Here is a 72089-nt window from a genome sequence, read left to right as displayed (position 1 = left end):
TTTGTAAGGTTGCAACAAAATAGGTTGCAAAGGGGCTATGCACAATTATAGGCTATTGTTTATAACCAATTAGGTAGACTATAACACCTAAGTCAAGTGTAGCAGACTTCTTAAAATAAATCATCAAATTGTCACAGTTTGTTTCATGACAAATAATGCAAAGTAGACTAATTAGAACAACTCACCTGTAGATGTGCCTCCCGTTTCTGCGGCAGAGACTATTTTCAAATCTACAAATGCCAACAGAAAAAGAACCAAAGCACAACGCGCTGACAAATTCATGTCCATGCTGACTTCAAGACTGTTAGAGCAAATGCAGTCCAAATCAATTTAATAGAAGAGGAGGAGACCATAATATGTATTAACCTTAGATGACTAAGAGGGGGGCGCTGCTTTGAAGCCATCGCACAGCCATTTTGGTACTCCTCCTTCATTGTAAAAAAAAAAAGCTATAGAAATGCATTTATTAATGTCTACATTTGTTTTTTGACAAATATATTCTATTACAGACACCTTAATGCATACATGCAAATTATATTAATTTAACTGAACATGTACATTTTATATTTTGAGAGTGTTAATGTTACTGCCCCCACCACAACAAAGAATTACTTAAATACATGAAATTGTGTCCTTGAAACATTTTATTCATTTATTCAATTCCATTCATTCCTATGGAGGACTGCTCTTTCTGGGATGTGCCAGTGTGGCGGCCTGTGGCTTCAAAGCCTCTCATTGGCCATTACAAAGCATCAGCAATCCAGGGTTTATACACATCATTGAGAGACCATAGAAAAGATGAATGCACAAGGAACAATGCATCTGCAGGGTCCCTATGCCCATCAATTTACATTCCGAGTTCGGATCCGAACACTTGCTTAGGTCACATGTAATGAGAATAATTAAAGAGGATATATGGAACTTGTGCCTCTGGGGGTGTTCTTGATCCAAAAGTGGTCCCCCAAATGGACAGTAATATTGTCCAGAAATTAAGTCAAAATTTGATGTAAACAATTCACAACTAAACGTCAATAGTGTGTCTTCAACTGAGTTTGTAGTTCAATGACTGAATGCATTTCTGTTAAACTGCAGGTGAAAATCCACAATGTATAATGATTAATAACGAAATGTTTCAAAGTACAGTATGTGGAGAGCTATAACACTGTTGATGGGTTGATTTTTGGGCAACTGTTGGGCTTTCATCTTAAGAAATGTCCCAAAATAACTTTTTTAATTTCTATCAAATATGTTCTCTCTCATCTGTCTTGTTCATGATGGGCAGACCTATACGCTTTTATCATTTTCTTACAGAGGACAACTATTTGGAGGACTTACATTATTCTCTCACAATAACGTTGTAGGACTATACACATCACATTCTATATGACTGACTGTTAACCTGTCTCCTACCCTTCATTTACACTGATTGAAGTGGTTTTAACAGGTGAAATTAATAAGGGATTGCAGCTTCACCTGGTCAGTCTATATCAGTCTATGTTCATAATATTTTGTACAGTCAGTCTATAACATGTTGTGGTTGACAAAGTGATTAGCCATTTGATTCACTGTTCAGGAGTCTTATGGCTTGGGGTAGAAGCTATTTAAACTGACTTGGCGCTCCGGTACTGCTTGCTGTGCGGTAGCAGAGAGAACAGTCTATGACTAGGGTGGCTGGAGTCTTTGACCATTTTTAGGGCCTTCCTCTGACACCGCGTGGTATAGAGGTCCTTGGTGGCAGGAAGATTGTCCCCGGTGATGTTCTGGGCCGTAAGCACTATCCTCTGTAGTGCCTTGCAGGTAGAGGCCAAGTAGTTGCCATACCAGGTAGTGATACCAACCCGTCAGGATGGTGCAGCTGTAAAATCTTTTGAGGATCTGAGGACCCATGCCAAATCTTTTCAGACTACTGAGCGGGAAAAAGTTTTGTTGTGCCCTCTTCACAACTGTCTTGGTGTGCTTGGACCATGTTAGTTTGTTGGTGATGTGGACGCCAAGGATCTTGAATCCTGCTCCACTACAGCTCCGTCAATGAGAATGGGGCGTGCTCGGTCCTCCTTTTCCTGCAGTCCACAATCATCTCCTTTGTCTTGATCACGTTGAGTGGGTGTTGTTGTCCTTGCACCACACGGTCAGGTCTCTGACCTCCTCACTATAGGCATAATAAATACTAAATACTTTCTAAACAATAAGCACACGATATTCCGAAACGGTCACGCTGTTGTGATACTGTGATGAGTAACTTCAGACAAACTCTATGTTGAGTAACATAATGTTTTTAGTCCATAAATGCTTTTCTCAATTACATAAATGCTTCAAAATTCGCAAAAAGTGACATTAGCTGATGAAGATGATCTCATAGAACAAAACGTATAAGATCTCCCAAACCTGTCTTCACCACAAAACGTATTTTCAGCGTTTATCCAAAAACCCTACAAAAACTCAATACATTTTCCCATAGGCTTTGTTCAAAGAACCATGATGGAGTTAGTCCCTACAAAGAGACATCATTACTATTGCTCTCTATACATGTTAGCAATTGGGAGTCTCCAACCCATGCAAAAGTAACCTCACAGTCCAATCCCCCCACCCCCCCTTTGCTAATTTCACCACCAGCAAAGCATTAAAAAATAATCTCACCCATCTACCCACAATATCTCATAATGACAGTGAAAACATGATTTTAGAAATGTTTGCTAATTTATTGAAAGTGAAATACAGAAATATCTCATTTACATACAGTACCAGTCAAAAGTTTGGACACACCTAGTCATTCCAGGTTTTTTTATTTATTTTTTTACTATTTTCTACATTGTGTAATAATAGTGAAGACATCAAAACTATGAAATAACACATATGGAATCATGTAGTAAAATAAAATTCATAAAATTCAAGATAGTTGGGAACAGATTTTCTATATCCCAATACCATGGCATCAGATTTATTGAAGTAATATACAAAGTAACAATTGAAGCATCAATCCTTTCTTTTCAATTTAAGCTATTATATAAGATTCCCGCTACAAAAAGAATGCTCAGTATATGGGGCATTGAACAAAATCAATAGAGTATCTATTTTGGTACTGTCCGTCGTTGGCTTGTTTTTGGAGTCAGGTTCAGGAATGGTTGTTAACATGGGTACCACTGGGCGCGCATTTGGGGGTTTTGCCCTAGCACTACACATCTGATTCAAATAACCAACTCATCATCAAGCTTTGATTATTTTCATCAGCTGTGTAGAGCTAGAGCAAAAACCAAAACGTGAACCCAGGAGGAGCCCCAGGACCGAGTTTGGGAAACCCTGCCCTATGGTACTGCCCAGGGACACAGTGATTTAATGCAAAGTGGTGGATTGTGGGCATGCGCCTGCCACGGAGGAACATGCAAATCTTCCACTGTTTGATGTCAGAGTAGCTCACCATTGCCCCAGGGGACATGCGGACTACCTCCAAATCATCTCGCATCTGACGCATCAGGGCTGTCCCCTTTGTGTGTCCAAGTTGTTTCCACCGAGATGGATGACGATATTCACGGTCACAACTCGACTCGGCGAGAGATAATATTTCAGAACCCTTCAACTGGGAACAGCTCGGCCATATTTCCGTCTCGTGTAGTCGTCTATCTAGCCAGCTGCATTGTGTAATCACATCGCAAATATTTGCTTCAGTCTTTGTTTCCTTGCTCTCGCCAATTTTCTATGAGCAATGATCAGTATGATTATGAGCATGGATCTTATCAATAAATAAAACGTACAACATCGTGAAGATTCACAACGAAAGCATGTGTTAAACTATATTATAAAGTGGGTGGTTCGTGCCCCGAATGCTGATTGGCTGACAGCCGTGGAATATCAGGCCATATACCATGGGTATGACAAAACATTTATTTTTACAGCTTCAATTACGTTGGTAATCAGTTTATAATAGCAATAAGGAACCTCGGGGGTTTGTGGTAATGGCCAATATACCACAGCTAAGGGCTGTATGTCAAGGCACGTGCTAAGAACAGTCCTTAGCATGGTATATTGGCCGTATACCACACCTCCTTGTGCATTTTTGCTTAATTATAATGTTCTATAATAAGGTTGCACCATCACCTTCTGGTGTAAAAACCATGGAAATTAAAAACAAAACACTATGTTTAAACTGAGAACAGACATTGGTCTGAAGCCGGAAAATGAAGGATATTCACATGAGCACCACACAAGTATCAAATAACCCCCTAAAAAACCAAGCACAGGTGTTCAAAATCTTGTTTTATTCAAATTCAGCAGTCCACATGAGTTTGTCAATTCACATACTGCCGTTTGTCAATTCACATACTGCCCATGAAAATTGTCCAGTTTCCATAAAAGCTATGATCATTTTTCATATTTATTATTGCATAAAATCATCCGTTTTCATAGACATAATTGTACATGTAATGATTTGTATGTTCTACTTATTTCTTATAACTAATAAGAACTTCCAATAAAGCTTCAATGGCTCACTGCAGGCATAGAATCAACATATCCGGAAACACATCTGTTCCCCGGGGCACTGGCCATCTTTGTAACAGTACTCGGCACACATGTAGGTCCCGTTGGGCAGGACACAGCGACCGGGTTTCACTATGGTAACAAATTAAAAGTTGTCAGTTATACAGTAGAAACATAAGTGTAATAGGAATTTCCAGGATAACAATCGAGAAAAGCAGTCGCAGGTAAAGTCAATCAAATCTATCCATAATAAATCGATACATGTAAAATGTATATGTACTGTCACGTTCTGACCTGTATTTCTGTTGTTTTGTATTTATTTAGTATGGTCAGGGCGTGAGTTGGGTGGGCAGTCTGTTTGTTTTTCTATGTTTTGGGGCAGTTCTATGTTTTCGGCCTAGTATGGTTCTCAATCAGAGGCAGGTGTCATTAGTTGTCTCTGATTGAGAATCATACTTAGGTAGCCTGGGTTGCACTGTTTGTTTGTGGGTGATTGTCTATGTTAGTGGCTTGTGTCAGCACAGGTCTCATTTTGTAGCTTCACGGTCGTATTTGGTTTATTGTTTTCGTTACTCTTTTGCATAGTGTTCAGTCTTTCTTTATTAAAGATTCACCATGGACACTTACCACGCCGCATATTGGTCCTCTGATCCTTCTCGCCTCTCCTCTTCAGACGAAGAGGAGGACGACCGTGACAGAATCACCCACCAACCAAGGACCAAGCGGCGTGGTAGAGGACAGCGACGACAGCAGCAGCAGCAACAACAGCGGCCGGTATCACAGGACTCCTGGACATGGGAGGAGATACTGAACGGAGAGGGACCCTGGGCACAGGCTGGGGAATATCGCCGCCCCAAAGCAGAGCTGGAGGCAGCGAAAGCTGAGCGGCGGCGATATGAGGAGGCAGCACGGCAGCGCGACAGGTACGAGAGACAGCCCCAAACATTTTTTGGGGGGGGGGCACACGAGGGGTGGAGCTAAGCCAGGTAGCAGACCTGCGCTCACTCCTCGTGCTTATTATAAGCAGCGAGATACTGGGCAGGCACCGTGTTATGCGGTTAAGCGCACGGTGTCGCCAGTACGTGCCCATAGCCCGGTGCGCTATGGGACAGCCCCCCGAGAGTGTCATGCGAGTGCGGGCATCGAGCCAGGGCGTATGGTGCCTGCTCAGCGGGTCTGGTCGCCGGTACGCAGTTTTGGCCCAGGGTATCCTGCGCCGGCTCTGCGTGCTGTGTCTCCGGGGCGCTGGGAGGGTGCAGTGCGTCCTCTGCCCGCGCTCCGCTCGTGCCGGGCGAATGTGGGAATGGAGCCGAAGGGAGAGGTGCGTGTAGTAAGCACTAGATCTCCCGTGCTTACCCACAGCCCGGTTCAACCTGTGCCTGCACTCTGGACGGTCCGGGCTAGAGTGGTTATCCAGCCTGGGGAAGTGGTGCCAAGGTTGCGCACCAGAGCTCCAGTGCTCCCCCACAGCCCGGTCTTTCAGGTGCCTCCTCTTAACCCCAAGCCTCCTGAAGGTCTTCCCAGCCTGGTGGTTCCTGTGGCAGCCCCACGCACCAGGCTGTCTCTCTGTCTCCTCCCTGCAGGTGGTCCTGTCTGTCCGGCGCCTCTGCCGGAGTCTCCCGCCTGTCCGGCGCCTCTGCCGGAGTCTCCCGCCTGTCCGGCGCCTCTGCCGGAGCCCCCCGCCTGTCCGGCGCCTCTGCCGGAGCCCCCCGCCTGTCCGGCGCCTCTGCCGGAGCCCCCCGCCTGTCCGGCGCCTCTGCCGGAGTCTCCCGCCTGTCCGGCGCCTCTGCCGGAGTCTCCCGCCTGTCCGGCGCCTCTGCCGGAGTCTCCCGCCTGTCCGGCGCCTCTGCCGGAGTCTCCCGCCTGTCCGGCGCCTCTGCCGGAGTCTCCCGCCTGTCCGGCGCCTCTGCCGGAGTCTCCCGCCTGTCCGGCGCCTCTGCCGGAGTCTCCCGCCTGTCCGGCGCCTCTGCCGGAGTCTCCCGCCTGTCCGGCGCCTCTGCCGGAGTCTCCCGCCTGTCCGGCGCCTCTGCCGGAGTCTCCCGCCTGTCCGGCGCCTCTGCCGGAGTCTCCCGCCTGTCCGGCGCCTCTGCCGGAGCCTCCCGCCTGTCCGGCGCCTCTGCCGGAGTCTCCCGCCTGTCCGGCGCCTCTGCCGGAGCCTCCCGCCTGTCCGGCGCCTCTGCCGGAGCCTCCCGCCTGTCCGGCGCCTCTGCCGGAGCCTCCCGCCTGTCCGGCGCCTCTGCCGGAGCCTCCCGCCTGTCCGGCGCCTCTGCCGGAGCCTCCCGCCTGTCCGGCGCCTCTGCCGGAGTCTCCCGCCTGTCCGGCGCCTCTGCCGGAGTCTCCCGCCTGTCCGGCGCCTCTGCCGGAGCCCCCCGCCTGTCCGGCGCCTCTGCCGGAGCCCCCCGCCTGTCCGGCGCCTCTGCCGGAGCCCCCCGCCTGTCCGGCGCCTCTGCCGGAGCCCCCCGCCTGTCCGGCGCCGCTGCCGGAGCCCCTCTGCCCAGAGCTGCTGCCGCCCCTCTGTCCCGAGCAGCTGCCCCTCTGTCCCGAGCAGCTGTCCCTCTGTCCCGAGCTGCCCCTCTGTCCCGAGCAGCTGTCCCTCTGTCCCGAGCTGCCCCTCTGTCCAGTGGGGTCATTGAGAGGGGTGGTCATGCTGAGAAAGCCACGGAGGCGGACAATAAGGCGGACTAAGACAATGATGAGGTGGGGTCCGCGTCCCGCGCCAGAGCCGCCACCGCGGACAGACGCCCACCCAGACCCTCCCCTATAGGTCAAGGTTTTGCGGCCGGAGTCCGCACCTTTGGGGGGGGGTACTGTCACGTTCTGACCTGTATTTCTGTTGTTTTGTATTTATTTAGTATGGTCAGGGCGTGAGTTGGGTGGGCAGTCTGTTTGTTTTTCTATGTTTTGGGGCAGTTCTATGTTTTCGGCCTAGTATGGTTCTCAATCAGAGGCAGGTGTCATTAGTTGTCTCTGATTGAGAATCATACTTAGGTAGCCTGGGTTGCACTGTTTGTTTGTGGGTGATTGTCTATGTTAGTGGCTTGTGTCAGCACAGGTCTCATTTTGTAGCTTCACGGTCGTATTTGGTTTATTGTTTTCGTTACTCTTTTGCATAGTGTTCAGTCTTTCTTTATTAAAGATTCACCATGGACACTTACCACGCCGCATATTGGTCCTCTGATCCTTCTCGCCTCTCCTCTTCAGACGAAGAGGAGGACGACCGTGACATGTACAATGTATGTGCATGTACAGTGGGGAGAACAAGTATTTGATACACTGCCGATTTTGATTTGATACACTGCCCATATCCATGTAAAATGTACATGTAAAATGTATATACATGAATATACAGCAGAAAAGCTGTAAAACTCCAAAATATTTGTGTCCTCCAAAGAGGTGGATTGGTTAATATGAATTATTTTTTATTTAGAAAATAATTATATCCAGTTTATTACAAGCTGCAACAGGGAGACACTTCCAGCACAGAAGCATAGAAAATGTCTGACTGGCATCTTGGAGACATGCCCTTTACATTCTAATCAGACAGCAACAAACGTTCTGTAAACACCAGCTCTAGAGGCTTGTAGGAAGTCAAAACAAACAGGCTGTCAGCTGCTACAGAATCACACAGTGTTCACAGAATGTCATCAATACAACATAACAGTGAATAATCAGTGTGTCCTCGGCCCTTGTACCTCAAGTCCGGCGTTAATCTCTATCAACAGATATGAGAACAATCCATAACATTCAGCATCAAGTCTAGTGACCATCAATCCACACCTTGAGTGTCACAAGTAGAACACTGGAAATCATCCGTACACTGATTCTTTCCATTGAGGTCTTTTCCCTGAAATATTTTACTTTCATTTATCTAGGCAAGTCAGTTAAGAAAAAAAATCTTATTTTCAATGACGGCCTAGGAACAGTGGGTTAACTGCCTTGTTCTTAACGACAGATTTTTACCTTGTCAGCTCAGGGATTTGCTCTTGCAACCTTTCGGTTACTAGTCCGACGCTCTAACCACTAGGCTACCCTGCCGCCAACGGTCCACCAACCAAAGGACATCCAGCCAACATGACACAACTGTGAGAAGCATTGGAGTCAACATGGGCCAGCATCCCTATGGAACGCTTTAAACACCTTGTAGACCCCATGCCCTGATGAATTGAGGCTTTTCTTAGGGCAAAAAGGGGTGCAATTCAAAAATATCTATGTGTATGAAATGTACATTACAAGACTCAGCTTTCTTGTTTCCAGAGTAATGCAGCAATAATGAATGCAGTGGATGGGTGTATCTGTCACTCTGGAACCATTCCTACCTGTGTCGGTGCAATGCAGTCATGCCCACATCCATTGTGGCAGCATTTTTCATTATTGGGGCAGTCACTGTCATTGGAGCATAACTCCGCACACATCCCCACGCCCCATCGTCTACGAGGGCACACTCCAGGCTTTGCTTTGGGACAACACAATTTGAGCAGACATGTCAGGGAACCCGACTTACCACAAAGAGACATGAACACGGACAAAATTGGACTGAACCATTTTCTGGAAATCAGTCATATTTGTGTGGAGATGGTTACGATAAAAAGGAATTTGTATTTGTAGGAAGTCAAAACAGAAAGCGGTGACATTGTCAGCTGCTACAGAATCACACAGTGTTCCACAATGTCATCAATACAATACAACAGTGAATAATCAGTGTGTCCTCGGTCCTTCTACTGGGACCTCCAGTCTGGCGTCAATCACTATCAACAGATATGAGAACAATCCATAACATTTATCATCAAGTCTAGTGACCATCAACCCACACCTTGAATGTCACAAGAAGAACAATGGAAACCATGTGTATTACAGAAGCTCTGAACTAAACATTGTGTTGATCCCTCTAAATTAAATATGAGCTTTACTGGTCTTAAATGTCCCCATTACAAAATGTTTATGGTGTATATATATATATATATATTTATATATAAAACTCTAAATACCTACATGGCTCTCAGAAATCTTCTTAATTGAGTGTCTCAGCTCTAAAGAGAGTGTATGTGAAATATATTGATCTATGTGTATGAAATGTACATTACAATCTCCAGCTTTCTTGTTTCCAGAGTAATGCAGCAATAATGAATGCAATAGATGGGTGTATCTGTCACTCTGGGACCATATCCTACCTGTGTACGGTGCAATGCAGCTATGCCCACATCCATTGTGGCAGCATTTTTCATCATTGGGGCAGTCACTGTCATTGGAACATAACTCAGCACACGTCCCTACGCCCCATGGTCTACGAGGGCACACTCCAGGCTTTGCTTTGGGACAACACAATTTGAGCAGACATGTCAGGGAACCCGACTTACCACAAAGAGACATGAACACGGACAAAATTGGACTGAACCATTTTCTGGAAATCAGTCATATTTGTGTGTAGATGGTTACGGTAAGTTTGTAGGCCATACTCCAAGTAATTTTGTGTCTAATTAATAGTTTTGGAGACATTTGTCCCCCATCATCAATGTTTCCCCCATAACACCCATGAAAACGCATGACAGCCTTCTGAACACTCACAATCTATTGGTTCAAATAAGTAGGTTGAAAACATTGTATGTTAACTAAAATGGGCTGTGCAGCTAGTTACACACAGACACACAAACAGTGCTATTAAGATGCAGAAATAATCATTTCTAGTTAAATGAACATATGAGACAAATTGACAAACACATATGTTGACTGAATTTTTGCATACGTTTTCTCAAGTTGGAGCTAAGTTTGGGCCAACTAAAAATGTTAAGTTCAGGTAACACTTTTATCTAGAAGTTGAATAAACTGAAAAAGGCTTTGGAACCACTTACTTCATAATAATTAGTTGAAACAACTAGAATTTATTTGACAGTGTATGTGTAAAATGGACAAGGGTAGGCTGGATTGTTTCAAAGTCATAATGGCTGGCTTGTATTTCTTAGTAAGGTTGCAACAAAATAGGTTGCAAAGGGATTATGCACAATTATAGGCTATTGTTTATAACCAATTAGGTAGACTATAACACCTAAGTCAAGTGTAGCAGACTTCTTAAAATAAATCATCAAATTGTCACAGTTTGTTTCATGACAAATAATGCAAAGTAGACTAATTAGAACAACTCACCTGTAGATGTGCCTCCCGTTTCTGCAGCAGAGACTATTTTCAAATCTACAAATGCCAACAGAAAAAGAACCAAAGCACAACGCGCTGACAAATTCATGTCCATGCTGACTTCAAGACTGTTAGAGCAAATGCAGTCCAAATCAATTTAATAGAAGAGGAGGAGACCATAATATGTATTAACCTTAGATGACTAAGAGGGGGGCGCTGCTTTGAAGCCACCGCACAGCCATTTTGGTACTCCTCCTTCATTGTAAAAAAAAAAAGCTATAGAAATGCATTTATTAATGTCTACATTTGTTTTTTGACAAATATATTCTATTACAGACACCTTAATGCATACATGCAAATTATATTAATTGAACTGAACATGTACATTTTATATTTTGAGAGTGTTAATGTTACTGCCCCCACCACAACAAATAAATACTTAAATACATGAAATTGTGTCCTTGAAACATTTTATTGAAATATTGTAGAATTCCATTCATTCCTATGGAGGACTGCTCTTTCTGGGATGTGCCAATGTGGCGGCCTGTGGCTTCAAAGCCTCTCATTGGCCATTACAAAGCATCAGCAATCCAGGGTTTATACACATCAATGAGAGACCATAGAAAAGATGAATGCACAAGGAACAATGCGTCTGCAGGGTCCCTATGCCCATCAATTTACATTCCGAGTTCGGATCCGAACACTTGCTTAGGTCACATGTAATGAGAATAATTAAAGAGGATATATGGAACTTGTGCCTCTGGGGGTGTTCTTGATCCAAAAGTGGTCCCCCAAATGGACAGTAATATTGTCCAGAAATTAAGTCAAAATTTGATGTAAACAATTCACAACTAAACGTCAATAGTGTGTCTTCAACTGAGTTTGTAGTTCAATGACTGAATGCATTTCTGTTAAACTGCAGGTGAAAATCCACAATGTATAATGATTCATAACGAAATGTTTCAAAGTACAGTATGTGGAGAGCCATAACACTGTTGATGGGTTCATTTTTGGGCAACGGTTGGGCTCTGTTTACATGGTATATGATTTTTTACTTGTAATTAATCTTAAGAAATAGGCCTATACATGTCCCAAAATAACTTTTTTAATTTCTATCAAATATTTTCTCTCTCATCTGTCTTGTTGTTGATGGGCAGACCTATACGCTTTTATCATTTTATTACACTGATATCTTGTAGCTTAGAGCGGACAACTATTTGGCGGACTAAATCAATTCTCAACATTGGATTTTCTTACATTATTCTCTCACAATAACGTTGTAGGACTATACACATCACATTCTATATGACTGACTGTTAACCTGTCTCCTACCCTTCATCTACACTGATTGAAGTGGTTTTAACAGGTGAAATTAATAAGGGATCGCAGCTTCACCTGGTCAGTCTAGATCAGTCTATGTTCATAATATTTTGTACAGTCAGTCCATGTTGTGGTTGACAAAGTGATTAGCCATTTGATTCGCCGTTCAGGAGTCTTATGGCTTGGGGTAGAAGATATTTAGGAGCCTCTTGGACCTAGACTTGGTGCTCCGGTACTGCTTGCCGTGCGGTAGCAGAGAGAACAGTCTATGACTAGGGTGGCTGGAGTCTTTGACCATTTTTAGGGCCTTCCTCTGACACCGCCTGGTATAGAGGTCCTGGGTGGCAGGAAGATTGTCCCCGGTGATGTTCTGGGCCGTAAGCACTACCCTCTGTAGTGCCTTGCAGGCAGAGGCCAAGCAGTTGCCATACAAGGCAGTGAACCAACCCGTCAGGATGCTCTCGATGGTGCAGCTGTAAAATCTTTTGAGGATCTGAGGACCCATGCCAAATCTTTTCAGTCTACTTAGGGGGAATAGGTTTTGTCGTGCCCTCTTCACAACTGTCTTGGTGTGCTTGGACCATGTTAGTTTGTTGGTGATGTGGACGCCAAGGATCTTGAATCCTGCTCCACTACAGCCCTATCAATGAGAATGGGGCGTGCTCGGTCCTCCTTTTTACTGCAGTCCACAATCATCTCCTTTGTCTTGGTCACGTTGAGTTGGAGTTGTTGTCCTTGCACCACATGGTCAGGTCTCTGACCTCCTCACCATAGGCTGTCTCATCGTTGTCAGTGATCAGGTCTACCACTGTTGTGTCATCAGCAAACTTAATGATGGTGTTGGAATAGTGCCTGGTCGTGCAGTCATGAGTGAACAGGGAGTACAGGAAGGGGCTGAGCACGCACCCCTACCCTTACCACCTGGGGGTGGCCTATCATGAAATCCAGGATTCAGTTACAGAGGGAGGTGTTTAGTCCAAGGGTCCTTATCTTAGTGATGAGCTTTGAGGGCACTATGGTGTTGAACACTGAGCTGTAGTCAATGAATAGCATTCTCACATAGGTGTTCCTTTTGTCCAGGTGTGACAGGGCAGTGTGGAGTGCAATAGAGGTTGCATAGTCTGTGGATCTTTTGGTGTGGTGAGTGCTGCAGACATGAGTACTACGGGTCGGTAGTCATTTAGGCAGGCTATCTTAGTTTTTCTTGGGCACAGGGACTATGGTGGTCTGCTTGAAACATGTTGGAATTACAGACTCAGACAGGGAGAGGTTGAAAAGGTCAGTGAAGACACTTGCCAGTTGGTCAGCGCATGCTCTGAGAACACGTCCTGGTAGTCTGTCTGGCCCTGCGGCCTTGTGAATGTTGACCTGTTTGAAGGTCTTACTCACATCGGCTGCGGAAAGCGTGATCACACAGTTGTCCGGAACAGCTGATGCTCTCGTGCATGTTTCAGTGTTACTTGCCTCGAAGCGAGCATAGAAGTTATTTAGCTCGTCTGGTAGGCTCGTGTCACTGGGCAGCTCGCGGCTCTGCTTCCCTTTGTAGTCTGTAATAGTTTGCAGGACCTGCCACATTTGACGAACGTCGGAGCCGGTGTAGTACGATTTAATATTAGTCCTGTGTTGGCACTTTGCCTGTTTGATGGGTCGTCAGAGGGCACAGCGGGATTTATTATAAGATCTCTGGCGCTCTAGGTCGACGGGTTCCGGCTCCTTAGCAGAGGTGACCGGTCTGCTCCTGATCCCCGGGATCGTCATCTTGGTCTGCGCCCTGAGTCTGGAGCCGCACGTCAGGGAGGGGGAACTGTCACGTGTGCTCCCTCTCCGGCTTCTAGGTCACCAGGCTGCTCGTTATGGCGCAGCCCTGTCACCATCGTTACGGTCATCACTGCGTTGTGACACTCACCTGGACTCCATCACCTCCCTGATTACCTGCCCTATATTTGTCACTCGCTTCGGTTCCTTCCCCAGGCGTCATTGTTTCTGTTTCAGTTTGGTCTGTGCGTTGTTTGTGTTTCTTGTTTTCTATTATGTTTCGTTGATTGATTAAATCACTCACTCCCTGAACTTGCTTCCCAACTCTCAGCGCACATCGTTACACTAATATTCATAAGACCATTACATAAGATATGTAATATAGGTCTTTATAAACGACTTTACTAATCATCAGTTAAGTCTTTTTGCGTGGCCTCATCTAAAGTGTGGGCTATTTATACATAATAAATACTAAATACTTTCTAAACAATAAGCATACAATATTCCGAAACGGTCACGCTGTTGCGATACGGTGATGTGTAACTTCAGACAAACTCTATGTTGAGTAACATAATGTTTTTAGTCCACAAATGCTTTTCTTAATTACATAAATGCTTCAAAATTCGCAAAAAGTGACATTAGCTGATGAAGATTATCTCATAGAATAAAACGTATAAGATCTCCAAAACCTGTCTTCACCACAAAACGTATTTTCAGCGTTTATCCAAAAACCCTACAAAAACTTTTCCAATAGGCTTTGTTCAAAGATCCATGGCGGAGTTAGTCCCTACAAAGAGACATCATTACTATTACTCTCTATACATGTTAGCAATTGGGAGTCTCCAACCCTTGCAAAAGTGACCTCACAGTCCTAATCACGGTGTAAGGAAATGTATGCTCAATACAAAATGATAACCAGTTCATCGCAGCTCTGCCACAAAAATGGAATAGGCAATTACTTAAAACAGAAAGGAATGAATTAATCGCAAATGGCTTAAAATGACCAATACAAATCGTAACATGTATCAGTTTCACTTATGGTCAAGAGGGTTGACAACTCTACCGCATAAAATTCAAGATAGTTGGGAACAGATTTTCTATATCCCAACACCATGGCATCAGATTTATTGAAGTAATATACAAAGTAACAACTGAAGCATCAATCATTTCTTTTCAATTTAAGCTATTATATAAGATTCCCGCTACAAAAAGAATGCTCAGTATATGGGGCATTGAACAGAATCAATAGAGTATCTATTTTGGTACTGTCCATCTGTGGCTTGTTTTTGGAGTCAGGTTCAGGAATGGTTGTTAACATGGGTGCCACTGGGCGCACATTTGGGGGTTTTGCCCTAGCACTACACAGCTGATTCAAATAACCAACTCATCATCAAGCTTTGATTATTTTCATCAGCTGTGTAGTGCTAGAGCAAAAACCAAAACGTGAACCCAGGAGGAGCCCCAGGACCGAGTTTGGGAAACCCTGCCCTATGGTACTGCCCAGGGACACAGTGATTTAATGCAAAGTGGTGGATTGTGGGCATGCGCCTGCCACGGAGGAACATGCAAATCTTCCACTGTTTGATGTCAGAGTATCTCACCATTGTCCCAGGGGACATGAGGACTACCTCCAAATCATCTCGCATCTGACGCACCAGGGCTGTCCCCTTTGTGTGTCCAAGTTGTTTCCACCGAGATGGATGACGATATTCACGAACACAACTCGACTCGGCGAGAGAGAATATTTCAGAACCCTTCAACTGGGAACAGCTCGGCCATATTTCCGGCTTGTGTAGTCGTCTATTTAGCCAGCTGCATTGTGTAATCACATAGCAAATATTTGCTTCAGTCTTTGTTTCCTTGCTCTCGCCAATTTTCTGTGAGCAATGATCAGTATGATTATGAGCATGGATCTTATCAATAAATAAAACGTACAACATCGTGAAGATTCACAAGGTGAGCATGTGTTAAACGGTATTATAAAGTGGGTGGTTCGTGCCCCAAATGCTGATTGGCTGACAGCCGTGGAATATCAGGCTGTATACCACGGGTATGACAAAACATTTATTTTTACAGCTTCAATTACGTTGGTAATCAGTTTATAATAGCAATAAGGAACCTCGGGGGTTTGTGGTATATGGCCAATATACCACGGCTAAGGCCTGTATGTCAAGGCACGTGCTAAGAACAGTCGGTGGCTTGTTTTTGGAGTCAGGTTCAGGAATCTGTACACTGGTATATTGGCCGTATTTTTTTACATATATTTTTTTACCTTTATTTAACTAGGCAAGTCAGTTAAGAACAAATTCTTATTTTCAATGACGGCCTAGGAACAGTGGGTTAACTGCCTGTTCAGGGACAGAACGACACCTGCATACCTCCTTGTGCATTTTTACTTAATTATAATGTTCTATAATAAGGTTGCACGATCACCTTCCGGTGTAAAAACCATGGAAATTAAAAACAAAACACTATGATTAAACTGAGAACAGGCATTGGTCTGAAGCCGGAAAATGAAGGATATTCACATGAGCACCACACAAGTCTCAAATAACCCGCTAAAAAACCAAGCACAGGTGTTCAAAATCTTGTTTTATTCAAATTCAGCAGTCCACATGAGTTTGTCAATTCACATACTGCCGTTTTTCAATTCACATACTGCCCATGAAAATTGTCCAGTTTCCATAAAAGCTATGATCATTTTTCATATTTATTATTGCATAAAATCATCCGTTTTCATAGACATAATTGTACATGTAATGATTTGTATGTTCTACTTATTTCTTATAACTAATAAGAACTTCCAATAAAGCTTCAATGGCTCACTGCAGGCATAGAATCAACATATCCGGAAACACATCTGTTCCCCGGGGCACTGGCCATCTTTGTAACAGTACTCGGCACACATGTAGGTCCCGTTGGGCAGGACACAGCGACCGGGTTTCACTATGGTAACAAATTAAAAGTTGTCAGTTATACAGTAGAAACATAAGTGTAATAGGAATTTCCAAGATAACAATCGAGAAAAGCAGTCGCAGGTAAAGTCAATCAAATCTATCCATAATAAATCGATACATGTAAAATGTATATGTACAATGTATGTGCATGTACAGTGGGGAGAACAAGTATTTGATACACTGCCGATTTTGATTTGATACACTGCCCATATCCATGTAAAATGTATATGCAAAATGTATATACATGAATATACAGCAGAAAAGCTGTAAAACTCCAAAATATTTGTGTCCTTCAAAGAGGTGGATTGGTTAATATTAATTATTTTTTATTTAGAAATTCATTATATCCAGTTTATTACAAGCTGCAACAGGGAGACACTTCCAGCACAGAAGCATAGAAAATGTCTGACTGGCATCTTGGAGACATGCCCTTTACATTCTAATCAGACAGCAACAAATGTTCTGTAAACACCAGCTCTAGAGGCTTGTAGGAAGTCAAAACAAACAGGCTGTCAGCTGCTACAGAATCACACAGTGTTCACAGAATGTCATCAATACAACATAACAGTGAATAATCAGTGTGTCCTCGGCCCTTGTACCTCAAGTCCGGCGTGAACCTCTATCAACAGATATGAGAACAATCCATAACATTCAGCATCAAGTCTAGTGACCATCAATCCACACCTTGAGTGTCACAAGTAGAACACTGGAAATCATCCGTACACTGATTCTTTCCATTGAGGTCTTACTATTACAATGAGTTGGAATTTTGTTGGTGTTCCTTGACAAATTGTCAGCTTAAAGTTCTGTGAATTGCTGTATCGTAAGAAACGTATGTTGCTACTCTTCTGAAGTCTCAGCCTGATATTCCCAAAATCCTTTTCCCTGAAATATTTTACTTTTATTTATCTAGGCAAGTCAGTTAAGAAAAAAATCTTATTTTCAATGACGGCCTAGGAACAGTGGGTTAACTGCCTTGTTCTTAACGACAGATTTTTACCTTGTCAGCTCAGGGATTTGCTCTTGCAACCTTTCGGTTACTAGTCCAACGCTCTAACCACTAGGCTACCCTGCCGCCAACGGTCCACCAACCAAAGGACATCCAGCCAACATGACACAACTGTGAGAAGCATTGGAGTCAACATGGGCCAGCATCCCTATGGAACGCTTTAAACACCTTGTAGACCCCATGCCCTGATGAATTGAGGCTTTTCTTAGGGCAAAAGGGGGTGCAATTCAAAAATATCTATGTGTATGAAATGTACATTACAAGCCTCAGCTTTCTTGTTTCCAGAGTAATACAGCAATAATGAATGCAGTGGATGGGTGTATCTGTCACTCTGGAACCATTCCTACCTGTGTCGGTGCAATGCAGTCATGCCCACATCCATTGTGGCAGCATTTTTCATTATTGGGGCAGTCACTGTCATTGGAGCATAACTCCGCACACATCCCCACGCCCCATCGTCTACGAGGGCACACTCCAGGCTTTGCTTTGGGACAACACAATTTGAGCAGACATGTCAGGGAACCCGACTTACCACAAAGAGACATGAACACGGACAAAATTGGACTGAACCATTTTCTGGAAATCAGTCATATTTGTGTGGAGATCGGTACGGTAAAGAGGAATTCGTATTTGTGAAAAGATTGCAGAGTATACCCCTAATATTTTTGTGTCTAATTAGTTTTGGAGACATTTGTCCCCCATCATCAATGTTTCCCCCATAACACCCATGAAAACACATGGCAGCCTTCTGAACACTGTTAGTAAACCAGTCAGGTTCTTACTGAAGTCAGGTGGGACACACAAGGCGTCAGAGTGAAAGACGCAGCATTTGTCATCTTTAGGACAGTCCTCATCGCGGACACATCCCTTGTGTGACGGCACGACATTCAGAAGCAGCGGGCACTGACCTGCCTTCGGGGGGATCGGCACTGTGAGAGAGCAGGAGGAATTGGAAACAGTTGGACCGAACCATTTTCTGAAGATCTGTCATATTTGTGAGGAGATGGTTACGATAAATAGGCATTTGCATTTGTAGGAAGTCAAAACAGAAAGCGGTGACATTGTCAGATGCTTCAGAATCACACAGTGTTCCACAATGTCATCAATACAATACAACAGTGAATAATCAGTGTGCCCTCGGTCCTTCTACTGGGACCTCCAGTCTGGCGTCAATCTCTGTCAACAGATATGAGAACAATCCATAAAATGTATCATCAAGTCTAGTGACCATCAACCCACACCTTGAATGTCACAAGAAGAACAATGGAAATCATGTGTATTACAGAAGCTCTGAACTAAACATTGTGTTGATCCCTCTAAATTAAATATGAGCTTTACTGGTCTTAAATGTCCCCATTACAAAATGTTTATGGTGTATATATATATATATATTTATATATAAAACTCTAAATACCTACATGGCTCTCAGAAATCTTCTTAATTGAGTGTCTCAGCTCTAAAGAGAGTGTATGTGAAATATATTGATCTATGTGTATGAAATGTACATTACAATCTCCAGCTTTCTTGTTTCCAGAGTAATGCAGCAATAATGAATGCAATAGATGGGTGTATCTGTCACTCTGGGACCATATCTTACCTGTGTTAGGTGCAATGCAGTTATGCCCACATCCATTGTGGCAGCATTTTTCATCATTGGGGCAGTCACTGTCATTGGAACATAACTCTGCACACGTCCCTACCCCCCATCGTCTACGAGGGCACACTCCAGGCTTTGCTTTGTGAGCACAATTTGAGCAGATGTCAGGGATCCCAAATTGCCACAAAGAGACATGAACATAGACACATTTGGACTGAACCATTTTCTGGAAATCAGTCATATTTGTGTGTAGATGGTTACGATAAATAGGAATTTGTATTTGTGAAAAGATTGCAGAGTATACCCTTAATATTTTTGTGTCTAATTAGTTTTGGAGACATTTGGCCACCATCATCAATGTTTTCCCCATAACACCCATGAAAACGCATGGCAGCCTTCTGAACACTGTTAGTAAACTTCTTACTGAAGTCAGGTGGGACACACAAGGCGCCAGAGTCAAAGATGCAGCATTTGTCATCTTTAGGACATTCCTCATCGCGGACACATCCCTTGTGTGACGGCACGACATTCAGAAGCAGCGGGCACTGACCTGCCTTCGGGGGGATCGGCACTGTGAGAGAGCAGGAGGAATAGGAAACAATTGGACCGAACCATTTTCTGAAAATCTGTCATATTTGTGAGGAGATGGTTACGATAAATAGGCATTTGCATTTGTAGGAAGTCAAAACAGAAAGCGGTGACATTGTCAGCTGCTTCAGAATCACACAGTGTTCCACAATGTCATCAATACAATACAACAGTGAATAATCAGTGTGTCCTCGGTCCTTCTACTGGGACCTCCAGTCTGGCGTCAATCACTATCAACAGATATGAGAACAATCCATAACATTCATCATCAAGTCTAGTGACCATCAACCCACACCTTGAATGTCACAAGAGGAACAATGGAAATCATGTGTATTACAGAAGCTCTGTACTAAACATTGTGTTGATCACTCTAAATTAAATATGAGCTTTACTGGTCTTAAATGTCCCCATTACAAAATGTTTATGGTGTATATATATATATATATATTTATATATAAAACTCTAAATACCTACATGGCTCTCAGAAATCTTCTTAATTGAGTGTCTCAGCTCTAAAGAGAGTGTATGTGAAATATATTGATCTATGTGTATGAAATGTACATTACAATCTCCAGCTTTCTTGTTTCCAGAGTAATGCAGCAATAATGAATGCAATAGATGGGTGTATCTGTCACTCTGGGACCATATCCTACCTGTGTACGGTGCAATGCAGTTATGCCCACATCCATTGTGGCAGCATTTTTCATCATTGGGGCAGTCACTGTCATTGGAACATAACTCTGCACACGTCCCTACACCCCATGGTCTACGAGGGCACACTCCAGGCTTTGCTTTGAGACAACACAATTTGAGCAGACATGTCAGGGACACGACTTACCACAACACATGAACATGGACACAATTACACTGAACCATTTTCTGAAAATCTGTCATATTTGTGTGGAGATCGTTACGATAAATGTTAGCTGCTACAGAATCACACAGTGGTCACAGAATGTCATCAGTACAATACAACAGTGAATAATCAGTGTGTCCTCGGTCCTTCTACTGGGACGTCCAGTCTGGCGTCAATCACTATCAACAGATATGAGAACAATCCATAACATTCAGCATCAAGTCTAGTGACCATCAACCCACATCTTGAATGTCACAACTAGTATACTGGAACCATTGTGTATAACATAAACTGTATACGCTAAATGTTTTGTTGATCACTCTCAATTAAATATGATCTTTAGCGATCCTACATTTCCCCATTACAAATAGGTTTATGGTAGCAACTTGTCAGCCTACACTGACTCTTCCCAATGAAGTCTTTCTATTATGTGACTTCTTAATTGAGTTTCTCAGCTCTATAGAGAGTGTAAGTGAAATATATTGATCTATGTGTATGAAATGTACATTACAATCTCCAGCTTTCTTGTTTCCAGAGTATTGCAGCAATAATGAATGCAATAGATGGGTGTATCTGTCACTCTGGGACCATATCTTACCTGTGTTAGGTGCAATGCAGTCATGCCCACATCCATTGTGACAGCATTTTTCATCATTGGGGCAGTCACTGTCATTGGAACATAACTCTGCACATATCCCCGTGCCCCATCGTCTACGAGGGCACACTCCAGGCTTTGCTTTGGGTCAACACAATTTGAGCAGATGTCAGGGAACCCAACTTGCCACAAAGAGACATGAACATAGACACATTTGGACTGAACCAATTCATGAAAATCTGTCATATTTGTGTCGAGATGGATTTGACAAATATGCATTTGCATCTCTGGAAAGTTTGTAGGTCATACTCCAAGTAATTTATTGTCTAATTAATAGTTTTGGAGACATTTGTCCCCCATCATCAATGTTTCCCCCATAACACCCATGAAAATGCATGACAGCCTTCTGAACACTCACAATCTATTGGTTCAAATAAGTAGGTTGAAAACATTGTATGTTAACTAAAAAGGGCTGTGCAGCTAGTTACACACAGACACACAAACAGTGCTATTAAGATGCAGAAATAATCATTTCTAGTTAAATGAACATATGAGACAAATTGACAAACACATATGTTGACTGAATTTTTGCATTCGTTTTCTCAAGTTGGAGCTAAGTTTGGGCCAACTAAAAATGTTAAGTTCAGGTAACACTTTTATCTAGAAGTTGAATAAACTGAAAAAGGCTTTGGAACCACTTACTTCATAATAATTAGTTGAAACAACTAGAATTTATTTGACAGTGTATGCGTAAGATGGCCAAGGGTAGCCTGGATTGTTTCAAAGTCATAATGGCTGGCTTGTATTTCTTTGTAAGGTTGCAACAAAATAGGTTGCAAAGGGGCTATGCACAATTATAGGCTATTGTTTATAACCAATTAGGTAGACTATAACACCTAAGTCAAGTGTAGCAGACTTCTTAAAATAAATCATCAAATTGTCACAGTTTGTTTCATGACAAATAATGCAAAGTAGACTAATTAGAACAACTCACCTGTAGATGTGCCTCCCGTTTCTGCAGCAGAGACTATTTTCAAATCTACAAATGCCAACAGAAAAAGAACCAAAGCACAACGCGCTGACAAATTCATGTCCATGCTGACTTCAAGACTGTTAGAGCAAATGCAGTCCAAATCAATTTAATAGAAGAGGAGGAGACCATAATATGTATTAACCTTAGATGACTAAGAGGGGGGCGCTGCTTTGAAGCCACTGCACAGCCATTTTGGTACTCCTCCTTCATTGTAAAAAAAAAAAGCTATAGAAATGCATTTATTAATGTCTACATTTGTTTTTTGACAAATATATTATATTACAGACACCTTAATGCATACATGCAAATTATATTAATTTAACTGAACATGTACATTTTATATTTTGAGAGTGTTAATGTTACTGCCCCCACCACAACAAAGAATTACTTAAATACATGAAATTGTGTCCTTGAAACATTTTATTCATTTATTCAATTCCATTCATTCCTATGGAGGACTGCTCTTTCTGGGATGTGCCAGTGTGGCGGCCTGTGGCTTCAAAGCCTCTCATTGGCCATTACAAAGCATCAGCAATCCAGGGTTTATACACATCATTGAGAGACCATAGAAAAGATGAATGCACAAGGAACAATGCATCTGCAGGGTCCCTATGCCCATCAATTTACATTCCGAGTTCGGATCCGAACACTTGCTTAGGTCACATGTAATGAGAATAATTAAAGAGGATATATGGAACTTGTGCCTCTGGGGGTGTTCTTGATCCAAAAGTGGTCCCCCAAATGGACAGTAATATTGTCCAGAAATTAAGTCAAAATTTGATGTAAACAATTCACAACTAAACGTCAATAGTGTGTCTTCAACTGAGTTTGTAGTTCAATGACTGAATGCATTTCTGTTAAACTGCAGGTGAAAATCCACAATGTATAATGATTCATAACGAAATGTTTCAAAGTACAGTATGTGGAGAGCTATAACACTGTTGATGGGTTGATTTTTGGGCAACTGTTGGGCTTTCATCTTAAGAAATGTCCCAAAATAACTTTTTTAATTTCTATCAAATATGTTCTCTCTCATCTGTCTTGTTCATGATGGGCAGACCTATACGCTTTTATCATTTTCTTACAGCGGACAACTATTTGGAGGACTTACATTATTCTCTCACAATAACGTTGTAGGACTATACACATCACATTCTATATGACTGACTGTTAACCTGTCTCCTACCCTTCATTTACACTGATTGAAGTGGTTTTAACAGGTGAAATTAATAAGGGATTGCAGCTTCACCTGGTCAGTCTATATCAGTCTATGTTCATAATATTTTGTACAGTCAGTCTATAACATGTTGTGGTTGACAAAGTGATTAGCCATTTGATTCACTGTTCAGGAGTCTTACGGCTTGGGGTAGAAGCTATTTAAACTGACTTGGCGCTCCGGTACTGCTTGCTGTGCGGTAGCAGAGAGAACAGTCTATGACTAGGGTGGCTGGAGTCTTTGACCATTTTTAGGGCCTTCCTCTGACACCGCGTGGTATAGAGGTCCTTGGTGGCAGGAAGATTGTCCCCGGTGATGTTCTGGGCCGTAAGCACTATCCTCTGTAGTGCCTTGCAGGTAGAGGCCAAGTAGTTGCCATACCAGGTAGTGATACCAACCCGTCAGGATGGTGCAGCTGTAAAATCTTTTGAGGATCTGAGGACCCATGCCAAATCTTTTCAGACTACTGAGCGGGAAAAAGTTTTGTTGTGCCCTCTTCACAACTGTCTTGGTGTGCTTGGACCATGTTAGTTTGTTGGTGATGTGGACGCCAAGGATCTTGAATCCTGCTCCACTACAGCTCCGTCAATGAGAATGGGGCGTGCTCGGTCCTCCTTTTCCTGCAGTCCACAATCATCTCCTTTGTCTTGATCACGTTGAGTGGGTGTTGTTGTCCTTGCACCACACGGTCAGGTCTCTGACCTCCTCACTATAGGCATAATAAATACTAAATACTTTCTAAACAATAAGCACACAATATTCCGAAACGGTCACGCTGTTGTGATACTGTGATGAGTAACTTCAGACAAACTCTATGTTGAGTAACATAATGTTTTTAGTCCATAAATGCTTTTCTCAATTACATAAATGCTTCAAAATTCGCAAAAAGTGACATTAGCTGATGAAGATGATCTCATAGAATAAAACGTATAAGATCTCCCAAACCTGTCTTCACCACAAAACGTATTTTCAGCGTTTATCCAAAAACCCTACAAAAACTCAATACATTTTCCCATAGGCTTTGTTCAAAGAACCATGATGGAGTTAGTCCCTACAAAGAGACATCATTACTATTGCTCTCTATACATGTTAGCAATTGGGAGTCTCCAACCCATGCAAAAGTAACCTCACAGTCCAATCCCCCCACCCCCCCTTTGCTAATTTCACCACCAGCAAAGCATTAAAAAATAATCTCACCCATCTACCCACAATATCTCATAATGACAGTGAAAACATGATTTTAGAAATGTTTGCTAATTTATTGAAAGTGAAATACAGAAATATCTCATTTACATACAGTACCAGTCAAAAGTTTGGACACACCTAGTCATTCCAGGTTTTTTTATTTATTTTTTACTATTTTTTACATTGTGTAATAATAGTGAAGACATCAAAACTATGAAATAACACATATGGAATCATGTAGTAAAATAAAATTCATAAAATTCAAGATAGTTGGGAACAGATTTTCTATATCCCAATACCATGGCATCAGATTTATTGAAGTAATATACAAAGTAACAATTGAAGCATCAATCATTTCTTTTCAATTTAAGCTATTATATAAGATTCCCGCTACAAAAAGAATGCTCAGTATATGGGGCATTGAACAAAATCAATAGAGTATCTATTTTGGTACTGTCCGTCGTTGGCTTGTTTTTGGAGTCAGGTTCAGGAATGGTTGTTAACATGGGTACCACTGGGCGCGCATTTGGGGGTTTTGCCCTAGCACTACACAGCTGATTCAAATAACCAACTCATCATCAAGCTTTGATTATTTTCATCAGCTGTGTAGAGCTAGAGCAAAAACCAAAACGTGAACCCAGGAGGAGCCCCAGGACCGAGTTTGGGAAACCCTGCCCTATGGTACTGCCCAGGGACACAGTGATTTAATGCAAAGTGGTGGATTGTGGGCATGCGCCTCCCACGGAGGAACATGCAAATCTTCCACTGTTTGATGTCAGAGTAGCTCACCATTGCCCCAGGGGACATGCGGACTACCTCCAAATCATCTCGCATCTGACGCACCAGGGCTGTCCCCTTTGTGTGTCCAAGTTGTTTCCACCGAGATGGATGACGATATTCACGGTCACAACTCGACTCGGCGAGAGATAATATTTCAGAACCCTTCAACTGGGAACAGCTCGGCCATATTTCCGTCTCGTGTAGTCGTCTATCTAGCCAGCTGCATTGTGTAATCACATCGCAAATATTTCCTTCAGTCTTTGTTTCCTTGCTCTCGCCAATTTTCTATGAGCAATGATCAGTATGATTATGAGCATGGATCTTATCAATAAATAAAACGTACAACATCGTGAAGATTCACAAGGAAAGCATGTGTTAAACTATATTATAAAGTGGGTGGTTCGTGCCCCGAATGCTGATTGGCTGACAGCCGTGGAATATCAGGCCATATACCATGGGTATGACAAAACATTTATTTTTACAGCTTCAATTACGTTGGTAATCAGTTTATAATAGCAATAAGGAACCTCGGGGGTTTGTGGTAATGGCCAATATACCACAGCTAAGGGCTGTATGTCAAGGCACGTGCTAAGAACAGTCCTTAGCATGGTATATTGGCCGTATACCACACCTCCTTGTGCATTTTTGCTTAATTATAATGTTCTATAATAAGGTTGCACCATCACCTTCTGGTGTAAAAACCATGGAAATTAAAAACAAAACACTATGTTTAAACTGAGAACAGACATTGGTCTGAAGCCGGAAAATGAAGGATATTCACATGAGCACCACACAAGTATCAAATAACCCCCTAAAAAACCAAGCACAGGTGTTCAAAATCTTGTTTTATTCAAATTCAGCAGTCCACATGAGTTTGTCAATTCACATACTGCCCATGAAAATTGTCCAGTTTCCATAAAAGCTATGATCATTTTTCATATTTATTATTGCATAAAATCATCCGTTTTCATAGACATAATTGTACATGTAATGATTTGTATGTTGTACTTATTTCTTATAACTAATAAGAACTTCCAATAAAGCTTAAATGGCTCACTGCAGGCATAGAATCAACATATCCGGAAACACATCTGTTCCCCGGGGCACTGGCCATCTTTGTAACAGTACTCGGCACACATGTAGGTCCCGTTGGGCAGGACACAGCGACCGGGTTTCACTATGGTAACAAATTAAAAGTTGTCAGTTATACAGTAGAAACATAAGTGTAATAGGAATTTCCAAGATAACAATCGAGAAAAGCAGTCGCAGGTAAAGTCAATCAAATCTATCCATAATAAATCGATACATGTAAAATGTATATGTACAATGTATGTGCATGTACAGAGGGGAGAACAAGTATTTGATACACTGCCGATTTTGATTTGATACACTGCCGATATCCATGTAAAATGTACATGTAAAATGTATATACATGAATATCCATATAAAATGTACATGTAAAATGTATATACATGAATATACAGCAGAAAAGCTGTAAAACTCCAAAATATTTGTGTCCTCCAAAGAGGTGGATTGGTTAATATTAATTATTTTTTATTTAGAAAAAAATTATATCCAGTTTATTACAAGCTGCAACAGGGAGACACTTCCAGCACAGAAGCATAGAAAATGTCTAACTGGCATCTTGGAGACATGCCCTTTACATTCTAATCAGACAGCAACAAATGTTCTGTAAACACCAGCTCTAGAGGCTTGTAGGAAGTCAAAACAAACAGGCTGTCAGCTGCTACAGAATCACACAGTGTTCACAGAATGTCATCAATACAACATAACAGTGAATAATCAGTGTGTCCTCGGCCCTTGTACCTCAAGTCCGGCGTTAATCTCTATCAACAGATATGAGAACAATCCATAACATTCAGCATCAAGTCTAGTGACCATCAATCCACACCTTGAGTGTCACAAGTAGAACACTGGAAATCATCCGTACACTGATTCTTTCCATTGAGGTCTTTTCCCTGAAATATTTTACTTTCATTTATCTAGGCAAGTCAGTTAAGAAAAAAAATCTTATTTTCAATGACGGCCTAGGAACAGTGGGTTAACTGCCTTGTTCTTAACGACAGATTTTTACCTTGTCAGCTCAGGGATTTGCTCTTGCAACCTTTCGGTTACTAGTCCGACGCTCTAACCACTAGGCTACCCTGCCGCCAACGGTCCACCAACCAAAGGACATCCAGCCAACATGACACAACTGTGAGAAGCATTGGAGTCAACATGGGCCAGCATCCCTATGGAACGCTTTAAACACCTTGTAGACCCCATGCCCTGATGAATTGAGGCTTTTCTTAGGGCAAAAAGGGGTGCAATTCAAAAATATCTATGTGTATGAAATGTACATTACAAGACTCAGCTTTCTTGTTTCCAGAGTAATGCAGCAATAATGAATGCAGTGGATGGGTGTATCTGTCACTCTGGAACCATTCCTACCTGTGTCGGTGCAATGCAGTCATGCCCACATCCATTGTGGCAGCATTTTTCATTATTGGGGCAGTCACTGTCATTGGAGCATAACTCCGCACACATCCCCACGCCCCATCGTCTACGAGGGCACACTCCAGGCTTTGCTTTGGGACAACACAATTTGAGCAGACATGTCAGGGAACCCGACTTACCACAAAGAGACATGAACACGGACAAAATTGGACTGAACCATTTTCTGGAAATCAGTCATATTTGTGTGGAGATCGGTACAGTAAAGAGGAATTTGTATTTGTAGGAAGTCAAAACAGAAAGCGGTGACATTGTCAGCTGCTACAGAATCACACAGTGTTCCACAATGTCATCAATACAATACAACAGTGAATAATCAGTGTGTCCTCGGTCCTTCTACTGGGACCTCCAGTCTGGCGTCAATCACTATCAACAGATATGAGAACAATCCATAACATTTATCATCAAGTCTAGTGACCATCAACCCACACCTTGAATGTCACAAGAAGAACAATGGAAACCATGTGTATTACAGAAGCTCTGAACTAAACATTGTGTTGATCCCTCTAAATTAAATATGAGCTTTACTGGTCTTAAATGTCCCCATTACAAAATGTTTATGGTGTATATATATATATATATTTATATATAAAACTCTAAATACCTACATGGCTCTCAGAAATCTTCTTAATTGAGTGTCTCAGCTCTAAAGAGAGTGTATGTGAAATATATTGATCTATGTGTATGAAATGTACATTACAATCTCCAGCTTTCTTGTTTCCAGAGTAATGCAGCAATAATGAATGCAATAGATGGGTGTATCTGTCACTCTGGGACCATATCCTACCTGTGTACGGTGCAATGCAGTCATGCCCACATCCATTGTGGCAGCATTTTTCATCATTGGGGCAGTCACTGTCATTGGAACATAACTCAGCACACGTCCCTACGCCCCAGCCCCATCGTCTACGAGGGCACACTCCAGGCTTTGCTTTGGGACAACACAATTTGAGCAGACATGTCAGGGAACCCGACTTACCACAAAGAGACATGAACACGGACAAAATTGGACTGAACCATTTTCTGGAAATCAGTCATATTTGTGTGTAGATGGTTACGGTAAGTTTGTAGGCCATACTCCAAGTAATTTTGTGTCTAATTAATAGTTTTGGAGACATTTGTCCCCCATCATCAATGTTTCCCCCATAACACCCATGAAAACGCATGACAGCCTTCTGAACACTCACAATCTATTGGTTCAAATAAGTAGGTTGAAAACATTGTATGTTAACTAAAATGGGCTGTGCAGCTAGTTACACACAGACACACAAACAGTGCTATTAAGATGCAGAAATAATCATTTCTAGTTAAATGAACATATGAGACAAATTGACAAACACATATGTTGACTGAATTTTTGCATACGTTTTCTCAAGTTGGAGCTAAGTTTGGGCCAACTAAAAATGTTAAGTTCAGGTAACACTTTTATCTAGAAGTTGAATAAACTGAAAAAGGCTTTGGAACCACTTACTTCATAATAATTAGTTGAAACAACTAGAATTTATTTGACAGTGTATGCGTAAGATGGCCAAGGGTAGCCTGGATTGTTTCAAAGTCATAATGGCTGGCTTGTATTTCTTTGTAAGGTTGCAACAAAATAGGTTGCAAAGGGGCTATGCACAATTATAGGCTATTGTTTATAACCAATTAGGTAGACTATAACACCTAAGTCAAGTGTAGCAGACTTCTTAAAATAAATCATCAAATTGTCACAGTTTGTTTCATGACAAATAATGCAAAGTAGGCTAATTAGAACAACTCACCTGTAGATGTGCCTCCCGTTTCTGCAGCAGAGACTATTTCCAAATCTACAAATGCCAACAGAAAAAGAACCAAAGCACAACGCGCTGACAAATTCATGTCCATGCTGACTTCAAGACTGTTAGAGCAAATGCAGTCCAAATCAATTTAATAGAAGAGGAGGAGACCATAATATGTATTAACCTTAGATGACTAAGAGGGGGGCGCTGCTTTGAAGCCACCGCACAGCCATTTTGGTACTCCTCCTTCATTGTAAAAAAAAAAAGCTATAGAAATGCATTTATTAATGTCTACATTTGTTTTTTGACAAATATATTCTATTACAGACACCTTAATGCATACATGCAAATTATATTAATTGAACTGAACATGTACATTTTATATTTTGAGAGTGTTAATGTTACTGCCCCCACCACAACAAATAAATACTTAAATACATGAAATTGTGTCCTTGAAACATTTTATTGAAATATTGTAGAATTCCATTAATTCCTATGGAGGACTGCTCTTTCTGGGATGTGCCAATGTGGCGGCCTGTGGCTTCAAAGCCTCTCATTGGCCATTACAAAGCATCAGCAATCCAGGGTTTATACACATCAATGAGAGACCATAGAAAAGATGAATGCACAAGGAACAATGCGTCTGCAGGGTCCCTATGCCCATCAATTTACATTCCGAGTTCGGATCCGAACACTTGCTTAGGTCACATGTAATGAGAATAATTAAAGAGGATATATGGAACTTGTGCCTCTGGGGGTGTTCTTGATCCAAAAGTGGTCCCCCAAATGGACAGTAATATTGTCCAGAAATTAAGTCAAAATTTGATGTAAACAATTCACAACTAAACGTCAATAGTGTGTCTTCAACTGAGTTTGTAGTTCAATGACTGAATGCATTTCTGTTAAACTGCAGGTGAAAATCCACAATGTATAATGATTCATAACGAAATGTTTCAAAGTACAGTATGTGGAGAGCCATAACACTGTTGATGGGTTCATTTTTGGGCAACGGTTGGGCTCTGTTTACATGGTATATGATTTTTTACTTGTAATTAATCTTAAGAAATAGGCCTATACATGTCCCAAAATAACTTTTTTAATTTCTATCAAATATTTTCTCTCTCATCTGTCTTGTTGTTGATGGGCAGACCTATACGCTTTTATCATTTTATTACACTGATATCTTGTAGCTTAGAGCGGACAACTATTTGGCGGACTAAATCAATTCTCAACATTGGATTTTCTTACATTATTCTCTCACAATAACGTTGTAGGACTATACACATCACATTCTATATGACTGACTGTTAACCTGTCTCCTACCCTTCATCTACACTGATTGAAGTGGTTTTAACAGGTGAAATTAATAAGGGATCGCAGCTTCACCTGGTCAGTCTAGATCAGTCTATGTTCATAATATTTTGTACAGTCAGTCCATGTTGTGGTTGACAAAGTGATTAGCCATTTGATTCGCCGTTCAGGAGTCTTATGGCTTGGGGTAGAAGATATTTAGGAGCCTCTTGGACCTAGACTTGGTGCTCCGGTACTGCTTGCCGTGCGGTAGCAGAGAGAACAGTCTATGACTAGGGTGGCTGGAGTCTTTGACCATTTTTAGGGCCTTCCTCTGACACCGCCTGGTATAGAGGTCCTGGGTGGCAGGAAGATTGTCCCCGGTGATGTTCTGGGCCGTAAGCACTACCCTCTGTAGTGCCTTGCAGGCAGAGGCCAAGCAGTTGCCATACAAGGCAGTGAACCAACCCGTCAGGATGCTCTCGATGGTGCAGCTGTAAAATCTTTTGAGGATCTGAGGACCCATGCCAAATCTTTTCAGTCTACTGAGGGGGAATAGGTTTTGTCGTGCCCTCTTCACAACTGTCTTGGTGTGCTTGGACCATGTTAGTTTGTTGGTGATGTGGACGCCAAGGATCTTGAATCCTGCTCCACTACAGCCCTATCAATGAGAATGGGGCGTGCTCGGTCCTCCTTTTTACTGCAGTCCACAATCATCTCCTTTGTCTTGGTCACGTTGAGTTGGAGTTGTTGTCCTTGCACCACATGGTCAGGTCTCTGACCTCCTCACCATAGGCTGTCTCATCGTTGTCAGTGATCAGGTCTACTGTATGACACACTGTTGTGTCATCAGCAAACTTAATGATGGTGTTGGAATAGTGCCTGGTCGTGCAGTCATGAGTGAACAGGGAGTACAGGAAGGGGCTGAGCACGCACCCCTACCCTTACCACCTGGGGGTGGCCTATCATGAAATCCAGGATTCAGTTACAGAGGGAGGTGTTTAGTCCAAGGGTCCTTATCTTAGTGATGAGCTTTGAGGGCACTATGGTGTTGAACACTGAGCTGTAGTCAATGAATAGCATTCTCACATAGGTGTTCCTTTTGTCCAGGTGTGACAGGGCAGTGTGGAGTGCAATAGAGGTTGCATAGTCTGTGGATCTTTTGGTGTGGTGAGTGCTGCAGACATGAGTACTACGGGTCGGTAGTCATTTAGGCAGGCTATCTTAGTTTTTCTTGGGCACAGGGACTATGGTGGTCTGCTTGAAACATGTTGGAATTACAGACTCAGACAGGGAGAGGTTGAAAAGGTCAGTGAAGACACTTGCCAGTTGGTCAGCGCATGCTCTGAGAACACGTCCTGGTAGTCTGTCTGGCCCTGCGGCCTTGTGAATGTTGACCTGTTTGAAGGTCTTACTCACATCGGCTGCGGAAAGCGTGATCACACAGTTGTCCGGAACAGCTGATGCTCTCGTGCATGTTTCAGTGTTACTTGCCTCGAAGCGAGCATAGAAGTTATTTAGCTCGTCTGGTAGGCTCGTGTCACTGGGCAGCTCGCGGCTCTGCTTCCCTTTGTAGTCAGTAATAGATTGCAGGACCTGCCACATTTGACGAACGTCGGAGCCGGTGTAGTACGATTTAATATTAGTCCTGTGTTGGCACTTTGCCTGTTTGATGGGTCGTCAGAGGGCACAGCGGGATTTATTATAAGATCTCTGGCGCTCTAGGTCGACGGGTTCCGGCTCCTTAGCAGAGGTGACCGGTCTGCTCCTGATCCCCGGGATCGTCATCTTGGTCTGCGCCCTGAGTCTGGAGCCGCACGTCAGGGAGGGGGAACTGTCACGTGTGCTCCCTCTCCGGCTTCTAGGTCACCAGGCTGCTCGTTATGGCGCAGCCCTGTCACCATCGTTACGGTCATCACTGCGTTGTGACACTCACCTGGACTCCATCACCTCCCTGATTACCTGCCCTATATTTGTCACTCGCTTCGGTTCCTTCCCCAGGCGTCATTGTTTCTGTTTCAGTTTGGTCTGTGCGTTGTTTGTGTTTCTTGTTTTCTATTATGTTTCGTTGATTGATTAAATCACTCACTCCCTGAACTTGCTTCCCAACTCTCAGCGCACATCGTTACACTAATATTCATAAGACCATTACATAAGATATGTAATATAGGTCTTTATAAACGACTTTACTAATCATCAGTTAAGTCTTTTTGCGTGGCCTCATCTAAAGTGTGGGCTATTTATACATAATAAATACTAAATACTTTCTAAACAATAAGCATACAATATTCCGAAACGGTCACGCTGTTGCGATACGGTGATGTGTAACTTCAGACAAACTCTATGTTGAGTAACATAATGTTTTTAGTCCACAAATGCTTTTCTTAATTACATAAATGCTTCAAAATTCGCAAAAAGTGACATTAGCTGATGAAGATTATCTCATAGAATAAAACGTATAAGATCTCCAAAACCTGTCTTCACCACAAAACGTATTTTCAGCGTTTATCCAAAAACCCTACAAAAACTTTTCCAATAGGCTTTGTTCAAAGATCCATGGCGGAGTTAGTCCCTACAAAGAGACATCATTACTATTACTCTCTATACATGTTAGCAATTGGGAGTCTCCAACCCTTGCAAAAGTGACCTCACAGTCCTAATCACGGTGTAAGGAAATGTATGCTCAATACAAAATGATAACCAGTTCATCGCAGCTCTGCCACAAAAATGGAATAGGCAATTACTTAAAACAGAAAGGAATGAATTAATCGCAAATGGCTTAAAATGACCAATGTAAATCGTAACATGTATCAATTTCACTTATGGTCAAGAGGGTTGACAACTCTACCGCATAAAATTCAAGATAGTTGGGAACAGATTTTCGATATCCCAACACCATGGCATCAGATTTATTGAAGTAATATACAAAGTAACAACTGAAGCATCAATCATTTCTTTTCAATTTAAGCTATTATATAAGATTCCCGCTACAAAAAGAATGCTCAGTATATGGGGCATTGAACAGAATCAATAGAGTATCTATTTTGGTACTGTCCATCTGTGGCTTGTTTTTGGAGTCAGGTTCAGGAATGGTTGTTAACATGGGTGCCACTGGGCGCACATTTGGGGGTTTTGCCCTAGCACTACACAGCTGATTCAAATAACCAACTCATCATCAAGCTTTGATTATTTTCATCAGCTGTGTAGTGCTAGAGCAAAAACCAAAACGTGAACCCAGGAGGAGCCCCAGGACCGAGTTTGGGAAACCCTGCCCTATGGTACTGCCCAGGGACACAGTGATTTAATGCAAAGTGGTGGATTGTGGGCATGCGCCTGCCACGGAGGAACATGCAAATCTTCCACTGTTTGATGTCAGAGTATCTCACCATTGTCCCAGGGGACATGAGGACTACCTCCAAATCATCTCGCATCTGACGCACCAGGGCTGTCCCCTTTGTGTGTCCAAGTTGTTTCCACCGAGATGGATGACGATATTCACGAACACAACTCGACTCGGCGAGAGAGAATATTTCAGAACCCTTCAACTGGGAACAGCTCGGCCATATTTCCGGCTCGTGTAGTCGTCTATTTAGCCAGCTGCATTGTGTAATCACATAGCAAATATTTGCTTCAGTCTTTGTTTCCTTGCTCTCGCCAATTTTCTGTGAGCAATGATCAGTATGATTATGAGCATGGATCTTATCAATAAATAAAACGTACAACATCGTGAAGATTCACAAGGTGAGCATGTGTTAAACTGTATTATAAAGTGGGTGGTTCGTGCCCCAAATGCTGATTGGCTGACAGCCGTGGAATATCAGGCTGTATACCACGAGTATGACAAAACATTTATTTTTACAGCTTCAATTACGTTGGTAATCAGTTTATAATAGCAATAAGGAACCTCGGGGGTTTGTGGTATATGGCCAATATACCACGGCTAAGGCCTGTACGTCAAGGCACGTGCTAAGAACAGTCGGTGGCTTGTTTTTGGAGTCAGGTTCAGGAATCTGTACACTGGTATATTGGCCGTATTTTTTTTACATATATTTTTTTACCTTTATTTAACTAGGCAAGTCAGTTAAGAACAAATTCTTATTTTCAATGACGGCCTAGGAACAGTGGGTTAACTGCCTGTTCAGGGACAGAACGACACCTGCATACCTCCTTGTGCATTTTTACTTAATTATAATGTTCTATAATAAGGTTGCACGATCACCTTCCGGTGTAAAAACCATGGAAATTAAAAACAAAACACTATGATTAAACTGAGAACAGGCATTGGTCTGAAGCCGGAAAATGAAGGATATTCACATGAGCACCACACAAGTCTCAAATAACCCCCTAAAAAACCAAGCACAGGTGTTCAAAATCTTGTTTTATTCAAATTCAGCAGTCCACATGAGTTTGTCAATTCACATACTGCCGTTTTTCAATTCACATACTGCCCATGAAAATTGTCCAGTTTCCATAAAAGCTATGATCATTTTTCATATTTATTATTGCATAAAATCATCCGTTTTCATTGACATAATTGTACATGTAATGATTTGTATGTTCTACTTATTTCTTATAACTAATAAGAACTTCCAATAAAGCTTCAATGGCTCACTGCAGGCATAGAATCAACATATCCGGAAACACATCTGTTCCCCGGGGCACTGGCCATCTTTGTAACAGTACTCAGCACACATGTAGGTCCCGTTGGGCAGGACACAGCGACCGGGTTTCACTATGGTAACAAATTAAAAGTTGTCAGTTATACAGTAGAAACATAAGTGTAATAGGAATTTCCAAGATAACAATCGAGAAAAGCAGTCGCAGGTAAAGTCAATCAAATCTATCCATAATAAATCGATACATGTAAAATGTATATGTACAATGTATGTGCATGTACAGAGGGGAGAACAAGTATTTGATACACTGCCGATTTTGATTTGATACACTGCCGATATCCATGTAAAATGTACATGTAAAATGTATATACATGAATATCCATATAAAATGTACATGTAAAATGTATATACATGAATATACAGCAGAAAAGCTGTAAAACTCCAAAATATTTGTGTCCTCCAAAGAGGTGGATTGGTTAATATTAATTATTTTTTATTTAGAAAAAAATTATATCCAGTTTATTACAAGCTGCAACAGGGAGACACTTCCAGCACAGAAGCATAGAAAATGTCTAACTGGCATCTTGGAGACATGCCCTTTACATTCTAATCAGACAGCAACAAATGTTCTGTAAACACCAGCTCTAGAGGCTTGTAGGAAGTCAAAACAAACAGGCTGTCAGCTGCTACAGAATCACACAGTGTTCACAGAATGTCATCAATACAACATAACAGTGAATAATCAGTGTGTCCTCGGCCCTTGTACCTCAAGTCCGGCGTTAATCTCTATCAACAGATATGAGAACAATCCATAACATTCAGCATCAAGTCTAGTGACCATCAATCCACACCTTGAGTGTCACAAGTAGAACACTGGAAATCATCCGTACACTGATTCTTTCCATTGAGGTCTTTTCCCTGAAATATTTTACTTTCATTTATCTAGGCAAGTCAGTTAAGAAAAAAAATCTTATTTTCAATGACGGCCTAGGAACAGTGGGTTAACTGCCTTGTTCTTAACGACAGATTTTTACCTTGTCAGCTCAGGGATTTGCTCTTGCAACCTTTCGGTTACTAGTCCGACGCTCTAACCACTAGGCTACCCTGCCGCCAACGGTCCACCAACCAAAGGACATCCAGCCAACATGACACAACTGTGAGAAGCATTGGAGTCAACATGGGCCAGCATCCCTATGGAACGCTTTAAACACCTTGTAGACCCCATGCCCTGATGAATTGAGGCTTTTCTTAGGGCAAAAAGGGGTGCAATTCAAAAATATCTATGTGTATGAAATGTACATTACAAGACTCAGCTTTCTTGTTTCCAGAGTAATGCAGCAATAATGAATGCAGTGGATGGGTGTATCTGTCACTCTGGGACCATTCCTACCTGTGTCGGTGCAATGCAGTCATGCCCACATCCATTGTGGCAGCATTTTTCATTATTGGGGCAGTCACTGTCATTGGAGCATAACTCCGCACACATCCCCACGCCCCATCGTCTACGAGGGCACACTCCAGGCTTTGCTTTGGGACAACACAATTTGAGCAGACATGTCAGGGAACCCGACTTACCACAAAGAGACATGAACACGGACAAAATTGGACTGAACCATTTTCTGGAAATCAGTCATATTTGTGTGGAGATCGGTACAGTAAAGAGGAATTTGTATTTGTAGGAAGTCAAAACAGAAAGCGGTGACATTGTCAGCTGCTACAGAATCACACAGTGTTCCACAATGTCATCAATACAATACAACAGTGAATAATCAGTGTGTCCTCGGTCCTTCTACTGGGACCTCCAGTCTGGCGTCAATCACTATCAACAGATATGAGAACAATCCATAACATTTATCATCAAGTCTAGTGACCATCAACCCACACCTTGAATGTCACAAGAAGAACAATGGAAACCATGTGTATTACAGAAGCTCTGAACTAAACATTGTGTTGATCCCTCTAAATTAAATATGAGCTTTACTGGTCTTAAATGTCCCCATTACAAAATGTTTATGGTGTATATATATATATATATTTATATATAAAACTCTAAATACCTACATGGCTCTCAGAAATCTTCTTAATTGAGTGTCTCAGCTCTAAAGAGAGTGTATGTGAAATATATTGATCTATGTGTATGAAATGTACATTACAATCTCCAGCTTTCTTGTTTCCAGAGTAATGCAGCAATAATGAATGCAATAGATGGGTGTATCTGTCACTCTGGGACCATATCCTACCTGTGTACGGTGCAATGCAGTCATGCCCACATCCATTGTGGCAGCATTTTTCATCATTGGGGCAGTCACTGTCATTGGAACATAACTCAGCACACGTCCCTACGCCCCAGCCCCATCGTCTACGAGGGCACACTCCAGGCTTTGCTTTGGGACAACACAATTTGAGCAGACATGTCAGGGAACCCGACTTACCACAAAGAGACATGAACACGGACAAAATTGGACTGAACCATTTTCTGGAAATCAGTCATATTTGTGTGTAGATGGTTACGGTAAGTTTGTAGGCCATACTCCAAGTAATTTTGTGTCTAATTAATAGTTTTGGAGACATTTGTCCCCCATCATCAATGTTTCCCCCATAACACCCATGAAAACGCATGACAGCCTTCTGAACACTCACAATCTATTGGTTCAAATAAGTAGGTTGAAAACATTGTATGTTAACTAAAATGGGCTGTGCAGCTAGTTACACACAGACACACAAACAGTGCTATTAAGATGCAGAAATAATCATTTCTAGTTAAATGAACATATGAGACAAATTGACAAACACATATGTTGACTGAATTTTTGCATACGTTTTCTCAAGTTGGAGCTAAGTTTGGGCCAACTAAAAATGTTAAGTTCAGGTAACACTTTTATCTAGAAGTTGAATAAACTGAAAAAGGCTTTGGAACCACTTACTTCATAATAATTAGTTGAAACAACTAGAATTTATTTGACAGTGTATGCGTAAGATGGCCAAGGGTAGCCTGGATTGTTTCAAAGTCATAATGGCTGGCTTGTATTTCTTTGTAAGGTTGCAACAAAATAGGTTGCAAAGGGGCTATGCACAATTATAGGCTATTGTTTATAACCAATTAGGTAGACTATAACACCTAAGTCAAGTGTAGCAGACTTCTTAAAATAAATCATCAAATTGTCACAGTTTGTTTCATGACAAATAATGCAAAGTAGGCTAATTAGAACAACTCACCTGTAGATGTGCCTCCCGTTTCTGCAGCAGAGACTATTTCCAAATCTACAAATGCCAACAGAAAAAGAACCAAAGCACAACGCGCTGACAAATTCATGTCCATGCTGACTTCAAGACTGTTAGAGCAAATGCAGTCCAAATCAATTTAATAGAAGAGGAGGAGACCATAATATGTATTAACCTTAGATGACTAAGAGGGGGGCGCTGCTTTGAAGCCACCGCACAGCCATTTTGGTACTCCTCCTTCATTGTAAAAAAAAAAAGCTATAGAAATGCATTTATTAATGTCTACATTTGTTTTTTGACAAATATATTCTATTACAGACACCTTAATGCATACATGCAAATTATATTAATTGAACTGAACATGTACATTTTATATTTTGAGAGTGTTAATGTTACTGCCCCCACCACAACAAATAAATACTTAAATACATGAAATTGTGTCCTTGAAACATTTTATTGAAATATTGTAGAATTCCATTAATTCCTATGGAGGACTGCTCTTTCTGGGATGTGCCAATGTGGCGGCCTGTGGCTTCAAAGCCTCTCATTGGCCATTACAAAGCATCAGCAATCCAGGGTTTATACACATCAATGAGAGACCATAGAAAAGATGAATGCACAAGGAACAATGCGTCTGCAGGGTCCCTATGCCCATCAATTTACATTCCGAGTTCGGAGCCGAACACTTGCTTAGGTCACATGTAATGAGAATAATTAAAGAGGATATATGGAACTTGTGCCTCTGGGGGTGTTCTTGATCCAAAAGTGGTCCCCCAAATGGACAGTAATATTGTCCAGAAATTAAGTCAAAATTTGATGTAAACAATTCACAACTAAACGTCAATAGTGTGTCTTCAACTGAGTTTGTAGTTCAATGACTGAATGCATTTCTGTTAAACTGCAGGTGAAAATCCACAATGTATAATGATTCATAACGAAATGTTTCAAAGTACAGTATGTGGAGAGCCATAACACTGTTGATGGGTTCATTTTTGGGCAACGGTTGGGCTCTGTTTACATGGTATATGATTTTTTACTTGTAATTAATCTTAAGAAATAGGCCTATACATGTCCCAAAATAACTTTTTTAATTTCTATCAAATATTTTCTCTCTCATCTGTCTTGTTGTTGATGGGCAGACCTATACGCTTTTATCATTTTATTACACTGATATCTTGTAGCTTAGAGCGGACAACTATTTGGCGGACTAAATCAATTCTCAACATTGGATTTTCTTACATTATTCTCTCACAATAACGTTGTAGGACTATACACATCACATTCTATATGACTGACTGTTAACCTGTCTCCTACCCTTCATCTACACTGATTGAAGTGGTTTTAACAGGTGAAATTAATAAGGGATCGCAGCTTCACCTGGTCAGTCTAGATCAGTCTATGTTCATAATATTTTGTACAGTCAGTCCATGTTGTGGTTGACAAAGTGATTAGCCATTTGATTCGCCGTTCAGGAGTCTTATGGCTTGGGGTAGAAGATATTTAGGAGCCTCTTGGACCTAGACTTGGTGCTCCGGTACTGCTTGCCGTGCGGTAGCAGAGAGAACAGTCTATGACTAGGGTGGCTGGAGTCTTTGACCATTTTTAGGGCCTTCCTCTGACACCGCCTGGTATAGAGGTCCTGGGTGGCAGGAAGATTGTCCCCGGTGATGTTCTGGGCCGTAAGCACTACCCTCTGTAGTGCCTTGCAGGCAGAGGCCAAGCAGTTGCCATACAAGGCAGTGAACCAACCCGTCAGGATGCTCTCGATGGTGCAGCTGTAAAATCTTTTGAGGATCTGAGGACCCATGCCAAATCTTTTCAGTCTACTGAGGGGGAATAGGTTTTGTCGTGCCCTCTTCACAACTGTCTTGGTGTGCTTGGACCATGTTAGTTTGTTGGTGATGTGGACGCCAAGGATCTTGAATCCTGCTCCACTACAGCCCTATCAATGAGAATGGGGCGTGCTCGGTCCTCCTTTTTACTGCAGTCCACAATCATCTCCTTTGTCTTGGTCACGTTGAGTTGGAGTTGTTGTCCTTGCACCACATGGTCAGGTCTCTGACCTCCTCACCATAGGCTGTCTCATCGTTGTCAGTGATCAGGTCTACTGTATGACACACTGTTGTGTCATCAGCAAACTTAATGATGGTGTTGGAATAGTGCCTGGTCGTGCAGTCATGAGTGAACAGGGAGTACAGGAAGGGTCTGAGCACGCACCCCTACCCTTACCACCTGGGGGTGGCCTATCATGAAATCCAGGATTCAGTTACAGAGGGAGGTGTTTAGTCCAAGGGTCCTTATCTTAGTGATGAGCTTTGAGGGCACTATGGTGTTGAACACTGAGCTGTAGTCAATGAATAGCATTCTCACATAGGTGTTCCTTTTGTCCAGGTGTGACAGGGCAGTGTGGAGTGCAATAGAGGTTGCATAGTCTGTGGATCTTTTGGTGTGGTGAGTGCTGCAGACATGAGTACTACGGGTCGGTAGTCATTTAGGCAGGCTATCTTAGTTTTTCTTGGGCACAGGGACTATGGTGGTCTGCTTGAAACATGTTGGAATTACAGACTCAGACAGGGAGAGGTTGAAAAGGTCAGTGAAGACACTTGCCAGTTGGTCAGCGCATGCTCTGAGAACACGTCCTGGTAGTCTGTCTGGCCCTGCGGCCTTGTGAATGTTGACCTGTTTGAAGGTCTTACTCACATCGGCTGCGGAAAGCGTGATCACACAGTTGTCCGGAACAGCTGATGCTCTCGTGCATGTTTCAGTGTTACTTGCCTCGAAGCGAGCATAGAAGTTATTTAGCTCGTCTGGTAGGCTCGTGTCACTGGGCAGCTCGCGGCTCTGCTTCCCTTTGTAGTCAGTAATAGATTGCAGGACCTGCCACATTTGATGAACGTCGGAGCCGGTGTAGTACGATTTAATATTAGTCCTGTGTTGGCACTTTGCCTGTTTGATGGGTCGTCAGAGGGCACAGCGGGATTTATTATAAGATCTCTGGCGCTCTAGGTCGACGGGTTCCGGCTCCTTAGCAGAGGTGACCGGTCTGCTCCTGATCCCCGGGATCGTCATCTTGGTCTGCGCCCTGAGTCTGGAGCCGCACGTCAGGGAGGGGGAACTGTCACGTGTGCTCCCTCTCCGGCTTCTAGGTCACCAGGCTGCTCGTTATGGCGCAGCCCTGTCACCATCGTTACGGTCATCACTGCGTTGTGACACTCACCTGGACTCCATCACCTCCCTGATTACCTGCCCTATATTTGTCACTCGCTTCGGTTCCTTCCCCAGGCGTCATTGTTTCTGTTTCAGTTTGGTCTGTGCGTTGTTTGTGTTTCTTGTTTTCTATTATGTTTCGTTGATTGATTAAATCACTCACTCCCTGAACTTGCTTCCCAACTCTCAGCGCACATCGTTACACTAATATTCATAAGACCATTACATAAGATATGTAATATAGGTCTTTATAAACGACTTTACTAATCATCAGTTAAGTCTTTTTGCGTGGCCTCATCTAAAGTGTGGGCTATTTATACATAATAAATACTAAATACTTTCTAAACAATAAGCATACAATATTCCGAAACGGTCACGCTGTTGCGATACGGTGATGTGTAACTTCAGACAAACTCTATGTTGAGTAACATAATGTTTTTAGTCCACAAATGCTTTTCTTAATTACATAAATGCTTCAAAATTCGCAAAAAGTGACATTAGCTGATGAAGATTATCTCATAGAATAAAACGTATAAGATCTCCAAAACCTGTCTTTACCACAAAACGTATTTTCAGCGTTTATCCAAAAACCCTACAAAAACTTTTCCAATAGGCTTTGTTCAAAGATCCATGGCGGAGTTAGTCCCTACAAAGAGACATCATTACTATTACTCTCTATACATGTTAGCAATTGGGAGTCTCCAACCCTTGCAAAAGTGACCTCACAGTCCTAATCACGGTGTAAGGAAATGTATGCTCAATACAAAATGATAACCAGTTCATCGCAGCTCTGCCACAAAAATGGAATAGGCAATTACTTAAAACAGAAAGGAATGAATTAATCGCAAATGGCTTAAAATGACCAATATAAATCGTAACATGTATCAATTTCACTTATGGTCAAGAGGGTTGACAACTCTACCACATAAAATTCAAGATAGTTGGGAACAGATTTTCGATATCCCAACACCATGGCATCAGATTTATTGAAGTAATATACAAAGTAACAACTGAAGCATCAATCCTTTCTTTTCAATTTAAGCTATTATATAAGATTCCCGCTACAAAAAGAATGCTCAGTATATGGGGCATTGAACAGAATCAATAGAGTATCTATTTTGGTACTGTCCATCTGTGGCTTGTTTTTGGAGTCAGGTTCAGGAATGGTTGTTAACATGGGTGCCACTGGGCGCACATTTGGGGGTTTTGCCCTAGCACTACACAGCTGATTCAAATAACCAACTCATCATCAAGCTTTGATTATTTTCATCAGCTGTGTAGTGCTAGAGCAAAAACCAAAACGTGAACCCAGGAGGAGCCCCAGGACCGAGTTTGGGAAACCCTGCCCTATGGTACTGCCCAGGGACACAGTGATTTAATGCAAAGTGGTGGATTGTGGGCATGCGCCTGCCACGGAGGAACATGCAAATCTTCCACTGTTTGATGTCAGAGTATCTCACCATTGTCCCAGGGGACATGAGGACTACCTCCAAATCATCTCGCATCTGACGCACCAGGGCTGTCCCCTTTGTGTGTCCAAGTTGTTTCCACCGAGATGGATGACGATATTCACGAACACAACTCGACTCGGCGAGAGAGAATATTTCAGAACCCTTCAACTGGGAACAGCTCGGCCATATTTCCGGCTCGTGTAGTCGTCTATTTAGCCAGCTGCATTGTGTAATCACATAGCAAATATTTGCTTCAGTCTTTGTTTCCTTGCTCTCGCCAATTTTCTGTGAGCAATGATCAGTATGATTATGAGCATGGATCTTATCAATAAATAAAACGTACAACATCGTGAAGATTCACAAGGTGAGCATGTGTTAAACTGTATTATAAAGTGGGTGGTTCGTGCCCCAAATGCTGATTGGCTGACAGCCGTGGAATATCAGGCTGTATACCACGAGTATGACAAAACATTTATTTTTACAGCTTCAATTACGTTGGTAATCAGTTTATAATAGCAATAAGGAACCTCGGGGGTTTGTGGTATATGGCCAATATACCACGGCTAAGGCCTGTATGTCAAGGCACGTGCTAAGAACAGTCGGTGGCTTGTTTTTGGAGTCAGGTTCAGGAATCTGTACACTGGTATATTGGCCGTATTTTTTTTACATATATTTTTTTACCTTTATTTAACTAGGCAAGTCAGTTAAGAACAAATTCTTATTTTCAATGACGGCCTAGGAACAGTGGGTTAACTGCCTGTTCAGGGACAGAACGACACCTGCATACCTCCTTGTGCATTTTTACTTAATTATAATGTTCTATAATAAGGTTGCACGATCACCTTCCGGTGTAAAAACCATGGAAATTAAAAACAAAACACTATGATTAAACTGAGAACAGGCATTGGTCTGAAGCCGGAAAATGAAGGATATTCACATGAGCACCACACAAGTCTCAAATAACCCCCTAAAAAACCAAGCACAGGTGTTCAAAATCTTGTTTTATTCAAATTCAGCAGTCCACATGAGTTTGTCAATTCACATACTGCCGTTTTTCAATTCACATACTGCCCATGAAAATTGTCCAGTTTCCATAAAAGCTATGATCATTTTTCATATTTATTATTGCATAAAATCATCCGTTTTCATTGACATAATTGTACATGTAATGATTTGTATGTTCTACTTATTTCTTATAACTAATAAGAACTTCCAATAAAGCTTCAATGGCTCACTGCAGGCATAGAATCAACATATCCGGAAACACATCTGTTCCCCGGGGCACTGGCCATCTTTGTAACAGTACTCGGCACACATGTAGGTCCCGTTGGGCAGGACACAGCGACCGGGTTTCACTATGGTAACAAATTAAAAGTTGTCAGTTATACAGTAGAAACATAAGTGTAATAGGAATTTCCAAGATAACAATCGAGAAAAGCAGTCGCAGGTAAAGTCAATCAAATCTATCCATAATAAATCGATACATGTAAAATGTATATGTACAATGTATGTGCATGTACAGAGGGGAGAACAAGTATTTGATACACTGCCGATTTTGATTTGATACACTGCCGATATCCATGTAAAATGTACATGTAAAATGTATATACATGAATATCCATATAAAATGTACATGTAAAATGTATATACATGAATATACAGCAGAAAAGCTGTAAAACTCCAAAATATTTGTGTCCTCCAAAGAGGTGGATTGGTTAATATTAATTATTTTTTATTTAGAAAAAAATTATATCCAGTTTATTACAAGCTGCAACAGGGAGACACTTCCAGCACAGAAGCATAGAAAATGTCTAACTGGCATCTTGGAGACATGCCCTTTACATTCTAATCAGACAGCAACAAATGTTCTGTAAACACCAGCTCTAGAGGCTTGTAGGAAGTCAAAACAAACAGGCTGTCAGCTGCTACAGAATCACACAGTGTTCACAGAATGTCATCAATACAACATAACAGTGAATAATCAGTGTGTCCTCGGCCCTTGTACCTCAAGTCCGGCGTTAATCTCTATCAACAGATATGAGAACAATCCATAACATTCAGCATCAAGTCTAGTGACCATCAATCCACACCTTGAGTGTCACAAGTAGAACACTGGAAATCATCCGTACACTGATTCTTTCCATTGAGGTCTTTTCCCTGAAATATTTTACTTTCATTTATCTAGGCAAGTCAGTTAAGAAAAAAAATCTTATTTTCAATGACGGCCTAGGAACAGTGGGTTAACTGCCTTGTTCTTAACGACAGATTTTTACCTTGTCAGCTCAGGGATTTGCTCTTGCAACCTTTCGGTTACTAGTCCGACGCTCTAACCACTAGGCTACCCTGCCGCCAACGGTCCACCAACCAAAGGACATCCAGCCAACATGACACAACTGTGAGAAGCATTGGAGTCAACATGGGCCAGCATCCCTATGGAACGCTTTAAACACCTTGTAGACCCCATGCCCTGATGAATTGAGGCTTTTCTTAGGGCAAAAAGGGGTGCAATTCAAAAATATCTATGTGTATGAAATGTACATTACAAGACTCAGCTTTCTTGTTTCCAGAGTAATGCAGCAATAATGAATGCAGTGGATGGGTGTATCTGTCACTCTGGGACCATTCCTACCTGTGTCGGTGCAATGCAGTCATGCCCACATCCATTGTGGCAGCATTTTTCATTATTGGGGCAGTCACTGTCATTGGAGCATAACTCCGCACACATCCCCACGCCCCATCGTCTACGAGGGCACACTCCAGGCTTTGCTTTGGGACAACACAATTTGAGCAGACATGTCAGGGAACCCGACTTACCACAAAGAGAACACGGACAAAATTGGACTGAACCATTTTCTGGAAATCAGTCATATTTGTGTGGAGATGGTTACGATAAAAAGGAATTTGTATTTGTAGGAAGTCAAAACAGAAAGCGGTGACATTGTCAGCTGCTACAGAATCACACAGTGTTCCACAATGTCATCAATACAATACAACAGTGAATAATCAGTGTGTCCTCGGTCCTTCTACTGGGACCTCCAGTCTGGCGTCAATCACTATCAACAGATATGAGAACAATCCATAACATTTATCATCAAGTCTAGTGACCATCAACCCACACCTTGAATGTCACAAGAAGAACAATGGAAACCATGTGTATTACAGAAGCTCTGAACTAAACATTGTGTTGATCCCTCTAAATTAAATATGAGCTTTACTGGTCTTAAATGTCCCCATTACAAAATGTTTATGGTGTATATATATATATATTTATATATAAAACTCTAAATACCTACATGGCTCTCAGAAATCTTCTTAATTGAGTGTCTCAGCTCTAAAGAGAGTGTATGTGAAATATATTGATCTATGTGTATGAAATGTACATTACAATCTCCAGCTTTCTTGTTTCCAGAGTAATGCAGCAATAATGAATGCAATAGATGGGTGTATCTGTCACTCTGGGACCATATCCTACCTGTGTACGGTGCAATGCAGTCATGCCCACATCCATTGTGGCAGCATTTTTCATCATTGGGGCAGTCACTGTCATTGGAACATAACTCAGCACACGTCCCTACGCCCCAGCCCCATCGTCTACGAGGGCACACTCCAGGCTTTGCTTTGGGACAACACAATTTGAGCAGACATGTCAGGGAACCCGACTTACCACAAAGAGACATGAACACGGACAAAATTGGACTGAACCATTTTCTGGAAATCAGTCATATTTGTGTGTAGATGGTTACGGTAAGTTTGTAGGCCATACTCCAAGTAATTTTGTGTCTAATTAATAGTTTTGGAGACATTTGTCCCCCATCATCAATGTTTCCCCCATAACACCCATGAAAACGCATGACAGCCTTCTGAACACTCACAATCTATTGGTTCAAATAAGTAGGTTGAAAACATTGTATGTTAACTAAAATGGGCTGTGCAGCTAGTTACACACAGACACACAAACAGTGCTATTAAGATGCAGAAATAATCATTTCTAGTTAAATGAACATATGAGACAAATTGACAAACACATATGTTGACTGAATTTTTGCATACGTTTTCTCAAGTTGGAGCTAAGTTTGGGCCAACTAAAAATGTTAAGTTCAGGTAACACTTTTATCTAGAAGTTGAATAAACTGAAAAAGGCTTTGGAACCACTTACTTCATAATAATTAGTTGAAACAACTAGAATTTATTTGACAGTGTATGCGTAAGATGGCCAAGGGTAGCCTGGATTGTTTCAAAGTCATAATGGCTGGCTTGTATTTCTTTGTAAGGTTGCAACAAAATAGGTTGCAAAGGGGCTATGCACAATTATAGGCTATTGTTTATAACCAATTAGGTAGACTATAACACCTAAGTCAAGTGTAGCAGACTTCTTAAAATAAATCATCAAATTGTCACAGTTTGTTTCATGACAAATAATGCAAAGTAGACTAATTAGAACAACTCACCTGTAGATGTGCCTCCCGTTTCTGCAGCAGAGACTATTTTCAAATCTACAAATGCCAACAGAAAAAGAACCAAAGCACAACGCGCTGACAAATTCATGTCCATGCTGACTTCAAGATTGTTAGAGCAAATGCAGTCCAAATCAATTTAATAGAAGAGGAGGAGACCATAATATGTATTAACCTTAGATGACTAAGAGGGGGGCGCTGCTTTGAAGCCACCGCACAGCCATTTTGGTACTCCTCCTTCATTGTAAAAAAAAAAAGCTATAGAAATGCATTTATTAATGTCTACATTTGTTTTTTGACAAATATATTCTATTACAGACACCTTAATGCATACATGCAAATTATATTAATTGAACTGAACATGTACATTTTATATTTTGAGAGTGTTAATGTTACTGCCCCCACCACAACAACAAATTACTTAAATACATGAAATTGTGTCCTTGAAACATTTTATTCATTTATTCAATTCCATTCATTCCTATGGAGGACTGCTCTTTCTGGGATGTGCCAGTGTGGCGGCTTGTGGCTTCAAAGCCTCTCATTGGCCATTACAAAGCATCAGCAATCCAGGGTTTATACACATCATTGAGAGACCATAGAAAAGATGAATGCACAAGGAACAATGCATCTGCAGGGTCCCTATGCCCATCAATTTACATTCCGAGTTCGGATCCGAACACTTGCTTAGGTCACATGTAATGAGAATAATTAAAGAGGATATATGGAACTTGTGCCTCTGGGGGTGTTCTTGATCCAAAAGTGGTCCCCCAAATGGACAGTAATATTGTCCAGAAATTAAGTCAAAATTTGATGTAAACAATTCACAACTAAACGTCAATAGTGTGTCTTCAACTGAGTTTGTAGTTCAATGACTGAATGCATTTCTGTTAAACTGCAGGTGAAAATCCACAATGTATAATGATTCATAACGAAATGTTTCAAAGTACAGTATGTGGAGAGCCATAACACTGTTGATGGGTTCATTTTTGGGCAACGGTTGGGCTCTGTTTACATGGTATATGATTTTTTACTTGTAATTAATCTTAAGAAATAGGCCTATACATGTCCCAAAATAACTTTTTTAATTTCTATCAAATATTTTCTCTCTCATCTGTCTTGTTGTTGATGGGCAGACCTATACGCTTTTATCATTTTATTACACTGATATCTTGTAGCTTAGAGCGGACAACTATTTGGCGGACTAAATCAATTCTCAACATTGGATTTTCTTACATTATTCTCTCACAATAACGTTGTAGGACTATACACATCACATTCTATATGACTGACTGTTAACCTGTCTCCTACCCTTCATCTACACTGATTGAAGTGGTTTTAACAGGTGAAATTAATAAGGGATCGCAGCTTCACCTGGTCAGTCTAGATCAGTCTATGTTCATAATATTTTGTACAGTCAGTCCATGTTGTGGTTGACAAAGTGATTAGCCATTTGATTCGCCGTTCAGGAGTCTTATGGCTTGGGGTAGAAGATATTTAGGAGCCTCTTGGACCTAGACTTGGTGCTCCGGTACTGCTTGCCGTGCGGTAGCAGAGAGAACAGTCTATGACTAGGGTGGCTGGAGTCTTTGACCATTTTTAGGGCCTTCCTCTGACACCGCCTGGTATAGAGGTCCTGGGTGGCAGGAAGATTGTCCCCGGTGATGTTCTGGGCCGTAAGCACTACCCTCTGTAGTGCCTTGCAGGCAGAGGCCAAGCAGTTGCCATACAAGGCAGTGAACCAACCCGTCAGGATGCTCTCGATGGTGCAGCTGTAAAATCTTTTGAGGATCTGAGGACCCATGCCAAATCTTTTCAGTCTACTGAGGGGGAATAGGTTTTGTCGTGCCCTCTTCACAACTGTCTTGGTGTGCTTGGACCATGTTAGTTTGTTGGTGATGTGGACGCCAAAGATCTTGAATCCTGCTCCACTACAGCCCTATCAATGAGAATGGGGCGTGCTCGGTCCTCCTTTTTACTGCAGTCCACAATCATCTCCTTTGTCTTGGTCACGTTGAGTTGGAGTTGTTGTCCTTGCACCACATGGTCAGGTCTCTGACCTCCTCACCATAGGCTGTCTCATCGTTGTCAGTGATCAGGTCTACCACTGTTGTGTCATCAGCAAACTTAATGATGGTGTTGGAATAGTGCCTGGTCGTGCAGTCATGAGTGAACAGGGAGTACAGGAAGGGGCTGAGCACGCACCCCTACCCTTACCACCTGGGGGTGGCCTATCATGAAATCCAGGATTCAGTTACAGAGGGAGGTGTTTAGTCCAAGGGTCCTTATCTTAGTGATGAGCTTTGAGGGCACTATGGTGTTGAACACTGAGCTGTAGTCAATGAATAGCATTCTCACATAGGTGTTCCTTTTGTCCAGGTGTGACAGGGCAGTGTGGAGTGCAATAGAGGTTGCATAGTCTGTGGATCTTTTGGTGTGGTGAGTGCTGCAGACATGAGTACTACGGGTCGGTAGTCATTTAGGCAGGCTATCTTAGTTTTTCTTGGGCACAGGGACTATGGTGGTCTGCTTGAAACATGTTGGAATTACAGACTCAGACAGGGAGAGGTTGAAAAGGTCAGTGAAGACACTTGCCAGTTGGTCAGCGCATGCTCTGAGAACACGTCCTGGTAGTCTGTCTGGCCCTGCGGCCTTGTGAATGTTGACCTGTTTGAAGGTCTTACTCACATCGGCTGCGGAAAGCGTGATCACACAGTTGTCCGGAACAGCTGATGCTCTCGTGCATGTTTCAGTGTTACTTGCCTCGAAGCGAGCATAGAAGTTATTTAGCTCGTCTGGTAGGCTCGTGTCACTGGGCAGCTCGCGGCTCTGCTTCCCTTTGTAGTCTGTAATAGTTTGCAGGACCTGCCACATTTGACGAACGTCGGAGCCGGTGTAGTACGATTTAATATTAGTCCTGTGTTGGCACTTTGCCTGTTTGATGGGTCGTCAGAGGGCACAGCGGGATTTATTATAAGATCTCTGGCGCTCTAGGTCGACGGGTTCCGGCTCCTTAGCAGAGGTGACCGGTCTGCTCCTGATCCCCGGGATCGTCATCTTGGTCTGCGCCCTGAGTCTGGAGCCGCACGTCAGGGAGGGGGAACTGTCACGTGTGCTCCCTCTCCGGCTTCTAGGTCACCAGGCTGCTCGTTATGGCGCAGCCCTGTCACCATCGTTACGGTCATCACTGCGTTGTGACACTCACCTGGACTCCATCACCTCCCTGATTACCTGCCCTATATTTGTCACTCGCTTCGGTTCCTTCCCCAGGCGTCATTGTTTCTGTTTCAGTTTGGTCTGTGCGTTGTTTGTGTTTCTTGTTTTCTATTATGTTTCGTTGATTGATTAAATCACTCACTCCCTGAACTTGCTTCCCAACTCTCAGCGCACATCGTTACACTAATATTCATAAGACCATTACATAAGATATGTAATATAGGTCTTTATAAACGACTTTACTAATCATCAGTTAAGTCTTTTTGCGTGGCCTCATCTAAAGTGTGGGCTATTTATACATAATAAATACTAAATACTTTCTAAACAATAAGCATACAATATTCCGAAACGGTCACGCTGTTGCGATACGGTGATGTGTAACTTCAGACAAACTCTATGTTGAGTAACATAATGTTTTTAGTCCACAAATGCTTTTCTTATTTACATAAATGCTTCAAAATTCGCAAAAAGTGACATTAGCTGATGAAGATGATCTCATAGAATAAAACGTATAAGATCTCCAAAACCTGTCTTCACCACAAAACGTATTTTCAGCGTTTATCCAAAAACCCTACAAAAATGTTATGGTGAGTGAATGAGGACCCAAAAGCGAACTAACTTAAACAGAGCTTCTTTAATAACCAAACATAGGTAGGCTCAGATAGACCGGCAGATTCCGACAGGACAGGACAAGGTTACAGCAAACATGACGATAGTCTGGCTCAGGCATGAAACACAACAAACAAGAATCCGACAAGGACAGGAACAGAAACAGAGAGAGATATAGGGACCTAATCAGAGGGAAAAAGGGAACAGGTGGGAAACGGGGTGAATGGGTAGTTAGAGGAGACAAGGAACAGCTGGGGGAAAGCGGGGGAGAAAAGGTAACCTAACAACGACCAGCAGAGGGAGACAGGGTGAAGGGAAAGGACAGAGACAAGACACAACATGACAGTACATGACAGTACCCCCCCACTCACCGAGCGCCTCCTGGCGCACTCGAGGAGGAAACCTGGCGGCAACGGAGGAAATCCTCGATCAGCGCACGGTCCAGCACGTCCCGAGAGGGAACCCAACTCCTCTCCTCAGGACCGTACCCCTCCCAATCTACGAGGTACTGGTGACCACGGCCCCGAGGACGCATGTCCAAAATTCTACGGACCCTGTAGATGGGTGCGCCCTCGACAAGGATGGGGGGGGGGGGGGGGAAGACGAGCGGGGGCGCGAAGGACGGGCTTGATGCAGGAGACATGGAAGACCGGGTGGACGCGACGAAGGTATCGCGGAAGAAGAAGTCGAACTGCGACAGGATTAATGACCCGAGAAATACGGAACGGACCAATGAACCGCGGGGTCAACTTGCGAGAAGCCGTCTTAAGGGGAAGGTTCTGAGTGGAGAGCCAAACTCTCTGACCGCAACAATATCTAGGACTCTTAGTTCTACGCTTATTAGCAGCCCTCACAGTCTGCGTCCTATAACGGCAAAGTGCAGACCTGACCCTCTTCCAGGTGCGCTCGCAACGTTGGACAAAAGCCTGAGCGGAGGGGACGCTGGACTCGGCGAACTGAGATGAGAACAGCGGAGGCTGGTACCCGAGGCTACTCTGAAAAGGAGATAGCCCGGTCGCAGACGAAGGAAGCGAGTTGTGGGCGTATTCTGCCCAGGGGAGCTGTTCTGACCAAGACGCAGGGTTACGAAAAGAAAGACTGCGTAAGATGCGACCAATAGTCTGATTGGCCCGTTCTGCTTGACCGTTAGACTGGGGGTGAAAGCCGGAAGAGAGACTGACGGAAGCCCCAATCAAACGGCAAAACTCCCTCCAAAATTGAGACGTGAATTGCGGACCTCTGTCCGAAACGACGTCTGACGGAAGGCCATGAATTCTGAAAACATTCTCGATGATGATTTGTGCCGTCTCTTTAGCAGAAGGAAGCTTAGCAAGGGGAATGAAATGAGCCGCCTTAGAGAACCTATCGACAACCGTAAGAATAACAGTCTTCCCCGCTGACGAAGGCAGTCCGGTGACAAAATCTAAGGCGATGTGAGACCACGGTCGAGAGGGAATAGGAAGCGGCCTGAGACGGCCGGCAGGAGGAGAGTTACCGGACTTAGTCTGCGCGCAGACCGAACAAGCAGCCACGAAACGACGCGTGTCATGCTCCCGGGTGGGCCACCAAAAACGCTGGCGAATGGAAGCAAGCGTACCCCGAACGCCAGGGTGGCCGGCTAACTTGGCAGAGTGAGCCCACTGAAGAACGGCCAGACGAGTAGGAACGGGAACGAAAAGAAGGTTCCTAGGACAAGCGCGCGGCGACGGAGTGTGAGTGAGCGCTTGTTTTACCTGCCTCTCAATTCCCCAGACAGTCAACCCGACAACACGCCCCTCAGGGAGAATCCCCTCGGGGTCAGTGGAGGCTACTGAAGAACTGAAGAGACGAGACAAAGCATCAGGCTTGGTGTTCTTAGAGCCCGGACGATAAGAAATCACGAACTCGAAACGAGCGAAAAACAGCGCCCAACGCGCCTGACGCGCATTAAGTCGTTTGGCAGAACGGATGTACTCAAGGTTCCTATGGTCAGTCCAAACGACAAAAGGAACGGTCGCCCCCTCCAACCACTGTCGCCATTCGCCTAGGGCTAACCGGATGGCGAGCAGTTCGCGGTTACCCACATCATAGTTACGTTCCGACGGCGACAGGCGATGAGAAAAATACGCGCATGGGTGGACCTTGTCGTCAGAGAGGGAGCGCTGAGAAAGGATGGCTCCCACGCCCACCTCTGACGCGTCAACCTCGACAACGAACTGTCTAGAGACGTCAGGTGTAACAAGGATAGGAGCGGATGTAAAACGATTCTTGAGGAGATCAAAAGCTCCCTGGGCGGAAACGGACCACTTAAAGCACGTCTTGACAGAAGTAAGGGCTGTGAGAGGAGCTGCCACCTGACCGAAATTACGGATGAAACGACGATAGAAGTTCGCGAAGCCGAGAAAGCGCTGCAGCTCGACGCGTGACTTAGGGACGGGCCAATCAATGACAGCTTGGACCTTAGCGGGATCCATCTTAATGCCTTCAGCGGAAATAACAGAACCGAGAAATGTGACGGAGGAGGCATGAAAAGTGCACTTCTCAGCCTTCACAAAAAGACAATTCTCTAAAAGGCGCTGGAGGACACGTCGAACGTGCTGAACATGAATCTGGAGTGACGGTGAAAAAATCAGGATATCGTCAAGGTAAACGAAAACAAAGATGTTCAGCATGTCTCTCAGGACATCATTGACTAATGCCTGAAAGACAGCTGGAGCGTTAGCGAGGCCGAAAGGAAGAACCCGGTATTCAAAGTGCCCTAACGGAGTGTTAAACGCCGTCTTCCACTCGTCCCCCTCCCTGATGCGCACGAGATGGTAAGCGTTACGAAGGTCCAACTTAGTGAAAAACCTGGCTCCCTGCAGGATCTCGAAGGCTGAAGACATAAGAGGAAGCGGATAACGATTCTTCACTGTTATGTCATTCAGCCCTCGATAATCTATGCAGGGGCGCAGAGACCCGTCCTTCTTCTTGACAAAAAAAACCCCCGCTCCGGCGGGAGAGGAGGAGGGGACTATGGTACCGGCGTCAAGAGCTACAGACAAATAATCTTCGAGAGCCTTACGTTCGGGAGCCGACAGAGAGTATAGTCTACCCCGGGGGGGGGTGGTTCCCGGAAGGAGATCAATACTACAATCATACGACCGGTGTGGAGGAAGAGAGGTGGCCCTGGACCGACTGAACACCGTGCGCAGATCGTGATATTCCTCCGGCACCCCTGTCAAATCACCAGGCTCCTCCTGTGAAGAAGAGACAGAGGAAACAGGAGGGATAGCAGACATTAAACATTTCACATGACAAGAGACGTTCCAGGAGAGGATAGAATTACTAGACCAATTAATGGAAGGATTATGACAAACTAGCCAGGGATGGCCCAAAACAACAGGTGTAAAAGGTGAACGAAAAATTAAAAAAGAAATGGTTTCACTATGATTACCAGAAACAGTGAGGGTTAAAGGTAGCGTCTCACGCTGAATCCTGGGGAGAGGACTACCATCCAGAGCGAACAAGGCCGTGGGCTCCTTTAACTGTCTGAGAGGAATGTCATGTTCCCGAGCCCAGGTCTCGTCCATAAAACAGCCCTCCGCCCCAGAGTCTATTAAGGCACTGCAGGAAGCTGACGAACCGGTCCAGCGTAGATGGACCGACAAGGTAGTGCAGGATCTTGAAGGAGAGACAGGAGTAGTAGCGCTCACCAGTAGCCCTCCGCTTACTGACGAGCTCTGGCCTTTTACTGGACATGAAGTGACAAAATGACCAGCGGAACCGCAATAGAGACAGAGGCGGTTGGTGATTCTCCGTTCCCTCTCCTTAGTCGAGATGCGGATACCTCCCAGCTGCATGGGCTCAGCACCCGAGCCGGCAGAGGAAGATGGTAGTGATGCGGAGAGGGAGGCGACGGAGAGCGCGAGCTCCTTTCCACGAGCTCGGTGACGAAGATCAACCCGTCGCTCAATGCGAATAGCGAGTTCAATCAAGGAATCCACGCTGGAAGGAACCTCCCGGGAGAGAATCTCATCCTTTACCTCTGCGCGGAAACCCTCCAGAAGACGAGCGAGCAAGGCCGGCTCGTTCCAGCCACTGGAGACAGCAAGAGTGCGAAACTCAATAGAGTAGTCTGTTATGGATCGATTGCCTTGACATAGGGAAGACAGGGCCCTGGAAGCCTCCTCCCCAAAAACAGATCGATCAAAAACCCGTATCATCTCCTCCTTAAAGTCTTGATACTGGTTAGTACACTCAGCCCTTGCCTCCCAGATTGCCGTGCCCCACTCACGAGCCCGTCCAATAAGGAGAGATATGACGTAGGCGACACGAGCAGTGCTCCTGGAGTAAGTGTTGGGCTGGAGAGAAAACACAATATCACACTGGGTGAGGAACGAGCGGCATTCAGTGGGCTCCCCAGAGTAACACGGCGGGTTATTGATTCTGGGCTCCGGAGATTCGAAAGCCCTGGAAGTGGCCGGTGGATCGAGGCGGAGATGGTGAACCTGTTCTGTGAGGTTGGAGACTTGGGTGGCCAGGGTCTCAACGGCATGTCGAGCAGCAGACACTTCCTGCTCGTGTCTGCCTAGCATCGCTCCCTGGATCCCGACGGCTGAGTGGAGAGGATCCGAAGTCGCTGGGTCCATTCTTGGTCGGATTCTTCTGTTATGGTGAGTGAATGAGGACCCAAAAGCGAACTAACTTAAACAGAGCTTCTTTAATAACCAAACATAGGTAGGCTCAGATAGACCGGCAGATTCCGACAGGACAGGACAAGGTTACAGCAAACATGACGATAGTCTGGCTCAGGCATGAAACACAACAAACAAGAATCCGACAAGGACAGGAACAGAAACAGAGAGAGATATAGGGACCTAATCAGAGGGAAAAAGGGAACAGGTGGGAAACGGGGTGAATGGGTAGTTAGAGGAGACAAGGAACAGCTGGGGGAAAGCGGGGGAGAAAAGGTAACCTAACAACGACCAGCAGAGGGAGACAGGGTGAAGGGAAAGGACAGAGACAAGACACAACATGACAGTACATGACAAAAAACTTTTCCAATAGGCTTTGTTCAAAGATCCATGGCGGAGTTAGTCCCTACAAAGAGACATCATTACTATTACTCTCTATACATGTTAGCAATTGGGAGTCTCCAACCCTTGCAAAAGTGACCTCACAGTCCTAATCACGGTGTAAGGAAATGTATGCTCAATACAAAATGATAACCAGTTCATCGCAGCTCTGCCACAAAAATGGAATAGGCAATTACTTAAAACAGAAAGGAATGAATTAATCGCAAATGGCTTAAAATGACCAATATAAATCGTAACATGTATCAATTTCACTTATGGTCAAGAGGGTTGACAACTCTACCGCATAAAATTCAAGATAGTTGGGAACAGATTTTCGATATCCCAACACCATGGCATCAGATTTATTGAAGTAATATACAAAGTAACAACTGAAGCATCAATCATTTCTTTTCAATTTAAGCTATTATATAAGATTCCCGCTACAAAAAGAATGCTCAGTATATGGGGCATTGAACAGAATCAATAGAGTATCTATTTTGGTACTGTCCATCTGTGGCTTGTTTTTGGAGTCAGGTTCAGGAATGGTTGTTAACATGGGTGCCACTGGGCGCACATTTGGGGGTTTTGCCCTAGCACTACACAGCTGATTCAAATAACCAACTCATCATCAAGCTTTGATTATTTTCATCAGCTGTGTAGTGCTAGAGCAAAAACCAAAACGTGAACCCAGGAGGAGCCCCAGGACCGAGTTTGGGAAACCCTGCCCTATGGTACTGCCCAGGGACACAGTGATTTAATGCAAAGTGGTGGATTGTGGGCATGCGCCTGCCACGGAGGAACATGCAAATCTTCCACTGTTTGATGTCAGAGTATCTCACCATTGTCCCAGGGGACATGAGGACTACCTCCAAATCATCTCGCATCTGACGCACCAGGGCTGTCCCCTTTGTGTGTCCAAGTTGTTTCCACCGAGATGGATGACGATATTCACGAACACAACTCGACTCGGCGAGAGAGAATATTTCAGAACCCTTCAACTGGGAACAGCTCGGCCATATTTCCGGCTCGTGTAGTCGTCTATTTAGCCAGCTGCATTGTGTAATCACATAGCAAATATTTGCTTCAGTCTTTGTTTCCTTGCTCTCGCCAATTTTCTGTGAGCAATGATCAGTATGATTATGAGCATGGATCTTATCAATAAATAAAACGTACAACATCGTGAAGATTCACAAGGTGAGCATGTGTTAAACTGTATTATAAAGTGGGTGGTTCGTGCCCCAAATGCTGATTGGCTGACAGCCGTGGAATATCAGGCTGTATACCACGGGTATGACAAAACATTTATTTTTACAGCTTCAATTACGTTGGTAATCAGTTTATAATAGCAATAAGGAACCTCTGGGGTTTGTGGTATATGGCCAATATACCACGGCTAAGGCCTGTATGTCAAGGCACGTGCTAAGAACAGTCGGTGGCTTGTTTTTGGAGTCAGGTTCAGGAATCTGTACACTGGTATATTGGCCGTATTTTTTTACATATATTTTTTTACCTTTATTTAACTAGGCAAGTCAGTTAAGAACAAATTCTTATTTTCAATGACGGCCTAGGAACAGTGGGTTAACTGCCTGTTCAGGGACAGAACGACACCTGCATACCTCCTTGTGCATTTTTACTTAATTATAATGTTCTATAATAAGGTTGCACCATCACCTTCCGGTGTAAAAACCATGGAAATTAAAAACAAAACACTATGATTAAACTGAGAACAGGCATTGGTCTGAAGCCGGAAAATGAAGGATATTCACATGAGCACCACACAAGTCTCAAATAACCCGCTAAAAAACCAAGCACAGGTGTTCAAAATCTTGTTTTATTCAAATTCAGCAGTCCACATGAGTTTGTCAATTCACATACTGCCGTTTTTCAATTCACATACTGCCCATGAAAATTGTCCAGTTTCCATAAAAGCTATGATCATTTTTCATATTTATTATTGCATAAAATCATCCGTTTTCATAGACATAATTGTACATGTAATGATTTGTATGTTCTACTTATTTCTTATAACTAATAAGAACTTCCAATAAAGCTTCAATGGCTCACTGCAGGCATAGAATCAACATATCCGGAAACACATCTGTTCCCCGGGGCACTGGCCATCTTTGTAACAGTACTCGGCACACATGTAGGTCCCGTTGGGCAGGACACAGCGACCGGGTTTCACTATGGTAACAAATTAAAAGTTGTCAGTTATACAGTAGAAACATAAGTGTAATAGGAATTTCCAAGATAACAATCGAGAAAAGCAGTCGCAGGTAAAGTCAATCAAATCTATCCATAATAAATCGATACATGTAAAATGTATATGTACAATGTATGTGCATGTACAGTGGGGAGAACAAGTATTTGATACACTGCCGATTTTGATTTGATACACTGCCCATATCCATGTAAAATGTATATGTAAAATGTATATACATGAATATACAGCAGAAAAGCTGTAAAACTCCAAAATATTTGTGTCCTTCAAAGAGGTGGATTGGTTAATATTAATTATTTTTTATTTAGAAATTCATTATATCCAGTTTATTACAAGCTGCAACAGGGAGACACTTCCAGCACAGAAGCATAGAAAATGTCTGACTGGCATCTTGGAGACATGCCCTTTACATTCTAATCAGACAGCAACAAACGTTCTGTAAACACCAGCTCTAGAGGCTTGTAGGAAGTCAAAACAAACAGGCTGTCAGCTGCTACAGAATCACACAGTGTTCACAGAATGTCATCAATACAACATAACAGTGAATAATCAGTGTGTCCTCGGCCCTTGTACCTCAAGTCCGGCGTGAACCTCTATCAACAGATATGAGAACAATCCATAACATTCAGCATCAAGTCTAGTGACCATCAATCCACACCTTGAGTGTCACAAGTAGAACACTGGAAATCATCCGTACACTGATTCTTTCCATTGAGGTCTTACTATTACAATGAGTTGGAATTTTGTTGGTGTTCCTTGACAAATTGTCAGCTTAAAGTTCTGTGAATTGCTGTATCGTAAGAAACGTATGTTGCTACTCTTCTGAAGTCTCAGCCTGATATTCCCAAAATCCTTTTCCCTGAAATATTTTACTTTTATTTAACTAGGCAAGTCAGTTAAGAAAAAAATCTTATTTTCAATGACGGCCTAGGAACAGTGGGTTAACTGCCTTGTTCTTAACGACAGATTTTTACCTTGTCAGCTCAGGGATTTGCTCTTGCAACCTTTTGGTTACTAGTCCGACTCTCTAACCACTAGGCTACCCTGCCGCCAACGGTCCACCAACCAAAGGACATCCAGCCAACATGACACAACTGTGAGAAGCATTGGAATCAACATGGGCCAGCATCCCTATGGAACGCTTTAAACACCTTGTAGACCCCATGCCCTGATGAATTGAGGCTTTTCATAGGGCAAAAGGGGGTGCAACTCAAAAATATCTATGTGTATGAAATGTACATTACAAGCCTCAGCTTTCTTGTTTCCAGAGTAATACAGCAATAATGAATGCAGTGGATGGGTGTATCTGTCACTCTGGAACCATTCCTACCTGTGTCGGTGCAATGCAGTCATGCCCACATCCATTGTGGCAGCATTTTTCATTATTGGGGCAGTCACTGTCATTGGAGCATAACTCCGCACACATCCCCACGCCCCATCGTCTACGAGGGCACACTCCAGGCTTTGCTTTGGGACAACACAATTTGAGCAGACATGTCAGGGAACCCGACTTACCACAAAGAGACATGAACACGGACAAAATTGGACTGAACCATTTTCTGGAAATCAGTCATATTTGTGTGGAGATGGTTACGGTAAAGAGGAATTTGTATTTGTGAAAAGATTGCAGAGTATACCCCTAATATTTTTGTGTCAAATTAGTTTTGGAGACATTTGTCCCCCATCATCAATGTTTCCCCCATAACACCCATGAAAACGCATGGCATCCTTCTGAACACTGTTAGTAAACCAGTCAGGTTCTTACTGAAGTCAGGTGGGACACACAAGGCGTCAGAGTGAAAGACGCAGCATTTGTCATCTTTAGGACAGTCCTCATCGCGGACACATCCCTTGTGTGACGGCACGACATTCAGAAGCAGCGGGCACTGACCTGCCTTCGGGGGGATCGGCACTGTGAGAGAGCAGGAGGAATAGGAAACAATTGGACCGAACCATTTTCTGAAGATCTGTCATATTTGTGAGGAGATGGTTGCGATAAATAGGCATTTGCATTTGTAGGAAGTCAAAACAGAAAGCGGTGACATTGTCAGCTGCTACAGAATCACACAGTGTTCCACAATGTCATCAATACAATACAACAGTGAATAATCAGTGTGTCCTCGGTTCTTCTACTGGGACCTCCAGTCTGGCGTCAATCTCTGTCAACAGATATGAGAACAATCCATAACATTTATCATCAAGTCTAGTGACCATCAACCCACACCTTGAATGTCACAAGAAGAACAATGGAAATCATGTGTATTACAGAAGCTCTATACTAAACATTGTGTTGATCCCTCTAAATTAAATATGAGCTGTACTGGTCTTAAATGTCCCCATTACAAAATGTTTATGGTGTATATATATATATATATTTATATATAAAACTCTAAATACCTACATGGCTCTCAGAAATCTTCTTAATTGAGTGTCTCAGCTCTAAAGAGAGTGTATGTGAAATATATTGATCTATGTGTATGAAATGTACATTACAATCTCCAGCTTTCTTGTTTCCAGAGTAATGCAGCAATAATGAATGCAATAGATGGGTGTATCTGTCACTCTGGGACCATATCCTACCTGTGTACGGTGCAATGCAGTCATGCCCACATCCATTGCGGCAGCATTTTTCATCATTGGGGCAGTCACTGTCATTGGAACATAACTCTGCACACGTCCCTACCCCCCATCGTCTACGAGGGCACACTCCAGGCTTTGCTTTGTGAGCACAATTTGAGCAGATGTCAGGGATCCCAAATTGCCACAAAGAGACATGAACATAGACACATTTGGACTGAACCATTTTCTGGAAATCAGTCATATTTGTGTGTAGATGGTTACGATAAATAGGAATTTGTATTTGTGAAAAGATTGCAGAGTATACCCTTAATATTTTTGTGTCTAATTAGTTTTGGAGACATTTGGCCACCATCATCAATGTTTTCCCCATAACACCCATGAAAACGCATGGCAGCCTTCTGAACACTGTTAGTAAACTTCTTACTGAAGTCAGGTGGGACACACAAGGCGCCAGAGTCAAAGATGCAGCATTTGTCATCTTTAGGACATTCCTCATCGCGGACACATCCCTTGTGTGACGGCACGACATTCAGAAGCAGCGGGCACTGACCTGCCTTCGGGGGGATCGGCACTGTGAGAGAGCAGGAGGAATAGGAAACAATTGGACCGAACCATTTTCTGAAAATCTGTCATATTTGTGAGGAGATGGTTACGATAAATAGGCATTTGCATTTGTAGGAAGTCAAAACAGAAAGCGGTGACATTGTCAGCTGCTTCAGAATCACACAGTGTTCCACAATGTCATCAATACAATACAACAGTGAATAATCAGTGTGTCCTCGGTCCTTCTACTGGGACCTCCAGTCTGGCGTCAATCACTATCAACAGATATGAGAACAATCCATAACATTCATCATCAAGTCTAGTGACCATCAACCCACACCTTGAATGTCACAAGAGGAACAATGGAAATCATGTGTATTACAGAAGCTCTGTACTAAACATTGTGTTGATCACTCTAAATTAAATATGAGCTTTACTGGTCTTAAATGTCCCCATTACAAAATGTTTATGGTGTATATATATATATATATTTATATATAAAACTCTAAATACCTACATGGCTCTCAGAAATCTTCTTAATTGAGTGTCTCAGCTCTAAAGAGAGTGTATGTGAAATATATTGATCTATGTGTATGAAATGTACATTACAATCTCCAGCTTTCTTGTTTCCAGAGTAATGCAGCAATAATGAATGCAATAGATGGGTGTATCTGTCACTCTGGGACCATATCCTACCTGTGTACGGTGCAATGCAGTTATGCCCACATCCATTGTGGCAGCATTTTTCATCATTGGGGCAGTCACTGTCATTGGAACATAACTCTGCACACGTCCCTACGCCCCATGGTCTACGAGGGCACACTCCAGGCTTTGCTTTGAGACAACACAATTTGAGCAGACATGTCAGGGACACGACTTACCACAACACATGAACATGGACACAATTACACTGAACCATTTTCTGAAAATCTGTCATATTTGTGTGGAGATCGTTACGATAAATGTTAGCTGCTACAGAATCACACAGTGGTCACAGAATGTCATCAGTACAATACAACAGTGAATAATCAGTGTGTCCTCGGTCCTTCTACTGGGACGTCCAGTCTGGCGTCAATCACTATCAACAGATATGAGAACAATCCATAACATTCAGCATCAAGTCTAGTGACCATCAACCCACATCTTGAATGTCACAACTAGTATACTGGAACCATTGTGTATAACATAAACTGTATACGCTAAATGTTTTGTTGATCACTCTCAATTAAATATGATCTTTAGCGATCCTACATTTCCCCATTACAAATAGGTTTATGGTAGCAACTTGTCAGCCTACACTGACTCTTCCCAATGAAGTCTTTCTATTATGTGACTTCTTAATTGAGTTTCTCAGCTCTATAGAGAGTGTAAGTGAAATATATTGATCTATGTGTATGAAATGTACATTACAATCTCCAGCTTTCTTGTTTCCAGAGTATTGCAGCAATAATGAATGCAATAGATGGGTGTATCTGTCACTCTGGGACCATATCTTACCTGTGTTAGGTGCAATGCAGTCATGCCCACATCCATTGTGGCAGCATTTTTCATCATTGGGGCAGTCACTGTCATTGGAACATAACTCTGCACATATCCCCGTGCCCCATCGTCTACGAGGGCACACTCCAGGCTTTGCTTTGGGTCAACACAATTTGAGCAGATGTCAGGGAACCCAACTTGCCACAAAGAGACATGAACATAGACACATTTGGACTGAACCAATTCATGAAAATCTGTCATATTTGTGTCGAGATGGATTTGACAAATATGCATTTGCATCTCTGGAAAGTTTGTAGGTCATACTCCAAGTAATTTATTGTCTAATTAATAGTTTTGGAGACATTTGTCCCCCATCATCAATGTTTCCCCCATAACACCCATGAAAATGCATGACAGCCTTCTGAACACTCACAATCTATTGGTTCAAATAAGTAGGTTGAAAACATTGTATGTTAACTAAAAAGGGCTGTGCAGCTAGTTACACACAGACACACAAACAGTGCTATTAAGATGCAGAAATAATCATTTCTAGTTAAATGAACATATGAGACAAATTGACAAACACATATGTTGACTGAATTTTTGCATTCGTTTTCTCAAGTTGGAGCTAAGTTTGGGCCAACTAAAAATGTTAAGTTCAGGTAACACTTTTATCTAGAAGTTGAATAAACTGAAAAAGGCTTTGGAACCACTTACTTCATAATAATTAGTTGAAACAACTAGAATTTATTTGACAGTGTATGCGTAAGATGGCCAAGGGTAGCCTGGATTGTTTCAAAGTCATAATGGCTGGCTTGTATTTCTTTGTAAGGTTGCAACAAAATAGGTTGCAAAGGGGCTATGCACAATTATAGGCTATTGTTTATAACCAATTAGGTAGACTATAACACCTAAGTCAAGTGTAGCAGACTTCTTAAAATAAATCATCAAATTGTCACAGTTTGTTTCATGACAAATAATGCAAAGTAGACTAATTAGAACAACTCACCTGTAGATGTGCCTCCCGTTTCTGCAGCAGAGACTATTTTCAAATCTACAAATGCCAACAGAACAAGAACCAAAGCACAACGCGCTGACAAATTCATGTCCATGCTGACTTCAAGACTGTTAGAGCAAATGCAGTCCAAATCAATTTAATAGAAGAGGAGGAGACCATAATATGTATTAACCTTAGATGACTAAGAGGGGGGCGCTGCTTTGAAGCCATCGCACAGCCATTTTGGTACTCCTCCTTCATTGTAAAAAAAAAAAAGCTATAGAAATGCATTTATTAATGTCTACATTTGTTTTTTGACAAATATATTATATTACAGACACCTTAATGCATACATGCAAATTACATTAATTTAACTGAACATGTACATTTTATATTTTGAGAGTGTTAATGTTACTGCCCCCACCACAACAAAGAATTACTTAAATACATGAAATTGTGTCCTTGAAACATTTTATTCATTTATTCAATTCCATTCATTCCTATGGAGGACTGCTCTTTCTGGGATGTGCCAGTGTGGCGGCCTGTGGCTTCAAAGCCTCTCATTGGCCATTACAAAGCATCAGCAATCCAGGGTTTATACACATCATTGAGAGACCATAGAAAAGATGAATGCACAAGGAACAATGCATCTGCAGGGTCCCTATGCCCATCAATTTACATTCCGAGTTCGGATCCGAACACTTGCTTAGGTCACATGTAATGAGAATAATTAAAGAGGATATATGGAACTTGTGCCTCTGGGGGTGTTCTTGATCCAAAAGTGGTCCCCCAAATGGACAGTAATATTGTCCAGAAATTAAGTCAAAATTTGATGTAAACAATTCACAACTAAACGTCAATAGTGTGTCTTCAACTGAGTTTGTAGTTCAATGACTGAATGCATTTCTGTTAAACTGCAGGTGAAAATCCACAATGTATAATGATTAATAACGAAATGTTTCAAAGTACAGTATGTGGAGAGCTATAACACTGTTGATGGGTTGATTGTTGGGCAACTGTTGGGCTTTCATCTTAAGAAATAGGCCTATACATGTCCCAAAATAAATTTTTAAATTTCTATCAAATATGTTCTCTCTCATCTGTCTTGTTCATGATGGGCAGACCTATACGCTTTTATCATTTTCTTACACTGATATCTTGTAGCTTAGAGCGGACAACTATTTGGAGGACTTACATTATTCTCTCACAATAACGTTGTAGGACTATACACATCACATTCTATATGACTGACTGTTAATGTCATGTACTGTCATGTTGTGTCTTGTCTCTGTCCTTTCCCTTCACCCTGTCTCCCTCTGCTGGTCGTTGTTAGGTTACCTTTCCACCCCCTCTTTCCCCCAGCTGTGCCTTGTCTCCTCCTAACCACCTCGTCACCCCTTTTCCCACCTGTTCCCTTTTTCCCTCTGATTAGTCCCCTATATCTCTCTCTGTTTTTGTTCCTGTCCTTGTCGGATTCTTGTTTGTTGTGTTTCATGCCTGAACCAGACTGTCGTCATGTTTGCTGTAACCTTGTCTTGTCCTGTCGGAATCTGCCGGTCCGTCTGAGCCTACCTATGTTTGGTAATTAAAGAAGCTCTGTTTAAGTTAGTTCGCTTTTGGGTCCTCATTCACTCACCGTAACAGAAGAATCCGACCAAGAATGGACCCAGCGACTTCGGATCCTCTCCACTCAGCCGTCGGGATCCAGGGAGCGATGCTAGGCAGACACGAGCAGGAAGTGTCTGCTGCTCGACATGCCGTTGAGACCCTGGCCACCCAAGTCTCCAACCTCACAGAACAGGTTCACCATCTCCGCCTCGATCCACCGGCCACTTCCAGGGCTTTCGAATCTCCGGAGCCCAGAATCAATAACCCGCCGTGTTACTCTGGGGAGCCCACTGAATGCCGCTCGTTCCTCACCCAGTGTGATATTGTGTTTTCTCTCCAGCCCAACACTTACTCCAGGAGCACTGCTCGTGTCGCCTACGTCATATCTCTCCTTATTGGACGGGCTCGTGAGTGGGGCACGGCAATCTGTGAGGCAAGGGCTGAGTGTACTAACCAGTATCAGGACTTTAAGGAGGAGATGATACGGGTTTTTGATCGATCTGTTTTTGGGGAGGAGGCTTCCAGGGCCCTGTCTTCCCTATGTCAAGGCAATCGATCCATAACAGACTACTCTATTGAGTTTTGCACTCTTGCTGTCTCCAGTGGCTGGAACGAGCCGGCCTTGCTCGCTCGCCTTCTGGAGGGTCTCCGCGCAGAGGTAAAGGATGAGATTCTCTCCCGGGAGGTTCCTTCCAGCGTGGATTCCTTGATTGAACTCGCTATTCGCATTGAGCGACGGGTTGATCTTCGTCACCGAGCTCGTGGAAAGGAGCTCGCGCTCTCCGTCGCCCCCCTCTCCGCATCACTACCATCTTCCTCTGCCGGCTCGGGTGCTGAGCCCATGCAGCTGGGAGGTATCCGCATCTCGACTAAGGAGAGGGAACGGAGAATCACCAACCGCCTCTGTCTCTATTGCGGTTCCGCTGGTCATTTTGTCACTTCATGTCCAGTAAAAGGCCAGAGCTCGTCAGTAAGCGGAGGGCTACTGGTGAGCGCTACTACTCCTGTCTCTCCTTCAAGATCCTGCACTACCTTGTCGGTCCATCTACGCTGGACCGGTTCGTCAGCTTCCTGCAGTGCCTTAATAGACTCTGGGGCGGAGGGCTGTTTTATGGACGAGACCTGGGCTCGGGAACATGACATTCCTCTCAGACAGTTAAAGGAGCCCACGGCCTTGTTCGCCCTGGATGGTAGTCCTCTCCCCAGGATTCAGCGTGAGACGCTACCTTTAACCCTCACTGTTTCTGGTAATCATAGTGAAACCATTTCTTTTTTAATTTTTCGTTCACCTTTTACACCTGTTGTTTTGGGCCATCCCTGGCTAGTTTGTCATAATCCTTCCATTAATTGGTCTAGTAATTCTATCCTCTCCTGGAACGTCTCTTGTCATGTGAAATGTTTAATGTCTGCTATCCCTCCTGTTTCCTTTGTCTCTTCTTCACAGGAGGAGCCTGGTGATTTGACAGGGGTGCCGGAGGAATATCACGATCTGCGCACGGTGTTCAGTCGGTCCAGGGCCACCTCTCTTCCTCCACACCGGTCGTATGATTGTAGTATTGATCTCCTTCCGGGAACCACCCCCCCCCCCCCCCCGGGGTAGACTATACTCTCTGTCGGCTCCCGAACGTAAGGCTCTCGAAGATTATTTGTCTGTAGCTCTTGACGCCGGTACCATAGTCCCCTCCTCCTCTCCCGCCGGAGCGGGGGTTTTTTTTGTCAAGAAGAAGGACGGGTCTCTGCGCCCCTGCATAGATTATCGAGGGCTGAATGACATAACAGTGAAGAATCGTTATCCGCTTCCTCTTATGTCTTCAGCCTTCGAGATCCTGCAGGGAGCCAGGTTTTTCACTAAGTTGGACCTTCGTAACGCTTACCATCTCGTGCGCATCAGGGAGGGGGACGAGTGGAAGACGGCGTTTAACACTCCGTTAGGGCACTTTGAATACCGGGTTCTTCCTTTCGGCCTCGCTAACGCTCCAGCTGTCTTTCAGGCATTAGTCAATGATGTCCTGAGAGACATGCTGAACATCTTTGTTTTCGTTTACCTTGACGATATCCTGATTTTTTCACCGTCACTCCAGATTCATGTTCAGCACGTTCGACGTGTCCTCCAGCGCCTTTTAGAGAATTGTCTTTTTGTGAAGGTTGAGAAGTGCACTTTTCATGCCTCCTCCGTCACATTTCTCGGTTCTGTTATTTCCGCTGAAGGCATTAAGATGGATCCCGCTAAGGTCCAAGCTGTCATTGATTGGCCCGTCCCTAAGTCACGCGTCGAGCTGCAGCGCTTTCTCGGCTTCGCGAACTTCTATCGTCGTTTCATCCGTAATTTCGGTCAGGTGGCAGCTCCTCTCACAGCCCTTACTTCTGTCAAGACGTGCTTTAAGTGGTCCGTTTCCGCCCAGGGAGCTTTTGATCTCCTCAAGAATCGTTTTACATCCGCTCCTATCCTTGTTACACCTGACGTCTCTAGACAGTTCGTTGTCGAGGTTGACACGTCAGAGGTGGGCGTGGGAGCCATTCTTTCTCAGCGCTCCCTCTCTGACGACAAGGTCCACCCATGCGCGTATTTTTCTCATCGCCTGTCGCCGTCGGAACGTAACTATGATGTGGGTAACCGCGAACTGCTCGCCATCCGGTTAGCCCTAGGCGAATGGCGACAGTGGTTGGAGGGGGCGACCGTTCCTTTTGTCGTTTGGACTGACCATAGGAACCTTGAGTACATCCGTTCTGCCAAACGACTTAATGCGCGTCAGGCGCGTTGGGCGCTGTTTTTCGCTCGTTTCGAGTTCGTGATTTCTTATCGTCCGGGCTCTAAGAACACCAAGCCTGATGCTTTGTCTCGTCTCTTCAGTTCTTCAGTAGCCTCCACTGACCCCGAGGGGATTCTCCCTGAGGGGCGTGTTGTCGGGTTGACTGTCTGGGGAATTGAGAGGCAGGTAAAACAAGCGCTCACTCACACTCCGTCGCCGCGCGCTTGTCCTAGGAACCTTCTTTTCGTTCCCGTTCCTACTCGTCTGGCCGTTCTTCAGTGGGCTCACTCTGCCAAGTTAGCCGGCCACCCTGGCGTTCGGGGTACGCTTGCTTCCATTCGCCAGCGTTTTTGGTGGCCCACCCGGGAGCATGACACGCGTCGTTTCGTGGCTGCTTGTTCGGTCTGCGCGCAGACTAAGTCCGGTAACTCTCCTCCTGCCGGCCGTCTCAGGCCGCTTCCTATTCCTTCTCGACCGTGGTCTCACATCGCCTTAGATTTTGTCACCGGACTGCCTTCGTCAGCGGGGAAGACTGTTATTCTTACGGTTGTCGATAGGTTCTCTAAGGCGGCTCATTTCATTCCCCTTGCTAAGCTTCCTTCTGCTAAAGAGACGGCACAAATCATCATCGAGAATGTTTTCAGAATTCATGGCCTTCCGTCAGACGTCGTTTCGGACAGAGGTCCGCAATTCACGTCTCAATTTTGGAGGGAGTTTTGCCGTTTGATTGGGGCTTCCGTCAGTCTCTCTTCCGGCTTTCACCCCCAGTCTAACGGTCAAGCAGAACGGGCCAATCAGACTATTGGTCGCATCTTACGCAGTCTTTCTTTTCGTAACCCTGCGTCTTGGTCAGAACAGCTCCCCTGGGCAGAATACGCCCACAACTCGCTTCCTTCGTCTGCGACCGGGCTATCTCCTTTTCAGAGTAGCCTCGGGTACCAGCCTCCGCTGTTCTCATCTCAGTTCGCCGAGTCCAGCATCCCCTCCGCTCAGGCTTTTGTCCAACGTTGCGAGCGCACCTGGAAGAGGGTCAGGTCTGCACTTTGCCGTTATAGGACGCAGACTGTGAGGGCTGCTAATAAGCGTAGAACTAAGAGTCCTAGATATTGTCGCGGTCAGAGAGTTTGGCTCTCCACTCAGAACCTTCCCCTTAAGACGGCTTCTCGCAAGTTGACCCCGCGGTTCATTGGTCCGTTCCGTATTTCTCGGGTCATTAATCCTGTCGCAGTTCGACTTCTTCTTCCGCGATACCTTCGTCGCGTCCACCCGGTCTTCCATGTCTCCTGCATCAAGCCCGTCCTTCGCGCCCCCGCTCGTCTTCCCCCCCCCCCCCATCCTTGTCGAGGGCGCACCCATCTACAGGGTCCGTAGAATTTTGGACATGCGTCCTCGGGGCCGTGGTCACCAGTACCTCGTAGATTGGGAGGGGTACGGTCCTGAGGAGAGGAGTTGGGTTCCCTCTCGGGACGTGCTGGACCGTGCGCTGATCGAGGATTTCCTCCGTTGCCGCCAGGTTTCCTCCTCGAGTGCGCCAGGAGGCGCTCGGTGAGTGGGGGGGTACTGTCATGTACTGTCATGTTGTGTCTTGTCTCTGTCCTTTCCCTTCACCCTGTCTCCCTCTGCTGGTCGTTGTTAGGTTACCTTTCCACCCCCTCTTTCCCCCAGCTGTGCCTTGTCTCCTCCTAACCACCTCGTCACCCCTTTTCCCACCTGTTCCCTTTTTCCCTCTGATTAGTCCCCTATATCTCTCTCTGTTTTTGTTCCTGTCCTTGTCGGATTCTTGTTTGTTGTGTTTCATGCCTGAACCAGACTGTCGTCATGTTTGCTGTAACCTTGTCTTGTCCTGTCGGAATCTGCCGGTCCGTCTGAGCCTACCTATGTTTGGTAATTAAAGAAGCTCTGTTTAAGTTAATTCGCTTTTGGGTCCTCATTCACGCACCGTAACAGTTAACCTGTCTCCTACCCTTCATCTACACTGATTGAAGTGGTTTTAACAGGTGAAATTAATAAGGGATTGCAGCTTCACCTGGTCAGTCTATATCAGTCTATCTTCATAATATTTTGTACAGTCAGTCTATAACATGTTGTGGTTGACAAAGTGATTAGCCATTTGATTCACTGTTCAGGAGTCTTATGGCTTGGGGTAGAAGCTATTTAAACTGACTTGGCGCTCCGGTACTGCTTGCTGTGCGGTAGCAGAGAGAACAGTCTATGACTAGGGTGGCTGGAGTCTTTGACCATTTTTAGGGCCTTCCTCTGACACCGCGTGGTATAGAGGTCCTTGGTGGCAGGAAGATTGTCCCCGGTGATGTTCTGGGCCGTAAGCACTATCCTCTGTAGTGCCTTGCAGGTAGAGGCCAAGTAGTTGCCATACCAGGTAGTGATACCAACCCGTCAGGATGGTGCAGCTGTAAAATCTTTTGAGGATCTGAGGACCCATGCCAAATCTTTTCAGACTACTGAGCGGGAAAAAGTTTTGTTGTGCCCTCTTCACAACTGTCTTGGTGTGCTTGGATCATGTTAGTTTGTTGGTGATGTGGACGCCAAGGATCTTGAATCCTGCTCCACTACAGCTCCGTCAATGAGAATGGGGCGTGCTCGGTCCTCCTTTTCCTGCAGTCCACAATCATCTCCTTTGTCTTGATCACGTTGAGTGGGTGTTGTTGTCCTTGCACCACACGGTCAGGTCTCTGACCTCCTCACTATAGGCATAATAAATACTAAATACTTTCTAAACAATAAGCACACAATATTCCGAAACGGTCACGCTGTTGTGATACTGTGATGAGTAACTTCAGACAAACTCTATGTTGAGTAACATAATGTTTTTAGTCCATAAATGCTTTTCTCAATTACATAAATGCTTCAAAATTCGCAAAAAGTGACATTAGCTGATGAAGATGATCTCATAGAATAAAACGTATAAGATCTCCCAAACCTGTCTTCACCACAAAACGTATTTTCAGCGTTTATCCAAAAACCCTACAAAAACTCAATACATTTTCCCATAGGCTTTGTTCAAAGAACCATGATGGAGTTAGTCCCT

The 72089-nt window shown here is 43.4% G+C and overlaps 3 protein-coding genes across 3 annotated transcripts in view; all 3 read right to left on the bottom strand.

The window, feature by feature from the left end:
• The window catches only part of LOC149981249 (uncharacterized), a 7109-nt gene extending 6821 nt beyond the window's left edge, over window positions 1-288 (bottom strand). The window contains exon 1 of the mRNA XM_090185806.1: window positions 186-288. Within this exon, the coding sequence (XP_090041932.1) occupies window positions 186-288 (103 nt within the window). The remainder of the gene's footprint in view (window positions 1-185) is intronic.
• Window positions 289-13569: 13281 nt separating this feature from the next.
• LOC149981248 (uncharacterized) lies at window positions 13570-22367 on the bottom strand. Its single transcript, XM_090185805.1, has 8 exons — window positions 22271-22367; window positions 21280-21417; window positions 20479-20616; window positions 19662-19808; window positions 19238-19375; window positions 18397-18569; window positions 17988-18124; window positions 13570-13696 (listed from the first exon to the last, which is right to left on the bottom strand). The coding sequence occupies exons 1-8, from the start codon at window positions 22365-22367 to the stop codon at window positions 13570-13572; spliced, it is 1095 nt and encodes a 364-aa protein (XP_090041931.1).
• Window positions 22368-41853: 19486 nt separating this feature from the next.
• LOC110532224 (uncharacterized) lies at window positions 41854-64794 on the bottom strand. The gene is made up of 9 exons (XM_090185804.1): window positions 64698-64794; window positions 63707-63844; window positions 62906-63043; window positions 62091-62237; window positions 61667-61804; window positions 60852-60998; window positions 60417-60553; window positions 46180-46316; window positions 41854-41980 (listed from the first exon to the last, which is right to left on the bottom strand). Exons 1-9 carry the CDS (start codon window positions 64792-64794, stop codon window positions 41854-41856), a joined length of 1206 nt encoding a protein of 401 aa, XP_090041930.1.
• Window positions 64795-72089: the final 7295 nt, after the last annotated feature.

The sequence above is a fragment of the Oncorhynchus mykiss genome, chromosome 9 (genome assembly GCF_057628025.1).
Source record: "Oncorhynchus mykiss isolate SJ-2025 chromosome 9, ASM5762802v1, whole genome shotgun sequence".
Lineage (NCBI taxonomy): Eukaryota > Metazoa > Chordata > Actinopteri > Salmoniformes > Salmonidae > Oncorhynchus > Oncorhynchus mykiss.
The sequence above is the reverse complement of the archived record's forward strand: the minus strand, read 5'-3'. Positions and strand labels throughout refer to the sequence as shown.

Excerpts from the sequence above, each read along its gene's own strand:
- LOC149981248 (XM_090185805.1), bottom strand. The coding sequence starts at position 22,367 with ATGAATTTGTCAGCGCGTTGTGCTTTGGTTCTTTTTCTGTTGGCATTT. Across the intron at positions 18,125-18,396 it reads ACCTGACTGGTTTACTAACA|CAAAGCCTGGAGTGTGCCCT; the intron begins GTGTTCAGAAGG and ends GTTGTCCCAAAG. Across the intron at positions 13,697-17,987 it reads ACTGCATTGCACCGACACAG|ACTCAGGGCGCAGACCAAGA; the intron begins GTAGGAATGGTT and ends GTGCGGCTCCAG.
- LOC110532224 (XM_090185804.1), bottom strand. The coding sequence starts at position 64,794 with ATGAATTTGTCAGCGCGTTGTGCTTTGGTTCTTGTTCTGTTGGCATTT. Across the intron at positions 60,999-61,666 it reads CTGCATTGCACCGTACACAG|TGCCGATCCCCCCGAAGGCA; the intron begins GTAGGATATGGT and ends GCTCTCTCACAG. Across the intron at positions 41,981-46,179 it reads ACTGCATTGCACCGACACAG|ACTCAGGGCGCAGACCAAGA; the intron begins GTAGGAATGGTC and ends GTGCGGCTCCAG.